The sequence below is a fragment of the Ursus americanus genome, chromosome 24 (genome assembly GCF_024610735.1).
Source record: "Ursus americanus isolate L20-20 chromosome 24, mUrsAme1.1.p, whole genome shotgun sequence".
Taxonomy (NCBI): Eukaryota; Metazoa; Chordata; class Mammalia; order Carnivora; family Ursidae; genus Ursus; species Ursus americanus.
In genome coordinates this window covers 33,360,622-33,422,927 of record NC_142150.1, presented here as the reverse complement: position 1 = coordinate 33,422,927, position 62,306 = coordinate 33,360,622, and the positions used below count along the sequence as shown (strand labels likewise).

At 37.3% G+C, this 62,306-nt stretch overlaps 5 protein-coding genes and 1 pseudogene across 6 annotated transcripts; 1 reads left to right on the top strand and 5 right to left on the bottom strand.

Annotated features, from left to right (window-relative positions):
* Positions 1 to 3,928: 3,928 nt before the first annotated feature.
* On the bottom strand, positions 3,929 to 4,867 carry LOC123784941 (olfactory receptor 5D14). Its single transcript, XM_045786481.2, has one exon. The coding sequence runs from the start codon at positions 4,865 to 4,867 to the stop codon at positions 3,929 to 3,931; it is 939 nt and encodes a 312-aa protein (XP_045642437.2).
* A 1,631-nt stretch (positions 4,868 to 6,498) lies between these two features.
* On the bottom strand, positions 6,499 to 11,731 carry LOC123785237 (olfactory receptor 5D3-like; annotated as a pseudogene).
* A 7,123-nt stretch (positions 11,732 to 18,854) lies between these two features.
* Positions 18,855 to 20,323, bottom strand: LOC123785236 (olfactory receptor 5D13-like). 2 transcript variants are annotated; one of them, XM_087855237.1, is made up of 2 exons: positions 20,314 to 20,323; positions 18,855 to 19,789 (listed from the first exon to the last, which is right to left on the bottom strand). In XM_087855237.1, the coding sequence occupies exon 2, from the start codon at positions 19,692 to 19,694 to the stop codon at positions 18,855 to 18,857; it is 840 nt and encodes a 279-aa protein (XP_087711363.1). In that variant the 5' UTR covers positions 19,695 to 19,789; positions 20,314 to 20,323. The 2 variants fall into 2 exon arrangements, with proteins under 2 accessions (XP_087711363.1, XP_045642912.2); XM_045786956.2 differs by lacking the exon at positions 20,314 to 20,323 and having other exon boundaries at positions 18,855 to 19,802.
* A 7,624-nt stretch (positions 20,324 to 27,947) lies between these two features.
* LOC123785235 (olfactory receptor 1165-like) lies at positions 27,948 to 28,898 on the bottom strand. The gene has a single exon (XM_045786953.2). The coding sequence runs from the start codon at positions 28,896 to 28,898 to the stop codon at positions 27,948 to 27,950; it is 951 nt and encodes a 316-aa protein (XP_045642909.2).
* Positions 28,899 to 35,766: 6,868 nt separating this feature from the next.
* Positions 35,767 to 36,705, bottom strand: LOC123785234 (olfactory receptor 5D3). Its single transcript, XM_045786952.2, has one exon. It carries the CDS (start codon positions 36,637 to 36,639, stop codon positions 35,767 to 35,769), a length of 873 nt encoding a protein of 290 aa, XP_045642908.2. The 5' UTR covers positions 36,640 to 36,705.
* An 18,468-nt stretch (positions 36,706 to 55,173) lies between these two features.
* On the top strand, positions 55,174 to 56,106 carry LOC123785233 (olfactory receptor 4P4-like). The gene has a single exon (XM_045786951.2). It carries the CDS (start codon positions 55,174 to 55,176, stop codon positions 56,104 to 56,106), a length of 933 nt encoding a protein of 310 aa, XP_045642907.2.
* Positions 56,107 to 62,306: the final 6,200 nt, after the last annotated feature.

The following is a 62,306-nucleotide window of genomic DNA, read 5'->3' as shown; positions in this document are numbered from 1 at the left end:
GATTTGATTGTTACGACTAAGTTCCCTTCTTAGGAAAACATTCAGTGTATTATGTAACATTATGTTCCATGTATTGTGTAACAGTTCTGTGTGTGTGTGTGTGTGTGTGTGTGTGTGTGTGTGTGTTCACGCACATGTGCATGTGTTCCTACCTGTATGTGCGTTCAGGTAATTTTGTGGAAAAATTGGACCATTTGTGGAATGCCGCATGCCCTGCCTTTGGCTTACTGCTTTGTTTGGTGTCCCTTGACTTGCTCCTGCTCTCCTGCTCCAGTTTTTTTAAACTGACACACCAAGTATTCTTACTAGTTCTGGGTCACTCTTGTAGCTTCTTTTAGGCAAGAATTCTTCATATGTGGTTCTGACGACTCCCGTTGCATCAAATTGCAAAGCAGTGGTTAACTGATTGTCTGTGACTTCTAGTGATCCCTCAGTGTGATCTGTGAATTCAGTTAGTGTCAGCTAGATTACTTCGTTTTAGCGTTTCCCGCCAACATTTTGCTTAATGATTTTAATACTGATTGAAGCCGCTGCCTTGCTCCATATTTCTTATTCAGAGATCAGAAATAGCACTGGGTGTTATACGCTACTAATGAATCATCGAGCCTTACATCGGAAACCGGGGATGTACTGTATGGTGACTAACATAATATAATAAAAAATCATTAAAAAAAAAAAGAAATAGTGATTTTCTAATTCCATCCTATTTTCTGCTTTTATTCTTTCTGAATTTCCCCTCATAAACCAATAGATAACCCTGAAATATAATTCATAAAGGAAAGACAGAATAAATATTTATCTCCTTTGTTTACCAGTTTTAAGACTAATGCCTTGATACCCCCAGCAACCTTTAATAGTAACCAATGACTTTTTTTCTTTTTTAAAAGCATCTAGATTTAAATTTTTAGACTTAAACATATTTGATGCCTTTAAATTAATTGCAGTCAATATTCATTTGTATGTCAACTATAAGCTAGTTGGAGCCATTTCAAATTGCCTCCTTTGTCTCTTTGAAATGATCCAACTAGCTGCTAATACAACCCTTGCTTTCTGGAAAATCAAGTTGCTCAATGTTCATTAAATCTCTACCTTAGACTTCAGATCAGATATTGGTCCAAAACTCCAGTTCTGTTTAGAAAGCAAATACTTCCTTTCAGAGAAATTTGGGGAATAAGGATATTCATTGCTATTAATTGGGTTGTCAATATTAGTGGTATTATTTAAAAGAGAAAAAAAAAGGTAGTTTCAAACTAGATTTCTAATTCAAATTAAGATGAAAAGCTTTTTTACTTACCTTTTCTTACTTTAAAGTTGTAATTTTTCTTTCATGCTGAGAGCCTAGTTTTAATGACATTTTAATAGCTATTTATTTGTACTAAAATAAACATTGCTTAATGGGAAGGTATACTCAAAGTGCTGTCCTTTAGAGAAAATGTTTTACACCACGTGATCATGTTTCCGACATTATGAACAGATTTGTTATTACCTGTTTTCAAGTTTTAAAGATTTATTTTTACTTTTGGCCAAATGTATGTCTTTTAAAATATGTCCAATATCAAATTCCCCTAAATCAAAGCTACATGATAAGGTACATTCCTAAAAGTTTTCTTTCATCTCTTCCTATCCCTATTAATTTTGTTTTACCCTTCCCTTTTTTTTTTTTTTTTAGATTTTATTTATTTATTCGACAGAGATAGAGACAGCCAGCGAGAGAGGGAACACAGACAGGGGGAGTGGGAGAGGAAGAAGCAGGCTCCCACCGGAGGAGCCTGATGTGGGGCTCGATCGCATAACACCAGGATCACGCCCTGAGCCGAAGGCAGACGCTTAACCGCTGTGCCACCCAGACGCCCCTACTCTTCCCTTTGTTTTGCACACAAGTTACCATACTAGAAAAATATTTCTACATCTTGTCTTTATTCACTTAAGAAAATGTACTGGAGAACATGAAACATGTCCTCCACGGCAATAAATAGAAACCTTCCTCTTTCCATTTTCACAACCAGATACTTTTTTATTGTGACCCATAGGTTATTCGACCACCTTTATATTGAATTTCATCCAATCTGTTGTTATTATAATAATGCTACTGAGTATGCTACGTATAGTTTTTCTGCTACTCCGTCTTTGGGAATGATTCCTAGAACCATGAGTGTTGAAAGAGAATGAATGTGTATGTAAGGTTGAAACACGTGATCTTCCTGAGCCCAGTGCATACAATATCTAATTCCCTGCAGATTCACTTACAGGATATGTCATTAAACTTTAGGAGTCCTGTCATTCTACAGGTGAGAAGTGACAGCTCAGGGCAGATCTCATTTGTATTTTTATTATTTTGAGTCAGCTTGAAAAATTCTTCAAACGTATAAAGGCTATTTTTATTCCTTTTATATAGACTACTTAATTATACTTTATGTCCATTTTTCTGTAAGATTGTCTTTTGCTTCTCTACGATATGTGATATAAGTAGTGACTTTTTCTCAGCTTTTCATTTGTCATTTTAATTTCTTTTATGTTGTTTTGCCAAGAAGTTTTGTATATTCATGGAATCTAAGGTTTTTTTGTTTGTTTTTGTTTTGTTTTGTTTTTAAGATTTTATTTATTTATTCGACAGAGATAGAGACAGCCAGTGAGAGAGGGAACACAAGCAGGGGGAGTGGGAGAGGAAGAAGCAGGCTCATAGCAGAGGAGCCTGACGTGGGGCTCGATCCCGTAACGCCGGGATCACGCCCTGAGCCGGAGGCAGACGCCCAACCGCTGTGCCACCCAGGCGCCCCTCACGGAATCTAAGTTTTAAACTTACCTTTAGAACTCTCTTTTGGTGTGTGAAATAAGGAAAAGATCTAGTTTTATCTTTTTTCTCATAGGGTTCTCTATTTGTCCCAATATGACACTGCATTTAATAACAATGACTTTAAATTTAAAATAAGGTTAGCCTTCCTATAAAGATTTAATTTTTAAGGTGTTTGTTACCAGATATTTGTGCTTGTTTACTCATTCATTTAAACATTAGAACAGAAACTTGGAAATATGAGTCCTCAATATTCCCAAATAGAACATAAACTGCCCTCATCCCAGGCCTAATACATATGAATTAGACTAGATAATGCTTGTAGAGAGTTCCAGACCTGATAATACTGGGACTGTAGCCTTCTAAGTAACCCTATCCAAGCATAATGTAGGAATATTGAAATAACTCCAGAGATTGTCGCAGACAATCTAGGACAAAACTAATTCTTGTGACCTCTCTAATAGCTTTGATACTATCATGAAAGGGTACTGGATTTGTAGTCAACAGAATTGAGACCCTTTGATCACAGATCAATCATTTCAGTTATTTCTAGACTGGTTTCTTGAAACTCTGTCATTATCTACACAGCAGGTATAATGGTCCTTGCTTTCTGTACTTCCCTACATAAGCTGTTTGAAGTGTAAGACCATCCACTCAGAGAACACATAGAGCCCAAGGAATGAAGGTAGCAGAAAAGATTCCGCACCTTCTCCTTTTACCACACCGCATATCCATCTGCATCTCCCAACACAGACAATGCTTTAGGCACTCCAACACACGTAATTTTAAGGCAAGTAACTCGTCTTCTTATGCAGTAACAAATCAGAAAGACCTTTTCTATGGCGAGTTAAAATGATTCTTCCGTAACTTCATTCCCACCCCGAAACATCTCTTGGGCTTTGCAACCTTTGATGTGTTTGTTTTTAGGCAATTTGAAGAATTTGAGGGTCTATGGATCAAAATCCTATGAAATTCATCCCAGAATTAACTTGCACCTTCAGGGGATTTCAGCTTACCAATTCACAATATATTAACATCAAAGTCATATATAAAAACCTCATGCAAATATATGCTAAAGATTTTACAAGGCTCTGTTCCCATTGTTCATTGGGATTAAAAACATCTTTTGAGATTAGCTCAGTGAAACGGGACTTTCGTGTCTATTAATTTCCGGAGGGCGTCCTTCACATCTTTATTCCTCAGGCTGTAGATCAGTGGGTTCAGCATAGGGTTGACCACTGTGTAAAATACAGAGGCCACTTTGACAGTTTGCCTGGAGTTTTTGGAGTTGGGCACGCAGTAGAGGGAAAGGATGGTCCCATGGAAGATGGTGATGGCGGTCAGGTGGGAGGCACAGGTGGAGAAGGCTTTGCGACGCCCACTGGCAGAACGGATATTTAGCACGGTCACAAAAATAAAAATGTACGAGGTGAGGATGATCAACAATGTACTCACCTCATTGAAAGTGGCAAAGCCAAAAAGCAGCAGGTGGGGAATGAGTATGTCTGAGCTCGAGACAGCAATGAGAGCAGTATATTCACAGAAAAAATGGTTGATCATGTTATGTCCAGAAAAGTTTAGCTGGAGCGCATAACAGAGGAGAACCAAGGGACCAAACATACCCCAGAGATATGAGCCAGACACCAGCAGGGCACAGAGCCTCTGTGACATGACCACCATATAAAGCAGAGGGTTACAGATGGCCACAAAGCGGTCATAGGCCATCACTGCCAGCAGGAAGGATTCCGTCACCACAGCGGTACAGGACAGGAAGTACTGCAACATGCAGCTGAAGTAGAAGATGCTTTTATCCGCCATGACCAGGTTCTCAAGCAGCTTGGGAGTCACGATGGAAGAGTAACAAAAATCAACCAAAGAAAGGTGGCTGAGGAAAAAGTACATGGGAGTGTGAAATTTGGGGTAAATCTTGATGATTACTATCATCCCAAGATTTCCTACCACGGTAATAATGTACATGATCAGAAACACGAGGAAGAGAGGAATCTGAAGCTCTGGGTAATCTGTGAAGCCCAACAGGGCAAAGGTTGTCTCCGCACTCAGATTTCTTACCACCATCACCACAGTGCCCTCGAAAGGAGGTGAGGGCGACGGGATACCAGAAGAGGTGGTTTCTGTCAAAGAGAAGCTCTATGGAGTTAGTAATGAATATTCATGGGACTTTATGGTAGACAGAAAAAGAGAAGCAAGAGTTATCAGTCTTAGTTTCTCCCATACAGAACATGCCTCATGCAGATAACTGCTATGGGTAGAAGAGAGTCTCTGAGCTGAGTCTCTGAAATGTCTGTGCGTTTCCATGGCACTTTTTGCACAGTGCCCTAGGCATGTGGGGTGGAGGGCCACTCTGCCCTAGGCTGTGGGGTGGGTCTCTTTAAGATAATCACCTGTGACCGACAAACAATAACCAGCCCCTAAAAAGCAAGTAAACCATCTAAGGTGTTATCAATAGAGATGTTAAAAGGATTTAAATTCCCTGGTTAGCTTTCTATTAAAGACCAGCCCTAGAGGTGCTCATTGGCAATCCTGTCTCAACACTGTTGGAACCCCTGTCACTCCTGAGAGCTTTTTCTGTATCTTCACTTAATAAACTTCTATCCCTTTACACACACACACACACACAAACACACACACACACACACACACACACACACACACAGAAATAATAACCAGGGTTGTCTGGGTGACTCAGTGGGTTAAGCTTATGCCTTTGACTCAGGTCATGATCCTCGAGTCCTGGGATCAAGCCCCATATGGGGTTCCCTGCTTAGCGGGGAGTCTGCTTCTCCCTCTGCCCCTCCCCCTGCTCCTTCTCTGTCTCTGTCTCTATCTCTCAAATAAATAAATAAATAAAAAGAAAACATTACCATATTGCAGTGTGTACATCCACACATTAGCTACTAGTGTAACAAGTGCATAACCAATAGTAAATGTTTGCACATAAATGCATAAACTAGTGAAAGAGTCTAAAAAAATATGCAATGCTTGTCCCAGAACATACATTGCTGCTATACTTTGCCTGTATACACAAATCAATTAAAATCTTTAAGAAGATATGTTTCTATTCTAAGGTCAAAGCAAAATGTTAGAGAAATCTGGGAAAGCAGTATAGCTCTCCCATTTTAACACCTTTTGTTTAGTAAAGGCTATTTCTCTCACTGAATAGATTAGCTCCTGAGGGGTTCAGAAGGACAATGCATGCTTTTGACTTCTGAGTGGAGTATACACTTTATTAGGGTTTAGACCTGAAGGGTTAGCTTCCCTTATAGTCCAGGCATTGGATAGATAAGTCTACGGGTCCCAAGATTTATCAGATAGGAGTCCTCTCAGAACTAACTCATTTGTGAATGTTTATATGCCAATATCAGGTGCATCTAAAGAGGGTGTGAATAAATATCCATTTCCAGCTGGTAGGTTAATTCCATTATTTATAAAATGGTTGGAAATTGACTTAGAGCCAAATATTTCCATGAATGGTAACCTTTCTTTAATATTGTTGTGTTCACAATTGAATAGCATTTACGATGACTTAACACGAAAAGCAAAATAAAAGAAGACCCTCGTTACCATATCAGGAAAATAATAATCCCACATTTTCATAGAAAACCTGAATAAACTTACCTACTACAGAGAAACAGGCCACCACCCCCCTGTTTCTCTGTAAGCTGAGTACAACTGGTCCACCAAGGCAGTTATATCTGACTCTGTAGCCCTAGGGACTCAAACTCTGGAGAATCACTAGCAAGTTGTTCCTCATAAGCATCAAAACAGGTAATTAAGGCCAATGTCAGGTGTTGTGTACAATTTTTAATGACTAAAAAGTCTTTGAAATTACATGGAAAAATTGCAGCTTGAAATTGACTACCAGGCTTTGTTGGCACATAATTGAAATGTCCTCTGGATGAATAAAACTAAGGTTAGGTAGCATTTCCCCGATCCTGCCCCATCTACACCAAAATTCAATGGGCTCCTTGATTTTTCAGGGGGCATATACCAATTTTAGGCAAGTTATTCCAACCCACTTAAAAAGTGACCCAAAAGTCTGTCCATTTTGAGTGGGTCCTGGAGCAAGAGAGAACTCTGAACAAGTCCCATCTACCATGCCAGCTGCTGTATGACCCAGCACATGCAATTGCCATTGACGTGTATTTGCAAATAACAAATTATGTAGAATTTTGAATAAGCCTCTATAGTGAATTACAAATCAAGCCTTTGGGATTTTAAAACAAAGCATTGACTTCCTTTGCAGAAAACTGTTCACCTTTTGAGAAAGAGCCTCCAGTTTTTTCATGGACCCTAATAGAGACTGAATGATCTGACAACAGGCTACCAAGTTACTATGTAACCTACACTCCCCATCATGAACCGGATGTTGTCTATCTCACCAATCCTTAGCATCAGGGTTGCACAGCAGTTAACAGCCCTCCTGTTCCTGAAGACAGAAGTAAACTGCACGAGCAAGTGATCCAGATACCTACGGTCCATACTCCTGTTGTATTGCTTTCTCCTTCAAAGCCTGGCCTTGTAGCCTCCTGAGTTATTCCCTACGGCAGCCTGAATAGGGAAGAAAACGTTGGGCCTTGTTTTCAGATGATTCTGCACAATATGCTGGCCCACCACACACCACACACACACACACACACACACACACACACACACATACCAGTTTGTAGCTCTACAATCCTGCCCTGGGGTGTTCCTGAAAAACATCATTGAAGAAAAATTCATCTAATATTCAGAAACTCAAAAAGTATGCCTTGGACATTGGAATAGTTTTTTTCACACTGGGTTATGGGCCATCTCTGTTGTCAATCCTTTAGAGGGATGGAGTAATCACCTAGAGGATGTGATAGATGCTCTAAGCCTGAAACCAGGATACATTGCTATTTCTCCAATAATTTGTGGGACCCAGAATTCATGGGTCCAGGGTGGAAATGGAAGTGGCTCTTCTACCTGTGATCCTTAATGATTCACCTGCTAAGTCTCTGCTTCCGGTAAGAAACCATGAGCTGTAGTGGTTTAGAGGAGTAAGGTTTCCACTAAGGAGCACAGTGATGGATCCATGAAGCTGGAATTCTGACTTGTTCAACCATAAATAAATAAGTAAGTAAATAAATAAATAATAAGCAGTAGGAGGGATGTTAAATAGATTCTGAGGCTCTGGAGTAGAGGCACGGAGGTACCTTACAGCTTCCTCTCCCTGTCTTTACACACTGTCCTGAGATCACCATAAGGAAGCCAGTGTAACCTACTAGCAAATGAGACACTGTGAGAGAAACTGGGGCACTCCACCCAAGTCAGCACCAAGCCACCTAACAAAAGAGTGACTACATTTAGTTTTAAGCCCCAGAAGAGCTCCCAAATGATTGCAGCCACATGGTGAGCCAAAGTGAGACTGGCAGAAGAATCCTGCTGTTAAGGGCACCTTGATTTTGGCTCAGGTCATGATCCCAGGGTCATGAGATCAAGCGCCACATCAGGCTCCATGCTGGGGCGTGGAGCCTTCTTAAGATTCTCTCTCACCCTCTGCCCCTCCCCCAGGCCCCTGCAAATATGCTCTCTCTCTAAAATAAATCTTTTTAAGAAATTAAAATATAAATATTATATATATAAAGAATACACATATAATATATATATATATATATATATATATATATATATAGGCATACATACATATATATATAGAGAGAGAATTGCATGTGGTTTAGGAAGCAAGAGAGAACAGCGGAATCCCTCATCTTTTGAGCACTATAGAGATCCCTAAACAATTTCTACCTTTTCTATCCTTTCTCTCATCTCACAGCTTGTTCTCAACATCAGCCAGGGTTTTTCTTTTAAAATTTTAGTGAGACCAAATCATTCTTGTAAACCCCTGTGGTGTTTCCCCATTTCACTCAAAATAAAAGCCGAAGTTCTTCAAATGTACTACAAAGCTCTGCGTGATCATGTCTCCTGCCTTTCTGACTTCCTGTCCAGCTGTTCCTCACTTGGCTCACTCTTGCAGACACTTTGTCTGCAAAGATTCGAATGACTCAAAGGAAGTTTAAAAGGGGAGTATATTAGGACCACAAGGACGATGAAAACTTTATTTCTTTAATTTAAATGTTTCACGTATTTACAAAATTGTGCTTGTTGTAAAGTTTCTGCAATTATTAAAATTTCATAATTAAAATCATTTTATTTTAAACATCTTCAAAATAATTTTAGTAATGATTCACATTGTTGCCTTTGGAAGAAAGGAGAAACAAGGAGTTCATTCTATAGGCTCTCTATGGACTCAATACACAGTCATGAGTCTACACCAGCTGAACTTTATTTAAAATAAAATCTGTTGGGTTAAAGTCTTGCTACCCAGAGTCTGGTCCAGTGGCTGGGATCACCAGCATCACTTCGATGTCTATTAGAAATGCAGAATCTTGGGGCGCCTGGGTGGCACAGTCGTTAAGCATCTGCCTTCGGCTCAGGGCGTGATCCCGGCGTTATGGGTTCAAGCCCCGCATCAGGCTCCTCTGCTGGGATCCTGCTTCTTCCACTCCCACTCCCCCTGCCTGTGTTCCCTCTCTCGCTGGCTGTCTCTGTCTGTCAAATAAATAAATAAAATCTTTTTTAAAAAATGCAGAATCTTGGACCCCCTACATCCCCACTGCACCAAAATCTGCACTTTATAGCACCCCCAGATGATTTGTATGAATAACAAAGTTTGAAAATCACTGTTTCGATACTTTTGGTTTAATGGAAATTCTGGTGATTTGGCAAGATATTCCACTAAACTAAAAATAAGTGAATGAATATACTCAAATATTTTTTTTCTGCCTTTCTCTCCATGGTTGCTGATCACCTATTTTCCTCTTTTATTCACAAGCAATGTAAGTCCAAAGAGAATTCATCCCTTCTCTATTCACAAGCCAACGTGCCACGATGTAGATAATGAATCAATTAATTCTTGGAAGAGGGAGTGTATATATTTTGTATCCTTTAAAAACACAACTCTGCACACACACGGAGAAAGAGAATCATACAGTCCTCCCAGGCAGAAATAAAACAGAAAATTGTTTCATTTCCCAAAGTGAGCAAACCCTGAGTTGCATTATCTGGAAAGTGTGCAATATAGTATATTAGTAATTGCTCAGAATAATAAGGTAAAGTTATGTGGAATCCCTAATTTACAACTGAGGAAAACTAAAATTTGGATACCTGTTTATTTTATGTTTTATAATTGTTTACTTTCACATGTAAGACCAAGGTTTGTGTTACTTTTACAGCGTAAGATGAAGTTAAAAAGTCATATTTATGATAAACACACTTGCTCTCGGAGATGCAATTATTGTTTAATTTCTGAGATAATGTAGAACAACGTTGCACGTCTGCACAGCGCATGTCCTGGGAACCTTGTGTGATTCAAACCATGATTAGCAAGAAAGAAACAGAACATTTTGATTTTTTTTAAGTCAGTCACTGGGTTAAGACCAACAAATGGGTAATCAATTTTGTTTTATTTTTTTAAAAATCTTTATTTATTTACTTGAGAGAAAGAGAGTGAGGAAGAGAAAGAGAGAGAGCAGGAGCCAAGCCAGGGAGTTGCAGAGGGAGAGGGAGAAGCAGACACCACTGATCAGGGAGCCTGGCAGGGACCTGAGCTGAAGGCAGATGCTTGCTTAACCGACTGAGCCTCCCAGGAGCCCCTGAATAATCAAGGTTAGAGAACATTTCAATCAAAAGAGTTGCAACCATGCCATATTTGTCTGGCAAATGAAAGCTATGCCAGCAGGTAAAATGTATAATTAACTAAAGATTAACCTTAAAAAGCAAAACAGGAATTATACAAACTATGCTTGAAATGTATTACAATATTCATTGTGTTAGTAAATAGCATTTACAGAATCATTTTTGATGCATCGAGTTGTGAGACATGTGAGATAAATAACTGAATTTTTTGTTTTTGGTCCCCTTGGTAATCCTTTTGTAAATCTGGGTAAAATAATTTTGGTTTGGTATTCAAAGTCATCATGTTTCACATCACTTCCTATACTGTAATATGACCGTGACAAAAATGAAAACATAGGGGCGCCTGGGTGGCACAGCGGTTAAGCATCTGCCTTCGGCTCAGGGCGTGATCCCGGCGTTATGGGATCGAGCCCCACATCGGGCTCCTCCGCTATGAGCCTGCTTCTTCCTCTCCCACTCCCCCTCCTTGTGTTCCCTCTCTCGCTGGCTGTCTCTATCTCTGTCGAATAAATAAATAAAATCTTTAAAAAAAAAATGAAAACATAAGTAGTGAGGGTGACGACCAGGCCGCCCAACTCATTGAATATGGTGATAACGAAACGAGCACTCTGCCGATGTAGGGGTCAGAGCGGGAGACAGAGACAATGACCGAGTGCTCACAGACAAAGTTATTTATGATGTTAGACCCACAGAAGGATAATGTCAGGAGAAAATAGATGAGTGTCAGGGAAGAGACTATACCCCATGCATAGGGCCCTGCTGCTAAGGATGCACACTGCTTTTGGGACATGACAACCGTGTAGAGAAGAGGGTTACAAACAGCCACAAATGGGTCGTACGCCATCCCTGCCAACGTGAATGTTTCTGCCACTGCACATACATACAAGCCAAGAAGGACTGCGTGATGCAGCCCATGAAAGAGATGGTTCTGTCTTCTGCCACCAAGTTCTCCAGCCGTCTGGGTGTAACTGCTGGAATAACAGAAATCCACGAAGGACAAGTGGCTGAGGAAAAAGCACATGGGTGTGTGGAGTTGGGGACTGACCCCGATGATCGTGATCATGCCCAGGTTCCCCACCACAGGGACTGTGTCCATGGTCAGGAATACCAGGAGCAAGGAATCTGGAGGTGTGGGTATCCTGAGAAGCCCAACAGGGTGAATGGGGCTCCAGCACTCTGATTTCTTTCTGCTAACAGCATGATCGCGGCTGGAGGAAAACCTGAGATAAAATAAAAATAGTAGCAATGATAATAATGACAGCCCATTTCTATGACATTTACCATGTGGCAGGCATTGTGCTACAACTTTAAAATATATTGATTCAGATCTTCAAATAACACTGTGAATTATAAAATAAGGAGCCTCATATTTTGCTTAAGGTTGGGGAGGCATGTGCAAGTTAAGGAACTTGTTTGAGGTCACACAGCTTATTAGTGATGAGATGGGTTTGGAAGTTGATCCCGAGTGACAGAACACGAATTAAGTTTGGGACAGATAGAAAAGTACTGTGCGTTGTTGTAGAAAATATGTATCTTTCACAGGGCCATCATTCCGAAGATCCGTGCTTTTTCAGAGCACTAACATAACAATGGAGATAGATTTAGCACTCAAATTTATAAAGGAAGGATCGGGAGTAAAACATTAGAGGCAATCACAGCTCCTGAGTTAGGATGGTCAAACTGAAACTCTATGGAAGGGCAGTGTTTAGAAGCCACCGCAAGAATTTTCAAGTTTTCAACAACAACAACAAGGTGACAGAACATAGCCCCGGCTGCCTATCCTCAAGCTGTCCACTGATTTCATCCAAATGCTACAATAATCGCTTCAGTGGTCCAAAAACAATGTAGCAACCTGGTAAAATAAATAAAGTTGCCTTTGTGTCATGTTGGTTCCCTCACTCCTGTGTTTGCTTTCCTACTTAACTATTTTCTCACTTAGTGTCACAGATGCTTTCTGCATACTCTGTAATTATACCTTTTAACGTTCTATTCATTTTTAATCTGATAACTTTATCAGGCATGCATAATATTAAATACTGATGGAATATCTGAATTGGGCAGCAACTGAAAATGTGTTTTGCTCAAGCCTCTCAAGCTAGAGAATATGGCAAGAAACACCTATGGCTACATAATCACCCTGAAAATTTCTAGTGGGGACATTGGTTTCAATTAAAGCTACATATGTGGCTATTATTATTATTATTATGTGATTATTGTCTTTGTTTATTTGTACCTGTTATTTTGAGAAAGCAAAGCATCCTGTATTCACAAACCATTTGTAACCACAGAGGTATCTTTCTTTAATCATTTAACAATAATTTTTAAAAAATAATAAATTAACCAGTAACAGGCACATGTTTGAAATGTTTAGATTAAAAATAAGAAAAACTATTAGCATGAATCTCATAAACAAAGACACCATTTAGTTCTTTCTGACCAGATCAAGGTAGAAAGAAACTATTATTTCCTTCATGGCTAACTGCTATTTGTTAATACTCATGAAAATGTTTTTTCTACGTGCAGAAAACGAATGGGTGGGAAAGTGACAAAGAGCTAATGAAAGAAGCATGTGCTTGAAACCTAGATTTAAATTCAATTTCAGGCTTTGTCAGTTACTATGCGATCTTTGGTGAATGACTCAAATTTTCCGAGCCTCGATTTCGTCAGTAATAATGACGGGAAGATACATACTGCACTGGTGTCCAAGTCTTAAATTAGGAAATAATGTTCATGCACTTAGCACAGAGTCTAAAAATTGCGGAATCCAGGAGATGCAGGTTTATGCACTTTCACCCTTTTAAAAACATTCCTAGTGCTATGACTAACTAATATTATTTTAAACCCTTATATTGTCAGTATAATTAAATTTAAAAAAAGAAAACAGATCAAGGGCCAAAGTGGGCAGCAACACACATGTGGGTACAATTTGGGGCACCACGGGGAAGCCCAGCTTTCTTTTCTGAATCTCCTCTTGACTCTGTTCATCTTATTTTGCCAATCACTGTCCTTCAATAAATTCTCTCTTTTTCCCCCTTTGCTTTCTCATTGTTTTCTGACTCTTTCTTGTCTTCGCTATCCAACCTCAGGTTGGCACCAAAGAAGACTTAGCAAACTGCAATCATTACTCAGTGGACTATAGTAGCCAAGACACAGCCAGCTGCCCTTGGCGCTGCCAGCTTGCACTGGGCGAACATCAAATTCTTCTTCACTTGATTACTGTGGCTATTAGGACAGTCGTTAGCTCTGGAAACTTGGAGTTCTTTCCATCAGTTAATTTATCAAATCTTAATGTCTCTGCTCAGTTTTACCCAAAGCCTGACCCAAGCCATTCCCCTGCATCCAACCTTCTTAAAGCCAATATTCCTGTCTGATAATCAACAACAGATGCTCGTATACTGTGGCTTATTTGATTTTTTCTTTTCTTTGACCTGAAATAACCTCCTGTTCTCTGGTGTACTGATGCCACACTTGTAATATATGAAACATTAAATGAAAACTACTATCCCAAAGAAATTTTCCCTTTTCACTCCCGCAGTATTTTCCACATTCTTGTTATACCTACAGACATTACTCTCAGGGAATCAAAATTCCATGATCTATTGTGTTCACTATGACTTTATACATACAATTCTAATGTCCTTCTATAAGATTTTGAGATGTTGAGGACAATCTCAGATTTTATAATATTCTTCTTATATTTTCAGTATGACCACACTATGCTTGCTAGGCACATGGTGGATATCCTCAAGGTTAAAAAACAGATGATACCCTAGGAAAGGGGGAAGAAATCGAAGCTCAACAATGTGAGCTTGCAGAAAGATGGTCTCCAGAGATAGCCTGGCATTTAGACTAAGAAGACTGTTCCCTGTCTCTAAGGTTGTAAGACTTCAGTGTCCCCCTTATTAATGAAAGATTACACAAAAGAGACCAACTGACCTGAAGATCCTTTTCCTGTTATTAACAGTATCCAAGGAAGTTTCCACTCAGAATTCAAACATTATTAAAAATATTAAGAAGTTGGTAAATATTGCAGGAGTAGACAATAGTTTTTAATTAATGTGACAGGAATATATTTCTTTCTTAGGATCTAGAAAAACTCAGAGAAAGGTGAGAGGGAAGGAGGGAGGGCGGGCAGGAAAGCGGGAGAGAGGGAGAGAGAAAGAGAGATAATCTGACCCCGAGGAACAAAGCATAGGGTTTATGTATGCCTCCATGACCTCGGGAACTTAGACCCTAGAGAATTTGTACTGAACAATTTCTTTTTTACATCAAAAAACAGCAATTAGATTGAATTTTAGCTTGTGTGGCATTTTACAAGAATGTAATTTCTTCTAAATCACTATTTAGAAGACAATGTTTCATCAAGCCTACCTCATGAATTTCCTCTAAAATGTAATTATAGGAAATATACAATTTGACTTAGAAAATATGGTGACTATAGTAAACAAGAGAAGGATAAATCATCTAATATACAACCATTCAGAGATAACTGCTGTTAACATTTGCTGTGTGATTTTTCTATTTTTCTCTGAAAAATGTGTTGTCTTGAGATGCATAAACAACATAATTTGGAGTCTAGCTTTTTCAATTAACATAAAATGATCATTTTTTTGTCCATGGAAACATTGATTTACTTCATTAAAACTAATTTGTGGGTTTTTTTCCAAATATAGATAATCTATTCTTTCAAGGGTATATTAACACAATTGAATATTATAATCTTTTTGTGTCTGTACATTCTTAAAAATGACAAATGTATTTTGGAGGAATGTTTCTCTCTAAAACCAGTGGGTGTCAACCAATCCATTGGTTCTACTTTACCCCAATACCACCCAATGAGATCCATTCAGCATTGTATCTGGGCGCCTCACAACCTGACCAGCTCTTGCCAGATGTTACCAGGAACCCCTAACATAACAGAGGCTGTTTTATCACAAGGAGTAGAATTATTTATTGTAGATGACATGGCCTTGCACAGAATCCCAGGGGTCTGCATTGATTTTCTCCCAAAGGGGACTGGCAACAGGTCCACATTGCCTCTGCTCCCCACCACTGGCGCCCCCGTACCCTAGGAATGTGCATTGTTTCTGATTTCCTTTTAAAGTTAGAAAAGGGGGCACCTGGGTGGCTCAGTTGGTTAAGTGTCTGACTCTTGGTTTCAGCTCTGGTCATAGTCTTGGGGTCACGAGATCGAGTCCTGTGTCAGGCTCTGTGCTCAGCGGGGAGTCTGCTTGAGATTCTCTCTGCCTCTCTCCCTGCTCACATGCTCTCTCTCTCTCTCTCTCTCCAAAAAGTAAATAAATAAATCTTAAATACATAAATAAATAAATAAATAAATAAATAAATAAATAAATAAATAAATAAATTGGAAAGGGAAGAATACATCCATCAAATCAATGGTCGCATGCTAGTACTTTAAGCCATATTCATCTGCACAAGGCCAACTATTGCGTTGAGTTTTCCATGGTCTGTGGTTATTCTCCAAGATCAGTCTGGTTTCCCTCTGCTTGAAGAACTCTTATGACTTCTTTTCCTGGCAGTCACCAGCTTTTTCCTTCACATTCACATTTTTGCTTGTTCGGGGAACAGGCTGAGCAAGTTTGGCCCTTGCAGAGGGAAAATACTGAGAAAACAATCTAGCAGTGCTTTGTGGACACACAAGAAATTCATTTGATCCATTTATTTAAGAATTTAGTGATAAATTGAAAACTAAAGAAAGCCTAAACCCACAACCAATTTTCCCTGCAGGGCATTTGCTGTGTCCTAGGGTGCTGCGGAGGCTGGGTGTCTGAACCAGAGAGGCAGACTGAAACGCCCTATAGAAATTCCATGGTGTTTAATGGAAAAAAAATTAAAAACTCACTAGAGAATTGAGACCTTCCACAAAGGCTTGACCATCTCCCATCTCCCCCCTCACAATGTTTGTCTGGCTATTAAGCCGCACTGGGCGGCAGAAGAAAGAACTAAATCCGACACCGGAGGGGTGGAGCCTGGGCATTGCACGCTTTCCGATCTGAGGGAGGTACTTACCGGTTAGGTCTCAGGCAAAAGCCAACCACACTCGAGCAACAGGGATGAATCACGGATGGTTGATTTTAACGGTTTCTTTACTAAGCTCTGGAAGACCTCTCGTCCCCCGTTTATATCAGCAGGCCTTCTAGGACTTTTATGAGAAATCATTCTTCTAACTGTCCTCTGTTTAAAGCCAAGAATACCTGTTTTCTTGCCTTGACCAGATAATGTACTCATATATGTCGTGTCTGTCTTTTCTCACAATTAATAGCAATTTAAAAACCATTCTTTTATAAACGAACTACACCCTTACCTCGACTCTCAAAAGGACAATTCCATGAGGGCTGTTAAACCTCATCTGTAGGGTTTTCAAAGTCTTGATATAAAAATTCGCCAGAGGCCCAATGAGAAGGTCATCAAAGGCACAATGTAGGACAAGATTTACATACGTTAACAACTATATCTATATAGTATCATACTTTATTTACGTATATAAATATAAATTTCTCAATCTTAAAGTGACAAAATCTTTCCAGATCTTTCCTGCCTTCTGTTTATCTTTCAGTGGCCTATGGAAAAGGCTATTTATGAAAGCAAAGTTACTCCTATAAAAATTACTTTTTATTTATTTATTTACTTATTTATTTAAAGATTGTATTTATTTATTTGGCAGAGAAAGGGAGAGAGCACAGCAGGGGGAGCAGCAGGCAGAGGGAGAAGCCAGCTCCCCGCTGAGCAGGGAGCCCAATAGGGGACTGGATCCCAGAACCCTGGGATCATGACCTGAGCCGAAGGCAGACGCTTCACCGACTGAGCCACCCAGGCGCCCAGAAAAACAACTTTTTAAAGGAGCAAAGTCAAAAAAGTTCATAAAAGGGAAACATATCCTGTACACACTACTTTTCTTACTCTTCCATTGCGTATGCCAGAAAGAACGATTTTCTCTTCAGTTAAAATAAGTGGGATTTCACTTCTCATGGATGAATACCTAAAAAGAGAATCGCCGAGGTGTGTGGGAAGTGTTCACACAACTTCAGGAGACACGGCTAAACTGTTTTCAAAGTCATTTTACCTTTTACCCCCATCTGAGATGTGTGAACATTCTGTTTGCTGCACATTTTCACCAATACGTGGCATTTCAGTCTTACTTATTTTGGCCATTCATACTGGTGTGCAGTGGTAGCTCGCTGTGGTTTTAGTAAGAATTTCACTGATGATTAATGATGTTTATTATATTTTTGTATGTTTATAGTTGATTTGTATGTCTGGCTTTGTCAGTGTCTGCATAAAGGTCTCACCTTTAACTAGGTTGTTTATCTGTTTTGAGTGTAAAGAGCTTTTTATATGTTTTACAAACAAATCCATTATCAAACATGCATACACACACACACACATATATACGTGAAATATTTACTCATAGCCTGTGCCTTACATTTTTATTTTCTTAACAAGGTCCTTTACCACTAAAAAACTTTTACTATGGATTTTTATGTTGATGAAGTTCTTTTTATCAGTTTTTTGAGGATCCATCCTTTTTGTGTTTTATCTAAAAAAAAAAATTTTGCACCCCAAATTTCAAATGATATTTTCTGTGTTTTATTCTAAAATTTTCTAGTTTTAATTTTTATGCTTAGAAGTGGAATCCATTTCATTGAATTCAAGTTAATGGTTGTGTGTGGTGTGAGGTTAGAGTTAAGCCTCCTTTATCAAAATGGATATCCAGTCTTTCCGCACTGCTTGTTGAAAATCATCCTTTTTCCATTGAATTATAATGACATGTTTGCTAAAATTTAAATGACCAGGTACGCTTGGGTACATTAAAATTTTCTCAAATAAAAGTCAACTTCTGCCATTCAATATAACAAATAGCAAAAGGTCCACTTCTGTATAAGGTGCAGAGAACTGAAACACCTGCTAAAACCACCTCTGGAACAGGAGCAGCCTGATTGCAATTCTAGGGGAACCATTCTAGGCATGCACATATTGGGTGAATGGGCAATTGGTTTTATTTTGGAAACATACATATAAAATTACACTAAGTGATAAAATACTTTAAAATAACTTACAAATATTACATAATACGATCAAATAATTTTATTTTTTTTAACTTTGGTTTGCATGTCTGGAGCTATTTCACTAAAATTAATGTACATAAAAATCAATAATCAAAAATGTACTGCCATTGATATATGAACTGATAGCCTGTTGAAAAGTGATTTGAGTCATCAACTGCACTACAAGAGTTGAACAATCTCTAGCATAGTAAATAAGTCTTTTTTTTTTCAGAAATAAAATAATGACTCTAACAATATTACATTGAGTGACAAAGCAATTTTGCAACAACTGATCTTCTGAATGTGTCTTTCACATCCTTGTTCCTGAGGCTGTAGATCAAGGGGTTCAGCATGGGAATCATCACTGTGTAAAACACAGATGCCACTTTAACTATGAGCCAAGATGTTTTAGGATTGGGGATACAATAAAGGAAAAGGATGGTCCCGTGGAAGATGGTGATGGCGGTCAGGTGGGAGGCACAGGTGGAGAAGGTTTTCCGGCGCCCACTTGCGGAAGGCATCCTCATAACAGTGATAAAAATGAGTATATAGGACATCAGAATAATCAAGAGGCTGCTCACCTCATTGAATATGGCAATAATAAAACACAGCATCTGGCTGATATAGGGGTCCGAACAGGAGACAGAAACAATTACAGAGTGGTCACAGATAAAATTATTTATGATGCTAGACTCACAATAGGATAATGCAAGAAGAAAATACGTGAGTGTCAGGGAACACACTATACCCCACGAGTAAGACCCAGCCACCAGCAGAGAGCAAAGCTTCTGAGACATAGTGGTGGTATAGAGCAAGGGGTTGCAAACTGCCACAAAACGGTCGTAGGCCATCGCTGCTAACATAAACGTTTCTGTTACTCCGAATATGCAAGCAAAGCAAAATTGCATAATGCAACCAGAGAAGGAGATGGTTCTGTCTTCCACGATCAAGTTCTCCAACAATTTAGGTGTAACTACGGTGGAAAAACAGAAATCTACGAAGGACAAGTGACTAAGGAAAAGGTATATGATGGTGTGGAGTTTGGGATTGATCTTAATGATTATTATCATGCCCAAATTTCCCACAGTAGTGACCATATAGATAGACAAGAAAACCAGGAAGAGTGGAACCTGGAGTGCTGGATATTCTGAAAAACCCAAGAGAATAAAAGTGGGTATGATACTTCGATTTCCTTCAGATATCATGATTCCTGTTGAATAAAGAACCAAGAGTTAGTTCTGAAAGGTAGAACTGAATGGAAAAGAGAAACTGAGAAGAAAGAGGCTTCATAGGCTGCTGCCAGGTTGACATAGATCAGTGACTCTCAAAGTATAGTCCCCAAACCAGTAGCAGCATGAGTGCCTGAGCAGTTGTTAGGGATGCAAAATCTCCAGCCCCGTCACCAGCTTTCTGAGTCAGAATCTCTAGGATGGGGCTCACAATTCTTGATTTAACCAGGTCTCCAGGTGATTTTGATGCCTGCTAAATTATGGGAAGCACTCGTGTATATATATATATGTGTGTGTGTATATTAAATATATATATATATATACACACATATATATATAAATCATTTTATTGTTTAAAATTCAGCTCTTGTTAGTATTACTATTGAACTGAAATATAAATTTAGAGGACAAAAGTAATTGTACAAACAGGAGCAAGAGAGGCAGAAAAGAAGCACAGAGTCCTTTGTTGTGGTTCTAAGAATTATACTAAGGATCAACATCACTTGGCATCGCAAATGGTGCCACGTATATCTTAGAAGTAATTCTTTTAATATATTCAACATTTTCTAGACATTATACAGAATTAAATACCATGGAATTTATGAGTTGAAATAAACCTTAAAATGTGTCTATTCTGTGCCATCCACCTAGTGCTGGAGAATCCATTATAGACTCATTCATGAAATAATCATCTGGCTTCCATCAAAACTTCCACTGAGGCTGTACTGCCTCCAGGGGTAGTCTTATAGGTCTTTTACTGAGATCTTCCCAACATATATTATTTTATTGATTAAATTTAATTAATTAATATTTCATTAGCCATTTATTAGTGTGTCTTAGGTCATTCGTTCCATTATATATTATAAAATTATAAATATGTAATTAAGTTGTATGTACATAACTGTTTGAGAAACAGAACAGAAGCATCTCCTATTCACCAACAATAGCTCCATGCAAAATATGTTCTATGATACAATGAAAATTACCAGTAGAAGTAAGCCCTCTCCTATGATGATGCAAACTTGGGGAAGATTAGGAAGTAAGAGGAGAAGCCACATAAAATGAATAGTTTCAAGATTTTGACGTGAGGCTGCCACAGAATTAGATGAGTTATCTGTTCGTCTTCCTAGCTTTGCCTGGAACCAGTGTCAGACTCAACACAAGTGCCTACGTTTACACGTACCCCAAGCAACCCAACGCCTAGAGCATCCATCACTGGCATATCCTTTCCCACAGCAAGTGGGACTGAGCAGATACATTGTAAACATACAATGTATTGTTTGGGCTATTTTAATAAATGAGTTCCCTTCAACATTTGAACCAGTTAGCAAAACCCTGGCTTATTAGGGAGATTGCTACTACTGTTCTGGCTTAGTGGGACACTAAGGAGGACAATAACAAAAAGATAGTCAGAAAAAGACTTGGTGTCTTGACCCTACCAATTTCAAATGGCTTTGGTGAAAATTAACGGATTAAGATTCGGTTTGTATTCAAACTGAAGCTAGGCCTACGGGATTACAAAATTAACAAATACCCCATAATTTTCTGTGACTTCCCCATTGCTCACTGCTGCCGGTTTCTGTAATACAGAATTTAGTTCTCAGAAATACGTCATGCCTCGTGAGTGAAAATTAAAGTGTCTCTGTCCTCAAAAAGGGGCCATGTATAATTTCTGGAATAATCTATATGACCTGGAGCTACATGTTTCTCGCCTAAATTGAAAGCTACCCAAAGAGAAATGAACTGACCTGAAACCAGAAGTTCTTATTTAATTTACTGAGAATTTCTTCTCACAATTAATGAATCTCAGGCATTTTTCTTCTTAGTAATAAAATATTCTTTAAAAATAGCAACAGGCTCGAGGTTTGAAATACAGTAGCAGTAAATTTCAATAGGTATGCCAGTAAAATGGCAGTTTATTTCCAGGACATAAGAAATCTAAGGAAATACAAAGAAAAAACCTGAAAGTTGAATCCGCCATCTGAACTCTGCCAAACTCTGGGTTTTATATCTGCTTCCATGACTGTGAAGTCACAGACTACAGAGAATTATAATTGGAGTGTTCCTCAGTGCACTGCAAATCATACAATCAGTTCAAACACTGTCTCTTGTGTCATTGTGGTATACGCGTTTCCTTTTAAAGCACTAGGGATAATTACATCACCACATTTATTCCACTAATTGCTTTTAGATATTGAATTATTGAAATAATATGTATTTTTAATTTTTAAGATTTTTTTATTTATTTATTTGAGAGAGAGAAAGAGCACAAGAGAGAGCATGAAGGGGCAGGTGGAAGGAGAGGCAGGAGCAGACTCCTGCTGAGCAGGGAGCCCGATGTGGGGCCAGATCCCAGGACACCGGGATCATGACCTGAGCTGAAGTCAGATGCTTAACTGACTGAGCCACCCAGGCATCCCTAAAATAATATGTGTTAATTGAAGAACACATGAACTGTTGAGTTTGAAAAAAGAAAAGAAAAGAACAACCCAGAAACAGGTGTTATTAACTCAACTGCATTTAAGATTCCACATTAGTGTGGAATACTTGGTCAACACTACCTTAAGCAAAAGGATGAAGGTGACCACCGTCAATGATATAATGAGGATATCATTTATCCCCTGATACAATGTGATGAGAAAGGCTTCAACTCTGTGATATTCTTCCCCCCAAACCCATAATCCCAGCTAAAATGAGAAAATCATTACACAAACTCATATTTGGAAGCACTTTACAAGATACCTAACCATTATTCCTTAGGATTGTCAGGGTTGAGAAGAACAAAAAAAGAATGTAAACTGTCACAGACCAGAGTAGACTGAAGACACACAACAATTACATGCAATTGGACCTCAGACAAGAAAGAGAGCACTGATGGGAAAAATAAAATAAAATAAAAAATCTATATACAGTTTAGATTTTAGTGATCATAATGTACCAATGGTTCTTTTTAAAAAGAAAATATTGTTTGTTTGTTTGTTTGTTTATTTATTTATTTATTTATTTATTTATTTATTTATTTATTTATAGAGAGCATGTGCACCAGTGGGTGAAGGAGCAAAGAGAGAGGGAGAGAGAATCTCAAGCCGACAGTGCTGAGGTGGAGCCTGACACAGGGCTCAATCTCACTACCCTGAGATCATGACCTGAGCTAAAATCAAGAGCTGGAAGCTCAACTAGCTGAGCCACCCAGGCCACCCTGTGATGTACTAATGCTTCTTTTCAAATTTTCATTTTATCGTGGTAATAACACTTAATGTGACGTCTACCTTCTTAATAGGTTTTTAAGTGTAGAATACAGTATTGTTGACCCAAAATACAATTTTGAATAGACCTCTAGAACTCACTCATCCTGAAAGGGTATACTTTATACCCATTGATTGGTAACTCCCTTTCTTCCCTTCCCTCAGTTCTGAGCAACTATCCTTCTACTCTCTGATTCCAAGACTTTGGTTATTTTGCACACCTCATGTAAGTGCAATTTATTTTCTGTGATTCACTTATTTCACTTTACATAATGTCCTCAGAGTTCATCCTTCTGGTCACACAGTGTGGAATTTCCTTTACTTCTTAGGCTGGATTGTATCCCTTCGTATATCTATACCACAGTTTCTTTATCCATTTATCTACCCATGGACATTTAGGTGTTTCCGCATCTTGACTATTGTGAGTGATTCTGTAATGAACATGGGAATGCTAATATATTTTTGAAAACTTGAGTTTAAATCTTTTGGATAAATATTGAGAAACAAGATTATTGAATCACATATTAGTTAAATTTTTAATTTTGTGAAGAACCTCGATACTGTTTTCCATAGCAACTGCACCATTTTGCATTCCCATCAACAGTGTATAAGGGTCTCTATTTCTTCCTATCCTCATCAAAATATATAAATACAAATATGTGTATATGCGTATATACATGCATACATACAGGTTGGAGGTGAGTCTTATTGTTTTGATTCGCAATTCCCTGATGATTAAGTGACATCAAGCATTTTTTTGTGTGTGTGTGTGCACCTATTGGCTGTTTGTGTATCTTAGAAGGAATGTCTAAATTAAGTCCTTAGCCAACTTTCTAACTGGATTATTAGTTGTTGTTTTTCTGATTGCTTGTTTTTGTTTTTGCTTTTTGTTTATTTGCTTGTTTGTTTTTGCTATTGAGTTGTCTGAGTTCCTTATTTGTAACTATTAGAGATTAATCCTTTATCAGATATATGGTTTGCAAATATTTTCCACCATTCCATAGGTTGCCTTTTTATTATTTATTGTTTCCTAGGCTGTGCAGAAGCTTTTGACAAATGCATCATGGTAATTGTATAAGATGTTGACGATGTGGACAATTGAGTAAGGTATGTATGGAAACTCTGAAATCTTTACAATTTATTTTGTAGAGTGGAAATTATTAAAAATTTTAAAACTTATTTTTAAAATGTCAACATTCACAGTAATAGGCCCATTTCATTGACTCTATACCATCACAACCATTGCTGCCAAGACACTGTCACCTGAAATAGTATAAAGGTAACAAGTAGCCTCTCAACATACACATTTGCCTCCACTTTGAATCATTTTGCTACACTGTTTGCCACTTTGTTTCTAGTGTCTGTGGCTGTGGGTGTGGGGGCAGGGGGTGGGAGTTGAAAGGGGTAGTGATTAACATTTTCAAACTCTTAATTACTAACAAAATAGAATTTATTTAGTGAATTCAAACCTACATACTATTTTCTAATAACGCACATGTTTCACAAAGAAGTAAACTAAACATAAAACATCTAATTTTCGAGGTCACAAATTTGGTATGTAGAAGAATCAGGATTCAAATTCCAGCCCTCCATGTAAAGAGATACTATAAAATCACAACAGACTAAGGACATATTTCATTATAGCAATTACCTTAAGGCTCTGCTTTAATTTGATTGCTTTCCTTGTGTATCTCCCTAATCACACTGTTACCCCCACTGTATTTTATTTAGTGTCTAGTTTAATTATATATTCAATAGTTGTGAAATGAAAAGAAGAAAATAAATATCTCATAGTATAGTTTTAGCCATTTATATTTGCAGATTATAATTACAACTTACAAAGCAATTCTATACATATTTTCTCACTTGTTACTTGAAATAAAAATGGAATTAGCATGAGAATCTAATGTCTACCCTATCATAGAATGTGATTTTCATAAAGATAATTGCATTCTGGATATTAACAATCTGGGAGTTATTGTAAGTACCCCAAGCCTGTGTTGCTAATGAGAAGTAAGAATTGGATCATTCCCCAGGCCATTAACTCTCTGTGGTATTTGGAACCCCCTGTAACTCTTCACACAATACAGCACAATGGAAAATTTTGAAAATCTAACCTAATTATAAGCAACAAAATAATCAAAACCTGAAAAAGGATCAAAAGTTTATAATTTCACGAAACAAGCTTAGATTGTAAAATATGAACATTGCCAGAAATGGTTAAAATAATTATTGAAGCAAAAGTGAGGCATCCATCATACTACAGTTCAAAGAAGGCAATAACCCTTCTTTTAAAATCATGGAATAAAAGAGGGAGGATGAATCTCAATGAAATTTTAGTTCATTTTTTACAGGGTCAATATAATCTGGCTGTCAAAGTAATACACTGATATTTGTAATATAATATATTTACAATCTAAAATACATAGATTAAAAATGTAAGTATTGAAATACACAAAACACAGATATATTAATATCTATTATCTGTATAATGTGTATTTGTGTCTGTACTAATCCATCTACCAAAAAAAGAAAGATAGAAGCAGATACCTTGGTGATTATAGAATCAAGAGACCATGCCAACATTTTTTTTAAAGATTTTATTTTATTTATTTATTCGACAGAGATAGAGACAGCCAGCGAGAGAGGGAACACAAGCAGGGGGAGTGGGAGAGGAAGAAGCAGGCTCATAGTGGAAGAGCCTGATGTGGGGCTCGATCCCAGATCGCCAGGATCACGCCCTGAGCCGAAGGCAGATGCTTAACCGCTGTGCCACCCAGGCGCCCCCATGCCAACATTTTTTAAACATGAATTTCTATATTAAAACCATTCATGATAAATTAAATGTAATGGTCTTTCATTTGATAATACATTTAGCTAATGTAATTTCAGAGGTAGATTAAAAAGAAATCTTCCTCCCTCCCTTCTGCCTGTCATCCCATCAGGTTTTTCATCTGCCACCTATTTTTCTTTGTTTATTTGTTTATTTTGAATCACCAAGAAATAGTAGTGCATTTATATGTTCATATATACACAGACATGCATATGTACTCCTTACATAAATGATGTTAAATTAGGACTACTGTGTGGTTCTTGCTCGATTTTTCTGGAACACTTTATTTTGTCAATATGAGTATATATAAAAATGACTTAGCATTTGTATTGGTTACATGTTATGTTCTTTTAAAAAAAAATACTATAATTTATAAGCCAAATACATATTAGTGAGTATTCCAGATTCTTTAGTCTTTTGCTATTATAAATAATACTTCAAAAATATTCAACTGTATATCTCTTTTCTTTGTTTTTCAAAATATCTCTAGGAAAAATTCTAAGAAGCACTGTTGCTATGTACATTTTCTTAGGATGACTTTTACCAGATTGCTCTCTAAAGTAATTCTGCCAATTTCTACTCTCACCAGCAGTGTGAGAATATGGACACAAACTAATGAACTAATAGAAACAGTAATTTATTACATAGCATTTAAATTTATGTTCTCAGGACGAAAACCACTTGATTTAACATTAGAAAATCCAAAAAATATAAGTTGTCCTATGAAAATATTAGAGGAAATCAGATGAAGAAAGAGCAGCTCACCGAAATTCCACATCTACTCTCCAAAAACCAAAACATCGCAAAAACAGAAAAATAGAGCAGATAACTTTGTTAATCTGGAAAAAGGAGGAATGTGCAAAAAGCCTATAGAAAACACCATTCTATTTATTTTTTTTTAAGATTTTATTTATTTGAGAGACAGAGTGCAAGAGTGAAAATGTGGGACAGAGGGAAAGGGAGAAGCAGGCTCCCCACTGAGCAGGGAGCCTGATGAGGGCTCCATCTCAGGACCCCAGCATCACAACCCGAGCCAAAGGCAATTGCTTAACTGACTGAGCCACCCAGGTGCCCCTAAAAACACCATTTTAAGTATGAAATATTAAATGCTTTCCTTGTGAAGTGAGGAAATCAAGGATGCCCATTTTTACTATGTTTATTCAAAATTACGCTGAAGTCCTTAGGTAGTTAGACAAAACAAACAAACAAAAAACAATTTAAAGGAATAATATTGGAAACAGCCAAATCAGAATATACTCAGAGATTATACAGTATGCAAGTTGAAAATCCAAACTAACCCACAAAACATTCTAAAATTATAATGAGATTTCGGTAGAGTGGCCAAAAGTAAAATCAATATGATAATAAATTAGAATCTGATCTAAAAACAACACACATCTTACAAATGAAATTTAAAATAGTACAAAAAATATCACACACTCAGGGATTAATTGCAGAAAATATACGCGAGAACTTTATGGAAAAACAACATGGTAGAATGTTCATTGAAAAATTGAAGTAAATCTAAACAAACAGAAAAATACAGCTTTCTCATGATTTGGTTAAGGATACAAATGTGCCATTTCTTTCCAATTGGATCTATACTTTACTGTAGTTCTATATTAAATCCAAACAAGAATGATTCTAAAATTTGTTTGGAAAGGTAAGGATCAAAAGATATCTCAATTACCCTGCAAGAGAGCACAAGCAGGGGGAGTGGCAGGCAGAGGGAGAAGCAGGCTCCCTGCTGAGCAAGGAGCCCAATGCGGGACTTGATTCCAGGACCCTGGGGTCATGACCTGAGCTGAAGGCAGACACTGTACCAAATGAACCACCCAGGCATCCCTGCAAATGATGACTTAAAGTACAGTGAGACTTAATAATCACAGATGTATATAAATAAACTAATTTTCTGAATAAATTTTCTCCAGTTATTTCAAGAAAAAATTAATAACCATCAATGCAATGTATAAAAAGTATTTAAAAGTGTGTGTGTGTGTGTGTGTGTGTGTGTGTGTGTGTGTGTGTGTGTGTAAATCAAAATTACATTGAGTGTGAAAGCAGTTTGGTATGGATTAACTTCCTGGCTGTGTCTTTCACATCTTTGTTCCTCAGGCTGTAAATAAGGGGGTTCAACATGGGGATCATGACAGTAAAAAACACAGTAGCCACTTTGACCAGGAGCCACGAGCTTTTGGAGTTGGGCACACAGTAGAGAAGAAGGATGATCCCATGGAAGATGGTGATGGCGGTCAGGTGGGAGGCACAGGTGGAGAAGGCTTTCTGGAGCCCACCAGTAGAAGGCATCTTGACGATGGTGACAACTATGAATATATAGGAGGCCAGGATAATGAGGAGGCTACAAGCCTCGTTGAACGTAGAGATGACCAAACATGTCATCTGACTGAAGTAGGGGTCAGAGCAGGATAAGGAGAGGATGGCAGAATATTCACAGCCAAAGTGATTTATAACATTGGAGCCACAGTAGGATAGTTCCAAAAGAGAATATGTGAGTGTCAAGGAACATATTCCACCCCACGCGTAGGTTCCAGCTACCAGGAGAGCACAGAGTGTGTGAGACATAGCAACTGTGTAGAGCAGAGGGTTACAAACAGCCACGAACCGGTCGTAGGCCATCACTGCTAACATGAACATTTCCGTAATCACAAATGCACAACCAAAGAAAAATTGCACCATGCATCCTTTGAAGGAGATAGTTCTGTCTTCCATGATCAAGATTTCTAGCAGTTTAGGTGTAAAGACGCTGGAATAACAAATATCCAAAAAGGATAGATGGCTGAGGAAAAAGTACATAGGTGTGTGGAGTTTGGGATTGATCCTTATGACCACAATTATGCCCAGGTTCCCCACCAGAGTGACTGTGTAGACGGTCAAGAACACCAGGAACAGGGGCGTCTGGAGGTGTGGGTATTCCGAGAAACCCAAGAGGATGAATGTGGTCACAGAGCTCTGATTTCCCTCACCCAGTGCCATGGCTCTTGATTTTAAAAAATGAATGAAGGAGAAGAAAAGAGAATTGAGCAGCAGAACTTGAGAAGGAAGAGTAAAAGGAAATCAGGACAGGTCAGTGTAAGTCAGTCAATGCAGTCAGCGGGTACTCATGGGTGTTCTGCTTCCCTTTGGAGTCTTACTTGGCAACTTACTGACTTTTTGACTTTGTGCAATTAGCTGTATCCTTCAGCACTTTAGTTTCCTCATCTGGAAAATAAGAAAACAAAAATAGGACCTGCCAGTAGTATGTGATATAACATATCTGTAAATATATATGATCCTCAGAGCATTGAACGTTCCCAAGATAGAATTATATGAGAACAAAGGAGACATAGAGTAAAATAAGAGAAACATTGAGCGTATGTTAGCAGTCATATGACTATGGCCGAAGTGGCTTTGGGAAGATTAAACACTTTTAATACATACAGAAAAACATAATAGTAAATTTCTTTGTCCAGGATTTACTAGTAAGCAACAAATCCCAGACTCGGACTGTGCACTTGGAATGTTCAAAGTTGAGGATTGTGCATTTATTATGAAATGTAATGCACTGTTGACTCCTTTCTTCTCTTCCCTGCTGGCACGGCCTTTCAGTCTAACTGAACGACGACTGTTAGACTGTGCTATAGACGACACTACTGCTTGCCTTTCCTCAGGCCACTCTGTCTGCCCAGAATACCTTCGTGTTCCGCTCTTATTACCGATCACCAGTGCCTATCCCATTCATGTTACTATTGGGGCTATTTGTTAAATTTTTGGAAAATATTCTTTTGCCTACACTTCTGAAGAGTGTGCATGTTGTATTCGACACGTACCCCACATAGACTTCAAGTGAAAGAATCACAGGATGTCTTAACGACCTAGAAGAGTTCAAAGTCACTTACAATGAATGTGAGACTTCACCCATTCCACAATCCTTTGGAGGGTCAGGCTCACACTGCATATTTATTTGTTAGTTCACAAAGTATACAGGTACAAAAAAAATGCATAAACAAGATAATAATTGTTAAGATAATGTTATGGTGATGATTTCATCAAAACAGTTTGGGTATTGTTTTTAACTATCTTAGCTTGGTATCTGAAAGTATGATTGGGGTTGAATAAAGAAACTATATCCTTGTTCACAGCACAGAAAAAGGGAAGTAAAATACCCCACTTACCTTTTCTTTCCTTTTTTTTTTTTTAAGATTTTGTTCATTTATTTGAGAGAAAGAGAGAGAGAGAGAGAGACAGCATGAGCAGGGGAAGGGGTAAGGGAGGGGGAGAAGCAGACGCCCCACTGAGCAGGGAGGCAGATGCAAGACTCGATCCCAGGACTCTGGAATCATGACCTGAGTCGAAGGCAGACGCTAGACCTACTGAGCCACCCTCGTACCCCCCAGCTTACCATTTCTCACCAGAAACTTTTCTTATAAAGCTCTACTATCAACCTTTTTTTTTTTCTCCTCATTCAGAAGAAGGGGCTAATTTGAATGAGTGGAGAAAAGGCGACCTCACATGCTGCTATTTTATAGAGAGCATGGGTTTAGGAAACAAATCCCATCAGTTCAGATTCAGCCTATGTCCCGTATCACACAAGCAGCTTTAGCAAATTCTACAATTGTATCATCTATAAAATGTGGGTAATAACACTATGCTAGCTCATTTAAGGTTTAGTGTGAATGTCTTAACTGAGGTCTGACTTTAAAATATATGGGAACACATCCTGCACTTGGTTAAGGTGTCTACAAATACCAGCTTCCTTCCATCTTAATTGTCTAATACTGTTAATTAATCTCCATGAAAATAGTATGAATTTTGAGTTCTTAAATGTTTCTGCAGTGCATATTTGGAAAAGAATAGTATGTCCTGGACTCCTTTTAATTTTAGATTTTTCACTGAATCTGGGATTCTCAATTGTGTCTATTTGTAACCCAGCAACAAATAATCTCAATTTGTCTTTGCTTCCCTAACCCTGCCTGCTTTTTCTGACTCTTCTGCCATCTTGTATCTGTGACTGTGGGAAAGGCAATCAGGGAAAGATGGAAAGAGAGAAAGTCAAAGTGTACCTCCCTCTTCATTTCCACTATATCCACTATCCACTTCTCTGGATATAAGGTTTCCAACTGTGCTGTCAAACTACAGTCCAATCTGTAAGATTAATTTTTGTTGACTCTCACTTAGCCTGGAATGCAACCGTGTACATGTTTTTGAGGGCATTTTATAGTAAATGAATCAAATTGAAACTCCTCTGCCTGGATGTCTTTAATATCCCCGGGCACCGTATAACCACATCCTTCTGCCACTACAATGCTGCTTCGTTCATAGTAGGGTTTTAAATCTTTATTGTACAAAAATAAGCATTTGTATCTTCTAATCTACCATTCATCCCTCTGAAATGGCATCTTTACCCTTGTTTCATATTGTGTCACCATTTCATGAGGTACCATGGAGCTCTTCCAAAGAAAATGCTGGTTAATCTAAATGTCTTTTACTCTGTGTTCTTTCCACTTACATTACCACAATGTGTGTGCAATGCTACACATTTGCATATTTACTACATGTATGTGCATGTGTGTGTGTGTGCATTAGCTTTTTCCCTGAAGAATATCACTTCTTTAGGATAAGACTTGTATTTCGCCTTTCTTCTATGACCCCCTAACCTGTTTAGCGTAGCAATTGGCGACATATTTTCAAGATCAGGGCAATGGTCCTGGGGATAATGCAAGCAGAAGGCAGCCGGTTGAACATAAACATCAACCAAGTAGATGCTGTTGTTATTCAGCTCACATCGGTTGCTCCTGCCTACATTGTGCTGGATGCCAGTGTCCCTCACACCAGAATGATGTTGATGGAGCTTTACTCAACTCACCAAAGGCCAGATTTCCTGATGCATTTTGTTGAAGGCTTCTTTGCTAGTATGAATCAGCTGCATGTACTTTGTCTCGAAACTGAAATTTTTGTTTACATGTTTTAATTCTTTAATCAGAGGGTTGATGATTCTTGCAAAAATATCACTCAATAAAGATATCAAGACATTTCATTCTCGCAATGGTCAAGAAATTTTGGGGATGTCCTTCAGGAGTAGAGAGACCTGGAAACTATACTCCATGACGATGTTTGTTTTATTCTAAGTACCCAACCTTGGGGACGCAGACCCCAGAGAATCCTGACAGCATGTGTTGTCATGAGCTACAAACCAAATAATTAGAGGGAACTTTCTCTTCTGCAATTTGGACTCTAATTTCTTCTAAATCATTGACATGTTGATCTTTATGTCCTAAAAAATAATTTTCTCCTGGGCCACTTGGGTGGCTCCGTCAGTTAAGCGTCCAATTCTTGATTTCAGCTCAGGTCATGAGTCATGATCTCAGGGTCATAAGATCCACACCACCTTGGGCTCCACACTGGGCATGCAGCATGCTTAAGATTCTTTCCCCCCCACCTCTGCCCTTCCCTGCATGCACTCTCTCTCAAAATAAAATAAAATAAAATAAAATAAAATAAAATAAAATAAAATAAAATAAAATAATAAAATAATAATTTGCCCCAGTATAGATGTTATACTTATTGGAATCATGAAAAAAATATAATCCTACATATCCCAATGACCCCAGCACAATCAGAGTTGCTATAATATGCTTTATTAGTCTCTTAATTTTGCTTATGTGCTTCTACATGTGTTTATATAAAAGCACACTTAACATTACACTATATATGTTTCTATATTCAACCATTCAGACTTATTGTTGTGATATGTTGATATGCTTGCCTCCAGCAGGGGTTTGGGAAAGTGGGGATATGTGAGTTATCCTGATCTTGGCTATAGATCCAGCTGAATTCTTTAGTTTAGCCACAGACATAATAGTGTTGATATATATATATTTTTATTTATTTATTCGACAGAGATAGAGACAGCCAGCGAGAGAGGGAACACAAGCAGGGGGAGTGGGAGAGGAAGAAGCAGGCTCCTAGCAGAGGAGCCTGATGTGGGACTCGATCCCAGAACTCCGGGATCACGCCCTGAGCCGAAGGCAGACGCTTGACCGCTGTGCCACCCAGGCGCCCCAATAGTGGTGATATTTTTAAGTCCATTGATATCATTCCTGTACCTCCTTTCTAGGCCACATATTAAGAAAGAAAGAAAATCGCATTAAATATTGACCTGTTCTGCCACAGGACTTAGAGAAGAGAAAGTCACACTTATGCCTACTGCGTCCAAAATTTTAAAGGAAGAGTACTGTATAAATCCACTGGTAGAAAGAAAAATAGCCCAGAACCATCACTTCACACAACCATTGGTGAACTAACATAGTATTTAACATATGTTTAGCTTCATGGTTAGAATGTCAACTTTCAGGCTGAAAGTATAACCTGAGGCTTTTTGAAATGCATTTTGCATTATATTTGTGTAAATAAATTGGCTATGCAAGAACATTTACAAAATAGAAGAACATCCTGTTCTAAAAGGATTCTCTTTTTCTTGTTTTTGTTTTATTTTCCACTAAAAGACAGAAAACTAACTAAAGTACCAAACTCCAGGTTGCATAACTTCAAAAACAGCATTTAGAAATAATATATTCTTATTTTTAATCTTAGAAACCTTACTGAATATACCAAATATTCATGATACACCCTCAAGCTTCCTAACTTATTTTTGTGTTCTTAAAAGATCTTTCTTAAACTACACACACACACACACACACACACACACACACACACACACACACACACAGAAGCACACACACTTTAAATGTACCTGATAGGATCAGTTACTTGTGATCCCCGGTTGATAATTAAAAAGTAAAGTAAATCCTTTGTTACTGTTGTGCTAAACCATGAGTGTTGGTAATTTTGTTACACATCCTTAATTACATAAGATACCTGATTCAAAGGGGAGGGGGGTGGGGGAATGGGATAGGCTGGTGATGGGTGGTAAGGAGGGCACGTATTGCATGGTGCACTGGGTGTTATACGCAACTAATGAATCATGGAACTTTACATCAAAAACCAGGGATGTACTGTATGGTGACTAACATAATATAATAAAAAATATTATTATAAAAAAAAAGAAAGATACCTGATTCAGCATAAATTATTAAGGTAAAGAGCACTTAATTTCCATATGAAAATAGAACTATAAATAATCGAGGAAAACAAGCAATGTTCAATTGGTTGAGTTAGACCAACCACACATGGACATCTCCACACTCTTTCTTGTAAACCTTAATCATGATTAGTAAGGCACAAAAGAAAAGGGGAGTTCTTATATTTAATCTCAACCAGTCATTTGCTAAAAGCAATCTAGTGACCTGTCAACTGTTAGAAAACTTAGGTGAAACCCACCCCAGTCATGGGTTATCTGTTATAAGCCATAAAGTTACCTGGCATTATCAAGGAAGAATGTGTTCAACGAGGGAAATGTGTTAATCAATCTTTGGTGGATTTTGAGCCAGATTCTTCACTTCTCCCTATACCCTGACTGTTGACTTATAACTTAACCATTTCACAAGAGGCAGATGTCTTTCTCACACCTTGACTTTGGGCTTGGCCATGTGATTTGTTTAACTCATAAAATGTTAACAGGTGAGACTCAGACAGGCACTTAAAATATGCTTTTCTTTTTCATACTTTATTGTGACTCTACTTACAACATAGACCATCAGCCAAATAGTGCAATAAAGATGACCTACATACAGGCCTGTAGACTGAGGTTTAGCTGATCTGCTTAGGTCAGTGTTGACTCTCAAGGGACCCTCACTTCGTATCACTGTATCAGTGGGGCTACAGTAGTCACTGCCTCTAAAGGATTGCTATTGTTACAACCCTCTGGAATTTATGATTGCTTCTTTTATCAATAAATAATTGATGCCTGGGTAAGAGCTATACATTGTATCATTATTAATCACCTGGTGGTTGTATTATATGATCGCAGGGAAAAATGAGTAAAAAATTCTTGGGATCTCTCTATATCATTTCTTACAACCTAAAATGAATCTAAAACTATTCCAATACAATTTTGAAAAAATGAATAAAACAGAACCACATTGACATAAATAGAAAAACTAGAGTGATGGGCATATATTTCCAAAACGTATATTATTTTCTAATGCTGGTATATAGAAAATATTTTATAATTGGGAATAGGACCAATTATAATTTACATTGTATTATGGATCTTTTAAGGGAGCTATATTTCTTATTTATGTTTGTTTTTCTGGGAATCTTCCAATACCAAGATGGTTCTTGTGGAATTAAATATGATTTCTGTTTTTAGAAATTTAGATTTTATGGGGCACCTGGGTGGCTCAGTTGTTAAGCATCTGCCTTTGGCTCAGGTCATGATCCCAGGGTCCTGGGATTGAGCCCCGTGTCGGGTTCCCTGCTCAGTGGGGAGCCTGCTTCTCCCTCTCCCACTCACCTTGCTTGTGTTCCCTCTCTCGCTGTCTCTCTCTCCCAAATAAATAAAATCTTTAAAAAAAAAGAAATTTAGATTTTATGTTGAACAGCTTTTAATGTTCTACTTTTATATGAAGAAGTAAACTCCCTTGTGATAAGCCATAACTCTTCTAACCATCTCAAAAATCTCATACTTCAAGTGACTTAAACTGAACTGAAATTTGGCCTGAGCAATTATGTGGTCATGTATATTGACACAGAAACCTTTGTATTCCAATTTATGAATCAAAAACTCGGTGTAAGTAGTCTGATCTTTTATCCCTAATATATGTAATTTTAAAGTTATTTTACTTAACATTAGTGTGAACAGATAGTGGACTGTCAAGTGAAGGGTTATCATAGACTTCTGTGTGATACTATTACTGAACAACTCTTACGTACTCTCAAAAAGAACTATTGAGCATTTGTGGCTTTACATTTTATTACAGAACAATTCAATGTTGATTAACTTCTTGACTGTCTCCTTCACATCTTTGTTCCTGAAGCTGTAGATCAGTGGGTTCAGCATGGGGATGACCACGGTGTAAAACACAGAAGCCACCTTGACCATGAGCCACGAACTTTTGGAGTCAGGAACACAATAGAGGAAGAGGATGGTCCCATGGAAGATTGTAATCGCGGTCAGGTGGGAGGTACACGTGGAGAAGGCTTTGTGGCGTCCCCCCGTTGAAGGCATCTTCATGACAGTGATAAAAATGAAAACATAGGAGGTAAGAATGATCATCAAGCTGCTTACTTCATTGAATGTGGCAGAGACTAAAATGATCTTCTGGCTGATGTAGGGGTCAGAGCAGGACACAGAGACGATGGCGGCGTGCTCACAGACGAAGTTATTTATGATACTATTTCCTCGGAAGGATAATTTCAGTAGAAAGTAGGTAAGAGTCAGAGAACAGACTATACCCCAGGAGTACGATGTGCCCACCAACAAGGAACAAAGCTTCTGAGACATGACAACCACGTAGAGAAGAGGGTTACAAACAGCCACGAATCGGTCATAGGCCATCACTGCCAACATGAATGTTTCTGTCACCACGAATACGCATGCAAAGAAGAATTGCATGATGCATGCTGTGAAAGAGACGGTTCTGTCTTCCACAACTAAGTTTTCTAATAGTTTGGGTGTAACTGCTGTGGAGTAACAGAAATCAACAAAGGACAGATGGCTGAGGAAGTAGTACATGGGGGTGTGGAGTTTAGGATTGATCTTGATGATCACGATCATGCCCAGATTTCCCAGCACAGTGACTGTGTAGATTGTCAGGAATATCAGGAAAAGTGGCATCTGGAGTTGTGGGTATTCTGAGAAGCCCAAGAGAATGAAAGTGGCTTCAGCACTCTGGTTTTCTTGGTTCCTGTGGGCAAAACGAGAAACCTGATTCAGAGAAATGTGAAGGAAAATCTGGATAAGACAGGTTACAGTGAGGAAATGGTGAGAAACTTAGTGATTACCCATAAATAGTATTGTAGAAAATACTTGATATTAACCTTTATTTTTAAAGCTGGAGATGATATTGGATAAAGGGTTAGTATCCAAAATATAAAAGAACTTATCAAATCCACCACCCAAAAAACAAACAATCTAATTTTAAAAAGGGCAGAAGACATAGACATTTTTCCAAAGAAGACATACAGGTGACCAACAGACACATGAAAAATCCTCGACGATCACTGATCGTCAGGGAAATACAAATCAAAACTACAATGAGATATCACCTCACACCAATCAGAATGGCTAAGTTTAACAGCACAGGAAAAGGGTGTTGGCAGGGATGCAGAGAAAGGGGAACCCTCTTGCATTGTTGGTAGGACTGCAAACTGGTGTAGCCACTCTGGAAAACAATATGGAGGTTCCTCAAAGAGTTACAAATAGAACCACCCTCTGATCCAGACATTGCACTACTAGGCCTTTACTCAAAGGATACAAAATTACTAATTTTGAGGGATTCGTTCACCCTCATGTTTACAGCAGGATTATTAACAATAACCAAATTATGGAAGGAGCCTAAATGTCCATTGGCTGATGAATGGATAAAGAAAATGTGGTCGATCTATATACAATGAAATATTTTTGGTCATAAAAAAAGAATGAAATCTTGCCATTTGCAACAACATGGATGGAGCTAGAGTGTATTATACTAAGTGACATCAGTCAAAGAAAGACAAATACCATATGATTTCACTCATATGTGGAATTTAAGAAACAGAACAAATGATCATAAGAGGGAAAAAAGATAGAGGCGGACCAAGAAACAGACTCCTAATGATAGAGAACAAACTGATGGTTACTAGAGGGGAGATGGGTGGGAGGATGAGTTAAATAGTTGATGGGGATTAAGGAGAATTGTGATGAGAACCGGGTGTGTTATGTAAGTGTTGAATCACTAAATAGTACACCTCAAACTAATATTACACTGTATGTTAGCTAGCTGGAATTTAAATAAAAACTAAAAAAATAGCTAGAATTTACTAATATCGCCATTACAAGATGAATATGAAGTTTGTGCAAATAGAATAATAAAAGAAGGCAGTCAGGGGTGAAAGAACAAAAACAGAATTGTCTTTGATAAATTTCAAATGATCAGACTCAGGATCCTCATAGACAGCTGGCTTTTTGAGAAGGACCTGTCTAGTTTTTCATGAATCGGAGTTTACTTAAAACGCTTGTCTTGGAGGAAATACATCATAAGTGTCTACAATCTCTTCCCTGCTTAACCTGTTTAACTATGAAAACTTAGAATTCAAAAGAAAATTAATGACCCAAAGAAATGACCAAGTTACCTTTGTTTTTACTCTTGAAGCTGCATTTATTTTTGAATTCCCTTTCCAGAGAACTTATATGCAGTCACACATTTCTCTCCCCATATTTTAGCTATGTCCTGCGGATGAATAACATACTCGATCAGCCACATTTACCTAATTATGGAAAATCATAAAAATCTATTACCCTTTCTGGGTATATTGTAATATCAGGTATTTGGTGAAATGTGTGAAGAAACAAACTTACTTATAACGTGTACAGACTATTTTTATTGTGCTGGAGATCTTTCTACCATGTTGTCATCAAACTTAGTCTACCACAAAACCTCCAAAGATGGGTCACGACTTCCTCAAGTGTACAGGGTTGTTGTTACTTGGTTAGGGTTTTCTTTTTCCTTTTTGGCATTGAGCTAGTTTCATAAACATAAATGTAATCCTTCTTATACCCTATTCTCTTAATTTCTTACAATAATTTTACCCCCAGTTGATCCTTTACTGATGGCCATGGTCATACTCTTTATACCATTATCAAAAAGTGATACTTTTTGATACACATACACATACTCGTATTTTATTAATTCAGTAAATGTTATTGAGTATGTGAATGAGTAAACTCTAGGCATATAATACACATGTATTGAGGTAAAAGCTTATAATAACGCTGAAGAACTTAGGCTTCCCTATTAAATCAGCTTCGCACAGGATGCGCTGAAACACATCTTGAGTCCTACAAAACAAGTAGAAATAGCAAAGCTCCAAGGGACTTAAACTTCCTTAATTAGCATAAAATGAGGACATTCGGGGGAAGAAAGGAAGCATTAGATTCTTTTCTTAAATTGCCCCCATATTCCTCCAAAATGACTGAATCACCTTTTTCTGCCAATGCAATTAGTTATTCTCAGAGTCACTTCCTGACTACTTCCTGAAATCTAAAATAGCACAAAGCATAGAAGGGAAGACCATTCCACATAGAATTCTGTGAAAATTCTATGTCTTATTATGAACTGAAATTAAAGTCTCTGTGGTTTTCACTCAGTTGCTATGATTTTACCCTCCAGGACCGTATATAGGACTTACAAGTATGCCGGAAAACATATATACAAAGATATCATTCCCACACCCCTGCACGTTTTCTTCTCCAATTGCTCTTTTAAGAGTTCTTTGATACTTGTGACTTCATCTTCCACCACATTTATCATCATCTCCTGAAAATATTTTTCAATTTAATATAAAACTCATTAAATACAAATTCTGTAACTGAACATACTTCCTCCAAAATCTGTATTGGTTCCATATGGCTGTGGCAAGAAAGTCTGAGCAGCTCGGGATTGAGAGGGAAATCATCCCCATCAAATACAAATATAACCGGAAGTCTGTATCTCCCACTCCCTCACCTATTTAGTCCATACCCCCAGCCCTTCACTCTGGCAACCATCGGTTTGTTCTCTGTGTTTATAGGTCTCATTTTACTTTCTGTTTGTTTACTCATTTGCTTTGTTTTTTGGATTCCACATATGAATGACATCATATGGTATTTGTCTTTCTCAGTCTGACTTATTTCACTTAGCATAAGCTCCATCCACGGCTGATATTGTGATGGTATCGTATGGTTGACAGAGGGTAGCTACGCTTGTGGTGAGCGCAGCATAACATACAGAGATGTTGACTCTGTTGTACACCTCACACTAAATCAATGTAACATTGTGTGTCAACTATTCTCAAAAAAAAATAAAAAGATAAAGATAAATGTAATTTCTAATGTATATTTAGCTCATTCTCATGCACATCTCTTTTCCACACATGTAACTTTCCACTCCACCTCCCGCACTCTGTATTTATACCAACAGACTTGGGGTAAAAGTTCATAGTCCCCCATTTAGCTCTGGGAGGTGTCCACCAAGTTCAGCTGACGGACAGCACAGTATGCTCTGCATACCGTCCCCTTCCTTTCCAGTGACATCTGTCATGCTTTCTCATTGCATCCACTATGTACCTAGCACTCTAAGGGACAATTTAAAAACTATAAAATTATAAAATAGGGCCTTATCTTCAAAATTGTTCTTCTTCTGAGAATTAATCTGAGGAATGATACATACTACCAATGATATATGACAACATACAATTCTTATTGTAACTAAAATTTAATTTGTGTTTATAAAGACAGGTAATATCATGATCCAGAAAAACTAAAACTACTTCTTAGTGATTAAGGATAGTGAATAATAATAAATGTGGTTAAAGACAAAGAACTGAGTATTTCTACTTATCTGAACTAAGTCTCAGGACAGTTAGATTATTAGCACACATTATTTTCTTTCTAAAGTAACACAAAATAGGAATGAATCAACTCACCTGAGTGCAGAATAATTTGGCTTATTCATTTACTGAAAAAGACTCCAGGAAACTTACTGCTGAGAATTCAACTTAAAAAAAAAATAGTAACAAACCTGAAAATAAAGTAAAGTAAAGAAGTCTTCAGGACATTGTAATGAATATTTCAGGGAAATGATTTTTCCCTCTAATCTATTAAAAATAAACTCGGAGATGACAGAGAGAAAGGGAGACCAAAAAGCTAAATCCTAACACCAAACTTATCTAACTACATATATGCCGCCAAGACCTTAGGGATGTTAACCCTTGAGAATATACTAATATCGCCTTGGATGGCACAAACATGGCAATTAGACGAAGTAACGTCCCATGTGACATTTTGGTCATATATGATTTCTTCTGAAGACTGGGGAGTCATTTCGTCATGAACTTTAATCCATGGGTCATTTGTTTATTATTTATTTATTTTTTTAAGTATGTTCCACACTCAGCATGGAGCCCAACATGGGGCTTGAACTCACAACCCTGAGATCAAGATGCTTAATGACTGAAACACCCAGGTGCCTCTCCATCGGTCTTTTAAAGATGTTGAACCAGACAATATGTCTTGAAATACCTGTAAAATACAGAAATGTACCAAAGAAAAGTTGGCTTCTGTGCAACAATCCAGAAATAAATGCTCTTATCTTTGTTGTATTTGTGGATTTCCCTCTCCATAAGGTTATACACACATAATTATACACACTATATATCAGTGTGTATCTGGATATAAAATTTATACAATAAGTATTATATTATATAGTTATATTGTTTATTATCCTTCTAAAAATTTAGCATTATATTGTGAACTTCATTTTCTATGAAAACCGCTGATTTTCTTAAGCTACTAACAGTTTGCATCACTCTTCCAAATGGGACCATGGTACTTTTCAATGTTTACATTTATTATTAAAACTGAAAAAAGCTATTACGCTATTTTTCATTTTATAATCTGGGTTTATGGAAAGAATAATGTATCTATTATTTCAGACGCTGCCGTGTCTTAACATATAAACATCTCAATCTCAGTGACTTGATGTGACAGGACAGGTGTCAGCAAACTTTTTCTGTAAAGAGCCAAACAGTTAATAATTTAGACTTCGTGGGCCATAGAGTCCCAAGTTCCACTATTCAGCATTGCAGCATGGATGCAGCCATAGGCAGTGCATAACTCAATAGGCATGGTTCTGTATCAACAAAATTTTATTTATTTGAGATTTTATTTTTAAGTAACCTGTACATCCAATGAGGGGCTCAAACTCACAGCCTGAGATACAGAGTCCCATTCTTTACTGACTGAGCCAGCCAGGCAGCCCTAAAATTTTATTTATGAAAAAAAACAGTAAGTCAGATTTGATGTGTGGGACATATTTATGCAATAGAAATTTATTTCTTGATTGTGTAAATTTCAAAATTGTTTCCAGATCAGTAAGCACATGTCTTCTGCATAGCGATAGAGAGACCTAGGCTGCTTCCAGATTGTGACTTATAATAATGTAATTACAACATAATGAGGGAAACAGTAATTTGCTTGAAAAGATACTGCACTTTTCTGCATAGTTACTATGCATAAGGTTTTTCTGTTTTGTTTTGGTTTGGTTTGGTTTTAATTTAAGCTTGGGTTGAGCACATTAGAGGTACTCTTTAGAAGTTGAGATAATTGTATAATTCCAAGATCTTTCCTGATTGGCAAAATCATAATAGGACTTTGAACTTCAGTCTGAACTGTGATGTTAGGATGGGATTACAGGGACAAGAGGAAAAAATAAAAATAAAAGACTTTTTTATCAGAGGAGGTAGTCTGAGCCTAGGTAGGAATTTGGATGTTCATGTTTCTATCGAGTAGAAATAGTTTATGCAGGTAGCAGTACAAGATAAAACTGGAGAATCAGAGGAGCCAGATTGTGTCAAGAATGCAATTGGGATTAGTGTGGGTTGTTGAACCTTGCAATAGGGTTTCATGCCAACAGGGCAAGAATGGAATACTGAAGAGCTTGGCATTGAAGGTATAGGTATTGTGAATAAAACTGATGCAGTTCTAACATTATAATCACAGCGTTCAGTTTGGCTGCATTGACGGATCACGTAGACAGATGGAGGAAGGGAGCTTTATGTTCTTGACAGCAGGAGTGACTTTAGAGCAAGAATGCTGATAAAACTCCACGATGTCTTTCTGTATTTTCCATATTCTGTGACTAATCCTCAGATTGGTGTCGAGCTCTCTCACAAAGTTCACTTATTTTGGTGTTCTCAAAATACTCTATTGTTTTTAAGTTATCATTATGGTTTGCAAAACCCAGAACTTATACTAACAGGTTGGTTTAACTGCCCATCCAATGAAAGTAATGATTACAGTAATTAAATAGTCATACTCTGATCTTGCTAACATAAAGATGTGGTTCAATTCAAGCTTTGTTAATTTTTGTCTGTAAATGAAAAGACCTTTCATACAAATGCATATAAATATATAAAGATAGCATATTAAAGGAAGTAAGGAGTTCTATTCAAAATAGCCTCCCAAATCCATCTATGATAATATAAATATATAGATACAGATGTAGACATAAATAGGTATCTATAGATACAGATACCTTTGAGAATGGGAATATACATTATATGCCCATGACTACTCTCTATCTAGGATAACTTTTAATTATAGTAATTACAGGCAATTTTCTTCATCATTCCCTGATCTAAACGGGGTTTCTGGTATGGCCTATATTTCAGAAAAGATTAAAGAGTTAAGGCAAACTCGATAATGAATCTCTTAAATCCCAATCTGGTATTATTTCTTATTACACAGGAGGCACTCTTTTAAAAAGGTTATCCTACGCAAACAATGAATCATGGAACACTACATCAAAAACTAATGATATACTGTATGGTGACTAACATATCATAATAAAAAAAGAAAAAAAAGAAAAAAAATTGATCCTAAGTTGGCATAATGAGAAAGAAACGTTGGTTTCAATTTCCTCCAACATTGCAAATTTGGTTCTCATCTATTTGCGTTTTTGTTTACAACCAAATTACATTGCAATTGGTGGATTTTTTTCTCATATGGTCAAAATAGCAGTTTCTTTTCCTTACAAGTGAAACAAATAGAATATCCACTAGATGGCAGGGTGACACCAAAATTTAAATCAAGACACTAAAATCTCTGTATTAATTGCTTTAAAGAGAGTAAGAGAAACAAAGAGAAAACATGTTCATAGCTTGAATATACTTTGAGGATTATTCATTCCACATACCTTACTTTCAGAGACAAGGGAACAAATTTTCAAAGATGGTAAATCACTTGACAACATTTAAGCACTGACTCGCCTTTATCCTTTTTTTTTTACATTTATTTATTTTGAGCTAGAAGTAATGTGTTAACTTTTGATCACTTACACAATCATTGAGTCTGAAGAATAAAGAATGTTAATAGTTTATTGCAATTTATTTGTAATGAGTAAATACACAAATCCAAAGGGTATTAAGAATATATAAGGATTTTAGCATAAAGATAAAAATCCTTACAAAAATAGAAACCTTCCTAAAAATAAAACGCAAACAAAACAAACTAAATGGTGAAAAAACATTTGTCTATTTATATATACACATGAGTGTCATGTCCACGTATATATGTATATGCATGAATATGATGTAAAATACCAAGTCTGACATACAATACTACAGAATGGAAACAGAACATATTGATTATATTAATAGATTCAATGACAAAGTTAAATCCAACACTGTTCTATATACCAGAGAAACTCAAAAGCAAAGAGATTCAGCAAAGTTAAAATTAAGGAATAAATTAGTACATTCTTAATTAGTTTCTTTGTTTTCACAGAAAATATTCTGACTGATTCGAGTCCTTCGAAATTTGCTGTGGTTTGCTTTGTAATCCCGCAAATGCTCAATTGTGATAGATTTTCTCTGTGCACTGAGAAACATGTGTGTGTTCTGTTCTTGTTGGGAGTCCTACTCTATAAAAGTTAAGTCAAATATACAAATTATGTCATTTAGAACTTTTGAAGACCTATTGTTGAGTGCATGGACACTCAATTGTAATCTGTTCAATTGTACATGAGCACTTATAAAAATTGACCAAATTTTAACCCATCAGTAAAACACAATAAATGCAACAAAATAATAAAAATGTAAATAGCATTCCTTGAACACTATTAAAGCAAAGTATAAATTAATAACAGTGTTTATAAAAAAAGGCATTCCATTTAAAAATGTAAAAGCATGTCATTAGATATTGACAGTGGAATAATCTAGACCATAACTGCAAAATTACTGTATAAGGCAGTTATAAGAAGAAATTACATGGTATTGCATATTGATATCAATAAAATGAAAATAAATAAAAGGCTTGTTCCACTCAACAAGCCTTAGAAAAAGGCATTTAAGATAATGACAATTCTTAAAGTTTTATCTTTCCATCCATTGTCCCACAAACCATTCAGACAAGGGAAAGCGAATAAATAACCCACACGTTTTACACCATGTTGAGGAAGATAATCCTTTGAAGCAGACGTTACATGGAAGTAGAGCAATATTTATCAAAAGTTAACTATCTTTGGATGTCACATTACCATAATTCTATGTGTACATGGTGGAGAATCTGAACCATCAGTTTAGAACAGAAGAAAGAGAAGTGGAGGTTCTATTAGTAGGACGAAACAAATAAAATCAATAATGAACTCCCACTTACATAACCCAAATTTGCAAACAGATCCAAAGCCCCATAAGAAACATCATTGGCTATAGAAGAAAGGGTAGCTATTGTATGGAACTTGAGGTGAACAATTTGTCAGAAATTCTTTCTAAGGGAAATGAGGGAAGGAAAATGAGGACAGTAACCTTAGAGCTGCAATGGTTAAGAGAAAGGAGGAGTAAGATAAATAAATTAAATTAAGAATCCTCTAAAAGCAAGATAGAAGAAATGTGAGTGTGTGCACGTGTGCACACACACACACACACAAATCCATGAAATTGACAAACATTAGGTAGACTGACAAAAAAAAAAGGTAGACTGACAAAAAAGCATTAAGTAGATTGACAAAAAAAGACAAAAATAACTAAAATCGGAAATGATAAAAGGGACTCAGCGTTTGGGTGGCTCAGTTGGTTGAGCTTCCGACTCTTGATTTCAGCTCAGGTAGTGATCTCAGGGTCGTGAGATTGAGCCCCACACTGGGTTCTGTGCAGAGCATGGGGCCTACTTGAGATTCTCTCTCTCCCTGTCCCTCTGCCTACCCTCTTGCTCATGCAAACTCTCTCATTAAAAAAAAAAAAAAAAGAAAAGAAAAAAAGAAATGAAATGAAAGAAGGGACAGTGTTAATACCTTACAGAAATAAAGAGGATTACAAGAGAATATAATTAACAATTATACACCAACAGTAACACAACCTAGATGAAATTGACAAATTCTTATAAACACCCCAGTTGTCTAAACTAACTCTGGAGGTAGAAAATCTGAAGACCTAATAGTGAAGAGATTGAATCCATAACCAAAACTTTTCAAGAAAGAAAAGCCGTAATCATAGTTTCAACTATAGTGAACTCTACTAAACATTTAAAGAATGAGCACCAATCTTTCTCAAACTCTTCTGAAAAAAAGGGGAAAAAAGTGAACATTCTTTCTCATCTTAAGAAACGACCATTACTCTGATACCAAAGAGAAAGATTAAAAAATCACTAGAAAAGAAAATTACTGAGCAATATTCCTTATGAATATGATGAAAAAATTCTCAACAAAATACTAGCAACCAAATTCAATGGCACACTTAAAGTATTAGATACCAAGGCCAAGTATGATACATCCCAGGAATTCAAGACTCCATCTAAAAATTGCTAGTACTCATACAGGAAGTCAGCAAAGTGGCAGGATATAAAAATTAATGCACAGAAATCAGTTGTATTTCTATACACTAACACATAGACAGAAGAAAGAGAAATGAAGGAATCAATCCCATTTACAATAGCAGTAAAAACTATAAGATACCTCAGAATAAACCTAACCAAAGAGGTAAAGGATCTATACTCTAAAAACTCCAGAACACTTATAAAAGAAATTGAGAAAGACACAAAGAGTTGGAAAAACATTCCATGCTCGTGGATTGGAAAAATAAATATTGTTAAAAGGTCTATGCTACCAGAACAATCTACACATTCAATTTCAAACCCTACCAAATACCATCAACATTTTTCACAGAGTTGGAATAAATAATCCTAAAATTTGTATGGAACCAGAAAAGATCCCGGATTGCCAGAGAAATGTTGAAAAAGAAAACCAGAACTGGTGGCATCACAATGTCAGACTTTAGACTATATCACAAAGCTCTAATCATTAAGATAGTGTGGTACGGGCTCAAAAACAGACACATGGATCAATGAAACAAAATAAAGAACCTAGTAATGGACCCCCAACTCTATGGTCAACTAATCTTAGACAAAGCAGGAAAGAATATCCAATGGAAAAAGGACAGTCTCTTCAATAAATGGTGCTGGGAACATTGGACAGCCATATATAAAAGAAGGAAACTGGACCATTTTCTTACATCATACACAGAGATAAACTCAAAATGGATGAAGGACCTAAATGTGAGAGAGGAATCTATCTAATCCTAGAGGAGAACACAGGCAGCAACCTCTGTGACCTTGGACGCAGCAACTTCTTGCTAGACATATCTTTGAAGGCAAAGGAAACAAAAGGAAAACTGAACTATTGGGACTTCATCAAGATAAAAATCTTCTGCACAGTGAAGGAAACAGTCAAGAAAACGAAAAGGCAAACTATTGAATGGGATATTATATGCAAATGACATATCAGATGACTCAACACCCAAAAAACAAATAATCCAGTCAAGAAATGGACAGAAGACATGAACAGACACTTCCCCAAAGACATACAAATGTCAACAGACACATGAAAAAATGCTCCACCTCATTTGGCATCAGGGAAATACAAATCAAAACCACAATGAGATACCACCCTACACCGGTCAGAACGGCTAAAATTAACAAGACAGGAAACAACAAAGGTTGACGAGGATGTAGAAAAGGGGAAACCTGTTTCCCTGCTGGTGGGAATGTAAACTGGTATCTGGAAAACAGGATGGAGATTCCTCGAGACATTAAAAATAGAGCTACCTTATTACCCAGCAATCTCACTACTAGGTATTTACCCCAAAGATACACATGTAGTGATCTGAAGGTGCACCTGCACCCCAATGTTCATAGCAGCAATGTCCACAATAGCCAAACTGTGGAAAGAGCTGAGATGTCCACTGACAGATGAATGGATAAAGAAGATGTGATATACATAAACAATGGAATATTACTCAGCCATCAGAAAGGATGAGTTCTTACCATCTACATGGACATGGAGAGAACTGGAGGGTATTATTCTAAGTGAAATAAGTCAATCAGAGAACAACAAGTATCATATGGTTTCACTCATATGTGAAATATAAGAAACAGCACAGAGGATCCTAGAGGAAGGGAGGGTAAAACTGATTGGGAAGTCATCAGAGAAGGAAAAAAAAAACCATGAGAGACTCTTAAGTATAGGAAACAAACTGAGGGTTGCTGGAGAGGAGGTGGGTGGGGGGATGGGGTAATTGGATGATGGGCATTAAGGAGGGCATGTGATGTGATGATCACTGGGTGTTATATGCAACTGATAAATTATTGAATACTAGATCTGAAACTAATGATGTACTATAGGAGGGCTCATATATGAATGAATGAATGAACAAACAAACAGTAGGTAAAGGTCTTGAATAGACATTTCTCCAAAGAAGATGTGTAAATGGGAAAAAAAGCCCATGAAATGGAGTTCACCATCATTATTTACTAGAGGAATGCGCATGAAAACCACAATGAGAAACCACTCCATACTAAGATATCAATAGCAATGATAATAACAAACAGATGTTGCCAAAGATGTCTAGAATTTGGAACCCTTATACAGTGCTGGTGGGAATTTAACTGGTCCAGCCACCATAGAGTAGGGTTTGTTGGTTTCTCAAAATGTTGTAAGTAAAATTACCACATAACACTACTAGTGATATGCCTAAAATTATTAAAATTAGGGACTCAAATAGATTTCTATATATCAATGTTCTTGGCAGCATTTTTCAAAATAGGCAAAAGGTGAAGACAACCCGTGTCCACCCACAGACAAAGGATAACAAAATGTGCTATATGCCTACAATGGATTACTATTCTTCCATAAAAAGGAATGAAATTCTGACACATGCCGCAACACGGATAAACCTTGAAAATGCCATGCTGAGTGAAATAAGCCATACACAAATGGACAAATATTGTATGAATCCACTTATATGAAATATCTAGATGAGGCAAATTCATAGAGACAAGTCAATCGGAGGATACCAGGGGCAGAGGGAAGGATGATGGGTACATAGTTTCTGTTTGAGATGATGAAAAAGTTTTGGAAATATACTGTAAGGGTCATTGCACAACACTGTAAATGTAATTAATGCTCCTGAATTATGCACCGAAAGTTGCTGAACTGCCAAATTTCAAATTTGAGGAATATGGCCTATGGCTCTTGAGAAAAATTGTATCAGAGAGGATATGGTTACTGAGAAATCAATTGTAAGACAAAAATAAAGCACAAAAAGTGGGGCCTGGGTGGCTCAGTCATTAAGCATCTACCGTCGGCTCAGGGCGTGATCCCGGAGTTCTGGGATGGAGCCCTGAGTCAGGCTCCTCAGTGGGAAGCCTGCTTCTTCCTCTCCCACTCCCCCTGCTTGTGTTCCCTCTCCCGCTGGCTGTCTCTCTCTCTGTCAAATAAATAAATAAAATCTTTTAAAAAATAAATAAAGCACAAAAAAAGACTTGGGAATATCTTACATTCCAGGGATGTGGTGTATAAGGGGATTGCTTGGATGAATTTTTGACAGAAAAGTCAACAGCCAAGGAAGGAAAAGGAAAAGACAACAGATTGTGGTAACTTATCAAAAAGTTTTATTAGGGGTGCCTGGGTGGCTCAGATGGTTAAGCATCTAACTTTTGCTCAGGTTATGATCTTGCAGTCCTGGGATGGAGCTCTGTATTGGGCTCCCTGCTCAGTGGGGAGTCTGCTTCTCCCTCTCCCTCTGGCCCTCCCCCTACACATGCTTGCTTGCTCTCTCTCTCTCTCTCTTTCTTTATCTCAAGTGAATAATAATATCTTTAAAAAATAAAATAAAAAGTTTTTATTAGACAACAGGAGATGCCTGCTGAAATATTTAGCGTCCTCTGCAAACTGTAAATCGAGGCAACATTAATGTTTTCCTTTTATCTACAACCCAGAGTTTTCTTTGCTTTCTAATTTTTTCTGAAGTGCCAGGTCTTTCAGGTTATCAGATTTTCTGTATAACTACACCCATATTAAATGGAATATGAGCTGGTCTTCGTTTCCATATACACACAGGAAAAATTTCACTTGATTAACAGAATTATTTTTAGGTATTGGAATAAAGTTAAAACATTTTTAAACAGTAAAAAATAAAAGTTCAGCTTCACATTGGTCAAATTATCCCAATGGGAATTTGTAACCTCACAGATACACTGCAATAAATTTCTGCAAGTTAGGTATCTCCCAGGTAAAGCCGTTTTGGAATCAGACAAGAACCATGTGTATTGTCTTTGTTTTCATTTCCCCCGGAGAATGCCATAAAGTGCTATCTGAGGAGCGATAAAGAGTAGTTGCCAAGATAAATGCTGAAGACATCAGTTTCTTCCTCTACTGAGTTTTAAAATATACCTGGGGAGACTCCTGAATTTGCTTTGGAAGAAAACTGGTCACCTTACCTTAGAGAGCTGGTAAGTTGTAGTTTCAGGATTCTTTGGAACAGTCTAGAAAATGAAATTTATTAAGACACATTCATTGACTTTATTGCTTGATTCTGAGTGTGGTGGTTTTGAATCATTGTACGTACCCTAGATGTAAGCCAAATATCTGGTGACTTGGACACAAGTTAAGTTTTATTTAACCAACCCAAAATTATTCACTGTCCTTAGATCAGAAAGAACTATTATTTTAGAATTTATTGTTAAAATATCAATTTAAGGATTATTTATGCCTTGACCGATGTTTATTGGAAAACTTCAGCCATAATTTGTATACAATAAACTATTGAAACTATTGCTTCCTCTATCTGGTAATACAGAATATCTCTGTGGGCATATTTTGTGACAATCCCTATATGATAATTTATCCTCTCTGTGTCAATTGCATAAAGGAATTCAAAACATCACAGTGCTAATTGTTTTGGTTTTTTTCATGACTTGAGATAATTTCAAGGGAAATAAATAAAACAGAAAGTTAGTGATTTGTATTTTGGTGAAGGATACAGAGAAAATCTGAAAAGGAAAACTCAGGAAATACAGAGTGTAACAGATAGCCCAGATTTGGCAGAATCAGAATAGGTGGTGTTTAAATACAAAACTGAAAAATGGTCACTTGACCATTCGTACTTCTTGTTAATCGTCTACGTCATATCTGTAGTCTGTGTTTTTCAGTTTTGTATTTAAACACCACCTATTCTGATTCTGCCAAATCTGGGCTATCTGTTAAAGTGGGAAGTGGATAAAGATGATCTTCCTATGCCTCCAGCATGGGTGAAAGAGTGGGGAATAAAGCACAGCCAGGTTTATATCTGCATTTTGGGGGCCACTAAGGTAGGAGACTGCCACTTTTGGGGAAAGAGACATGAGTGTTAACATATCAGACTCCACTCAAGCGTGGCATCTCCACAGTAAGCCAATGGACTAGTAAGGAATGAGGGAATGTTAGAGGGAGGAGATTTATGTGACTACCAAATAGTTTTTACTAACAAACAGGCACTGGTAGAAATCAAAAGGACCTTTCTAAATGGTTACCTATCTATCTCTGTCATTCAGAAATCACTCTGATTATAAATATTCTGTATTTTTATATCTCTTCAATATAAGAAAAATTATAATGATAATGATATATAATTAAAATGAACTTCCATTTCCTTCTTTTAAACATTGAAAGTAAATTTATTCATTGATTTGGTAAATGAATACTAATTACTTAAAGTGATCAAACTATAATGTGTGGCTATAGAGAGAAAAGAAATAGAAAAAAAAAATTTTTTTTAAGATTTTATTTATTTATTTGACAGAGGTAGAGACAGCCAGCGAGAGAGGGAACACAAGCAGGGGGAGTGGGAGAGGAAGCAGGGGTCATAGCAGAGGAGCCCGATGTGGGGCTCAATCCCAGAATGCCGGGATCACGCCCTGAGCCGAAGGCAGACGCTCAACCGCTGTGCCACCCAGGCGCCCCCCAAAAATGTTTTAATACGCGCTGGGGCCAGCTGTCATCTAGTTGATTAAATTATGAATGATTATCTTATTCATCGAATTCTTCACAATTCATGATTTAATTATCTAGTCACAGTCTTACTATGGAGGAATCAGATAACTATCTTACTATTTAGAACTTGAGTGCAGCAGAGGTAATTTCAGGTTTTGCCCATCAAGCCCAATCTGGCACATAATAAGCATGAATTCATTCATTCATTCATTCATTCGACTTTTTTCAGTTTGACAGGAGATGAAATTTATTTTCCTTACTTGATTGATTAAAAATGAGGTTCAGAAAGGTCATATAATTTGTCCAAAAATCAGACACCCAACAGATTCAACACAGATCTGAAAGACATACAGTTTTATTTTGTTTTGTTTTGGTTTTCCATTGGGTCCATTTATGCAGTGGCACTAACACTCACCAAGATTCCTTTAGAGAGACAAGCCAAAGCATTTAACAATCAGACAAAAATATGCAATATGAAACAAAGTCGTTAGTTCTAAGTTGGAAGGATTTGGAATATTGGAGCGTGAGTTGTACGGTGGGCTGCAGGAGTCTGTAAAATCTCTCTGGAAATAAGGGGAGTGGAATGGACTCTGATTGTACAGGGCCTGATTGGGAATGGTAAAGGTCCAGTCAGGGGGCTGCAGAGAACCCGTAGGCGTTTCAGGGAAGAATACTTAAATTTAAGCCTATAGGCACAGCCAGAGATTCCTGCGTACCAAAGTACGTAAAGGAACCAGTGTTTAGGGAGTTTAAAGTAGCAAGCTATGAAGGACCAGGGAAAGGGATCCTGAGAAGAAAGGCCATTTTGTTGTGATTGTGCAATTAAGTGATTGTGCAATTAACTCAGTTGACCTTGAAGGGGATAAGAGAGGCAGCAATCTGAAGCTTAGTTGAAATTTATTCTGGTGTGTTTGGAAGAAAGGCAATGAGCCATCAATAGCCAGCTGCTGACTCCTCCTAACAGAGGTCAGAATTGCAGATAGGTCAGTCCCAGAAGTTTCCTTAAAGATCTAGTTTAACACCCACAGTTCACTTAGGGTTAAACTGAATACATAAACGGAACACAGCCTATTAAAATCATCCAGTTAAGAAGTAATAGAGCCAGATGAAGGAGATAATGTTTTGTTCTATTTTACAAACAGCCCAGTGGTTTAAGGGATATTTACTGATATTACTAACATTACTATCCATGCTTTAAAATTATGAAATGAATCTTGTCTCATATAGGAATCATCCCTTCTTAGCTTTCTATAGAAATACTTGAAAATAGGGGAAATGATACACTTTCAAGCGACTCAGGAACATAGATTATAGTGTTTGGGTCATGTACTATGTAGATTTTGTATTTCAAAAAGTAAATTAGATAATGTCTTTTTCACATCTTTTTCTCCCCATCTTTCTAACAAAATGGATTGGGTGCATTCACATGATTATACTTTTTAAAAGAACAGTGTGTTTTGTCTGCAATATCTGAGTATTTGCTAAAACAAACTATCTGCATTTTTAAAAGTCTTGTTTATTTTCCTGATAATCCCTAATCATTCTATGTATTTTCCACTTTGGGTTCGAAAACATAATCTTAACAAAATTGCACTTGCACCATATTTTTCAAGTGTGATTTAATCTGCTCCCTGACAAAAAGTTCCTTGCATATTAGATCTAGCAGAAATGTAGACTGCCATTAAGGCAAAAAAAATCGAGAAAAACTTAAGTTCATCGATCAGCTCTGGAGCAAGTTAATCACGAAGTAACGACTAGATCGTAATTAAAACTTTAACTTGTAGTCCCTTTCCCTAAATCACAAGAATAGAATATTTGGGAAAAGTTATACTAGAGTGCTAACTTCTTTTAAGTTATTGGGAATAATTTTAAAAGCCTAAAATGTAATTGTTAATTGAATGAGATGGCTTATTTGACCACTATCAGTATCCCTTCTTCATTTTATGGCATAAAAGATACCAAAATATCAGTTTGTGACAATTGATGTTAACTCTCATGCACTGGATAGATTTCTATGTTTTTCTTTTCAAAACCCAACTTTTGGAGCTTTATGTACATAAATTTGAATGATAACTCCACTGAAAGGCAAAAGGGGAAGGGAAGCGTTATAGTTTTGAAAATCAATTGTGAATATGTTGGTCCTGAAGTTACAAATAATTAACACAAAATGTTTTAAATACTAAGGTTCAGTGTCCTATATAGCTGAAGCAGAGAATTGATGGTATACTGTAGTGGGAAGTTGAAAGCTTATTTCTCAAAAATTCTTCCTGAGTCTATTGATGACATTTGAAATCTACCAACGAGAAAGGTATTTCTCTGTCCTGAGGTTTAATAGTTGTTACCAAAGAGACATTAATAGAGCTGATCGTACATTACTTTATTATAGTGAGAGGGAGGCAAATGCAATGGCAATGAAAGAGAAAAGAAGGAAAGGGATGTTAAGACTGGCAATGTGCTAAGTGAAGATAGCACACACTTTCAGGATGGGTGGTTAGGAAAAAGTGAACAATTTATGTACATCAATTAAAAAGAAGCCAATTTATGCAAGTGAGTAGGGCTTTACAGGGAGACCCTAAAATCCAAGCTCTACCTACTACCATTATCTTCAAATGCCTTGATTAATGTCAAAGGCATTTGAGATGATAAAGTTTTGATAAATAGAGATATTCATACTTTTCTTGTTATCCATTTATTGACTATGAAATATAATCAATCCTTCATTTGTAAATTAAGCATATTTACAAATGAAGCACAAGAGAAATAAAACTGATTATACCCATGTATAAATACTTCAGAGTTCTAAATATATTGGTTGGTTTTTCTATTTATTCCCTTTCCACATGGGACATGTGGCAGGAAATTTCTCTCATATAACATTATCCACCTATTATACTACATAAATTTGCATTTTTGTGTGTTTTCTCTCAATGTTTCATTTCTATTTCTCAATAATAAAGAATGAGAACAGCAAGGAGATTTATTTTTCTTTCTCTAAAATACCATTTTTGTCATTCTATTGAGGCCTATTATCCAGTGATGTTTTATAATACATGTTAAGAATGATTACATAATATACTGTATTTTACAATGTTAGTCTTCATCTCAGGCACCTAAGACATTTATCACTAATTAATATTTTCAAGAAAGTGACACAAAGACCTGCAGAAAAGCCTTCATTGATAACATTTAGATTTCTATTTTCTTCAACCTTTGAATGCTTTCCATTATAATCTGCCCCTTACCAACGAAAGGTATGTCTCTTCGTATTTAAATATATATCATAAGAATTCATAATTTGTCTTATTTCAGGTAGCTACACACTGCTCTGGATCATGGAAAATAGGAATAACATCACAGAATTCATTCTTTTAGGACTTTCTCAGAAAAAGGAAATAGAAATCCTCTGCTTTTTATTGTTCTTACTTTGTTACATTGCAATTTTGATTGGAAACCTGCTTGTCATGATTTCTATTACCTGCAGTCAACTCATTAACCATCCGATGTATTTCTTCCTGAGTTTCCTCTCCCTGGCAGACCTTTGCTACACCTCCACTGTGACCCCCAAGTTAATCATTGACTTGTTGGCAGAAAAGAAGGTCATTTCCTACAATGGCTGCATGACACAGCTCTTTACCATGCATTTCTTTGGGGGGATTGAGGTCTTCATCCTCACTGGGATGGCCTACGACCGCTATGTGGCCATCTGTAAGCCCCTGCACTACACACTCATCATGAGCAGGTGGAAGTGTGATGCCATGATTGCAGCTTCCTGCTTTGGTGGATTCCTACATTCCTTTGGTCAGTTTCTCCTCGCCATCATTTTACCCTACTGTGGCCCCAATGAGATAGATCACTTCTTCTGCGATGTGTATCCTTTGCTGAAGCTGGCCTGCTGGGATACAAGTAGAATCGGTCTCCTAGTCGTTGCCAATTCAGGACTAATGGGTCTGGTGACTTTTGTCGTCTTGCTGGTATCGTATGCTGTAATCCTATATACTGTCAGGTCCTACTCTGCAGAGAATCGCCACAAAGCTCTTTCCACATGCAGTTCCCACATCACTGTGGTGGTTCTCTTTTTTGCTCCTTTACTCTTTATTTATATTCGACCAGCAACTACGTTACCAGAAGACAAAGTGTTTGCTCTTTTTTATACTGTCATCGCCCCCATGCTCAACCCTCTCATCTACACACTAAGAAACATGGAGATGAAGAATGCCATAAGGAAACTTTGGTGCCGCATCATGGGAAGTAAGGACACAAATTAAAAGGCATCCCTGATTGTCACCACAGAGTTTGTTAAATACATGACTTCTTTACTATGAAGCCTTTAAAATGCATAATGCTTTCCTCTGTGTCTTGTATGTAGCAACGTGTGTAGCCCCAAATATGAGCAAAAGATTGGATTTCCCAGATTTACCCAGGCTCCTCTCTGCTGTGTTTCTTTTTTAGTTGCCTTATTTATATCTCCTCTGCCCCATTGACCGTTTGTGCAACTAACTTAGATATTTATCAGCAGACTACCCAAGGCAGTGTGCCGCACAAATCAGCCCTGCAAGCCCACATAGCTCATTTTGGGGTATGGCTACATTCAATGAAGCCAATTCTAGCCACCAAACAATGCTAAAAAAAAATTCTGAACTTTTACTTGCACTATTAAAGAATGTTCTAACATATCTAATTCAGGCACCACAACAATATTTTTCAAAAAATTCTCCTTCTATTCTGATCGTTTTGTAGCCAGTGGCATTCTGGAGCACATGCCCGACACCAGCCCTTCATCCCAAGCCCCATATCAAAACCTTTTGTTTTGCTTTAAGGCACTTGCTCTCCCAGCTCTGTTCATATATAAACTAACTGCACTTCTCTGGCTAATTCTAGCAACTTTCTCTGAAGATATGGGGTATAAGGATGGGAAAAGTTGAGGAACACTCCCATATTAACGTCACATTCCTGTTACTGGTGAACTTACATTTTCCAAGCGGAAAATATCACTTAAACTCAATGATGTGTTTTTTTAGCCCTGCAAAAGTTAAAGGCAGGTTTTGTTTTGGTTTTAGTGGTAATTGAAAGTCACCCTGGAGAAAATTAATATATGCCCCAAATCAGTAACACCTAGGTTTAAAATCAGGCCATTGGATATTTAATCAGAACAGAGGAGAAACTCAAAGTTGCTTGGAAACTTTCAGACTTGAAATGCTTGCAGAAGAATCTGTGTCAGGCTGATATAAAAGACATACTAAAAAGAGATGGGTTACAATTTATTCTTAAGGCTTTCCTAAAATGGGTGCAGAACATAAAGAGAAAAATAGTAGAGTGCTGTGATTCAGTTTAAAATACCCAACAAATGAAAGTGAAAATATCACAAGCTAAAAATTCTTGAAAAATATACCAAAATACTTTCTTAGTTGTTCTTTGTCTAATTCTCGATAGCTATACCAGAGCTCCTAAGAAGTGATGTGGGGAGGGTGCCTGGGTGGTTCAGATGGTTAAGAATCTGCCTTAGGTTCAGCTCATGATCTCCAGGTCCTGGGATTGAGCCCCATGTCAGGCTCCCAGGTCAGTGGGGAGTCTGCCTCTCCCTCTCCTTCTGCTTCTCCCCACTGCTTGTGCTCTGTCTCTGTCTCTCTCTCTCTCAAATGAATTAAAAAAAATCTTAAAAAAAAAAAAAAAGAAGTGATGTGGGAAACAGAGGCAGAAGAAAAATTACTAAATTTCCTTACTATCTATAGCCCATTGACAAGTCCTTGAAACAGGCAGAGTGGCATTCCTTGTGGCACTCAGCTTCCTTGATGTTAATAGCTTGCTAAGGGCAAAAGACAATCTTTTTTTTTTTTTAATATTTATTTTGTTTTATTAGTCACCATACAGTACATCCCCAATTTTTGATGCAATGTTCCATGATTCATTATTTACATATAACACCCAGTGCACCATGCAGTATGTGCCCTCCTTAATACCCATCACTGGCCTATCCCAATCCCCTACCCCCTCCCCTCCAAAACCCTCAGTTTGTTTCCCAGAGTCCATAGTCTTTCATGGTTCATTCCCCTTCTGTTTACCCCTCCTTCATTCTTCCCTTCCTTCTACCGATCTTCCTATTTCTTACGTTCCATAAATGAGTGAAACCATATGATAATTGTCAGGACCCTGTAAGTCTGCTGTAGCATATAAAAATTCCTTTGGAAACTTCCTTTATCTTTACCCCCACCACCCCAGATACATGTTGGCAATCATCCCCCAAGCACATGACCCACTGATATACATCTGAAGGGTCTCATGACTGAGTTTTTACTAACAGTAATAAATGACCTTTCCCAACAATAACAAGCCCCCTAAAGATCCTGGAAACCTTGTTTCCAAAATACCTGGGAGGCTCATGCTATCCCTAACCCCCTCCCAACTTGAAAGGATACAATGGGCCACTCCTCATGACCCCAGAGCAGCTCTTTTTGCCCACGGGTCCTGTCCCTGTATTTTAACAAAACCACCTTTTTGCACCAAAGATGTCTCAAGAATTATTTCTTGGCCGTTGGCTCCGGACCTCACCTATATTCAAAACTACATCAGAAGGGCTTGAACAGGACATGCCAGAGGACAGCAGCAGAGCCAAAATGTAAAAGATCACTTTCTGGTATACAATAAGCAGAGTCTCTGGCACGAAGACCAGCAAAACCTTGAACTTGGATGCTGTTTCAGAATCTTTGTCTTCCAGGCCAGCCGGACTTGTATGACTGAAAAATAAAACTTCTCACCTTCTCAAGAAAATGTCTTTGTCATCACCTCATTGATTTTCCTGTCTTTCTCTGCAAGAGCAATTATTCTCCCTCCAGTGGGATCATTGATATCTGCATAAAACTGTAGAGATAAATGATGAGATTCTTTACAATTTAGTGAATGTCCTTCTTAGCTCTTTCATTCATATGAACCACCTTTCACTGTCTTTGACCAGAATATTTTACAACGTTATAGATACAGAAGTTAACTCATAGAAAATAATAGGAATGCCTGTTCATAGAAATGCAAATTATGTCCAATGAAATGCAATTGATTGGAGCCTTGTGGATATTTTGCTAGTTTTGCAGCCACTTATAAATTGATTTCAGCATTCTTTCCCAGACTATAAATGTGTGGAACATATTGTTGTTGTCTGAACCAGTGATAACATCTTACTGGTTTCTGCATTCAATCCTGAGTTAAATAAAACCTTTGATGTGTTTGTTCATTATTCGTACAAAAATCATGATTATATCCTCTTTTAAAATTTGTTCTTTACCAAAATAAACTTTCATCTAAAATAAAAGGGGAGTGCCTGGGTGGCTCAGTCGGGTAAGCATCTGCCTTCAGCTCAGGGTCCTTGGATTGACCCCCATTTGAGCCCATGTTTGGCTCCCGGCTCAGCAGGGCGTCTGGTTCTCTCTCTCCCTCTCTCTCTGCACCTAACTCCATTCTTGCTGTCTCTTTCTCTCTCTCTCTCTCTCAAATAAATAAATAAATCTTTACCAAAAAAAAAAAAGAAAGAAAGAAAAAAAGAAAAAAAATTACATTTACATGTTATTTCAAGATCTGCTGTTTTTATAATATCATTTCTTGATCTAAATCTTTGAGATATGATTCTATTGGTGTTTATTTTATGGCTTTAATTAAAGTTATATGATTTTCTTTCTATTGATCCACAGCTTCCCTTAGTAAAATGTATTTGTAAATTACTTGTTGTTTTTTTACTATTTTAAATAGAACCTCTTCTTTCCTTTTCTATGTTTTATTCCTAGATTAAATACAATCTATTTATTTGGTGTGTACGTATCTTGGATCTAAATACCTTAGCAATTTTCTTACTAAATCTAGATATTTTTACCATTTTTTCCCTTTCATAGAATGACAGTCTACCCCATTTTATAGATGGATAAAGCTGTCTCACAGAATTTTAGTGTCTTTCTCACTAAATTAGTAGCTAAAAATTTATCTCTAATTCTCAGTTCAGGGCATGCTTCACCAAATCATTGTAGCCATTGGTTGATTTAAAGAAAGTCACCTATGAGATAAACTGTTTTCAGGCTGCACCCATAATACTGTAATTTTATAAGATACATTATTTATTTCTGGAGCATATAAACATTTGTAAAAAGCTCAAAAAATTTTTTCAGTTTGAAAGGAAGAGACCACATGCTAAATTAGGAAGTAATGAAGGAGTTTTAACACTGCAACAGCTGGTAAAGTTAGGGCATTGAGATAAACTTAAATTAATTAAGGAAAAGGAGAATTTAATGCTATGGTCCAAGAACTGAGGAAGTGGGATCTGGAATAGTATAAATGTAGTCTAAGTTTACCAGGCTCTGAATCAGGTCTCCTGAACACTATTTTGAAAACAGAAAAAGATGAAAAGTGAAAACAAATGTTACTTAAAAATGAACAAATTGTACTGATTTCTCTCTTCCATAAAGGATAGGGGATTGAAATTCAAGGCTTTCCCAATTGCTTTGTATTCAGAATAGAGAGAGCTAGAATTGATGAAACTTAATTTAGTGAGCAAAAGTAGTCCCAAAGGAGAGTAGAGGGTAAAAAGTTCATTGAAGGAAGTAGATATTGGAGAAAATAGAGCAAAATGGTAAAGATAAGGTACTTGTAAGAAATACCTCAATACTGAAGGGCTTTAAAATATTTTACTATGATGTAAAATCTCTTTATTACTTTAAGTCTATAGGAAAGTCTCCCAGAACCAGTAGAACAGTTGGTGTTTGAAACCAAACATTCTGGGTTTAGAGCCCCCCCACACCTCCCAACACACCTATTGCCTATATAAGGTACATAATAATTAATATTTCTAATAAAGAAATTGAGATATACTGTAAGAATTATAAGTCTCGATGAAGTCCCACAAGCTCATTTTATCTTTTGTTTCTCTTGCCTTTGGAGATGTGTCATGAAAAATGTTGCTGTGGCCGATGTCGTAGAGGTTGCTGCCTATGCCCTCCTCTAGGATTTTGATGGATTCCTGTCTCACATCAAGGTCTTTCATCCATTTGGAGTTTATCTTTGTGTATGGTGTGAGGGAGTGGTCAAGTTTCATTCTTTTGCATGTAGCTGTCCAATTTTCCCAGCACCATTTATTGAAGAGACTGTCTTTTTTCCACTGGATGTTTTTTCCTGCTTTGTCAATGATACTACAGATAAAAGACTGGTATCCAAGATCTACAAAGAACTTCTCAAACTCAATACACGAGAAACAAATAAACAAATCAAAAAATGGGCAGAAGATATGAATAGACACTTTTCCAATGAAGACATACAAATGGCTAACAGACACATGAAAAAATGCTCAAAATCATTAGCCATCAGGGAAATTCAAGTCAAAACCACACTAAGATAACACCTTACACCAGTTAGAATGGCAAAAATTGACAAGGCAAGAGACAACAATTGTTGGAGAGGATGTGGAGAAAGGGGATCCCTCCTACATTGTTGGTGGGAATGCAAGTTGGTACAGCCACTCTGGAAAACACTGTGGAGGTCCCTTAAAAAGTTAAAAATTGAGCTAGCCTATGATCCAGCCATTGCACTACTGAGTGTTTACCCAAAAGATACAGACGCAGTGAAGAGAAGAGCCATATGCACCCCAATGTTCATAGCAGCATTGTCCACAATAGCTAAATCATGGAAGGAGCCAAGATGCCCTTCAACAGATGACTGGATTAAGAAGTTGTGGTACATATATACAATGGAATATTACTCAGCTATCAAAAAGAACGATTTCTCAACATTTGCTGCAACATGGACGGCACTGGAGGAGATACTGCTAAGTGAAATAAGTCAAGCAGAGAAAGACAATTATCATATGGTTTCTCTCATCTATGGAACATAAGAACTAGGAAGATCGGTAGAAGAAAGGGATAAAGAAAGGGGGGGTAATCAGAAGGGGGAATGAAGCATGAGAGACTATGGACTCTGAGAAACAAACTGAGGGCTTCAGAGGGGAGGGGGGTGGGGGAATGGGATAGGCTGCTGATGGGTAGTAAGGAGGGCACGTATTGCATGGTGCACTGGGTGTTATACGCAACTAATGAATCATCGAACTTTACGTTGGAAACCGGGGATGTACTGTATGGTGACTAACATAATATAATAAAAAAACACATTAAAAAAAAAGAATTATAAGTCTTACAGTTATTATGTTCAGAAAACAAATAGATTAAAGGACATTCTCACTAAAGATAACTCTCTTGAAATGTGGAATAAAACCTGAAAATTAAAAATCTGAGCATGCAGATGTCTTAAAATATTGCTGAAATTAAAAATAGATGCATTCATAGACATCTGCTGTTTAAAACAATATCAATAATAAATGAAAGGATCTGACAAGCTTTTAGGCAGACAATAAAGACAAAGTACATTTTTAAAAAGCTAATTAAATCATGTAATTGCAGTTTTAGAATGAATCTAGGGGCACCTGGGTAGCACAGTTGTTTAG

What these genes read in the sequence shown, in the direction of transcription:
- LOC123784941 (XM_045786481.2), bottom strand. Translation starts at nt 4,867, where the DNA reads ATGGTGGTAAGAAATCTGAGTGCGGAGACAACCTTTGCCCTGTTGGGC.
- LOC123785234 (XM_045786952.2), bottom strand. Translation starts at nt 36,639, where the DNA reads ATGCCACTTTTCCTGATATTCCTGACAATCTACACAGTCACTGTGCTG.
- LOC123785235 (XM_045786953.2), bottom strand. Translation starts at nt 28,898, where the DNA reads ATGGCACTGGGTGAGGGAAATCAGAGCTCTGTGACCACATTCATCCTC.
- LOC123785236 (XM_045786956.2), bottom strand. Translation starts at nt 19,802, where the DNA reads ATGATATCTGAAGGAAATCGAAGTATCATACCCACTTTTATTCTCTTG.
- LOC123785233 (XM_045786951.2), top strand. Translation starts at nt 55,174, where the DNA reads ATGGAAAATAGGAATAACATCACAGAATTCATTCTTTTAGGACTTTCT.